Raw genomic sequence first — 72,089 nt, 5'->3', positions numbered from 1 at the left:
AAGATTGAGATGGCTCCTGTCCAGTGCTCTCAGACTGCCTGGGCAATTTGGCAGGTGGTGAAGAGACAGATGGTTGCTCTTCAGTGCTCTGGCCTTGGGAGGATGCGGAAGTCATTGAAGTGGATGCGTTAGCTGCCATCCATCCGACAACGGCTTCAATTTGTTCGTCACGCAGCAGTGGGGTACGGCGAGGTCCTACAAAGCTGCGCATGAAGGACTGTTGCCTGGTAAAAGTGGGGGATGCCGGGTCACTGGTGGCCGCAGCAGATACCGAATCCCCACGTCCTCTCCCTGCTGAATCCCCCCGTCCTCTCCCTGCTGAAACTCCACGGCCACGACCACGTGCCTTACTCCCTGCCTTCTTCATCGTGGTAGACTGATAAAGATAGGCAGAAAAGTAAAAAAGGGTTCTTATTCCTGAACACCTGCTAACCAGTATAAGAAACACTAATTTGGCTAAGAGTGTGTGTACTACACTTTAATATGATCTAATGTGGCCTAGACAACTGTAAAGTGGAGTGTTTGGTGAACTTTATTTCCTTTTTTTTTTTTGGGTGGGGGGAAAGGAAAGGATGTGACCAAAGTTTGAAACCTATAGTATCACAAACTTTTTGGAGCGATTACAATGCAGGAAGCTAACCTACAATGCAATTGATGAGGCTCCAAAAAATAGGGTGATACTAGCCTGGCTGGCCCTGAAGGGCACAAGCCAGCAAAAAGGCTCCTCTATCTAATCCTATATAGTGTTTGCAACCAACCAATGACAATGGATACGGTTGGAAGCACACTAATATAGGAGCAAAAATCTGGCTAAATTTGCTGCAAAAAAAGGACTATGTATGAGGCAGTGACGCACACTGAGCGGACTACAGCTAGCGGTGGCTGTAGAACACACTGCAACGTGAGCTGCACTCACACACAGAGAGACCTATCAGACAGCCAAAAACAGTGCAGAGAAATGGGCTATAGCACTGAAAGGCTGCTGAAAGGCTCCGCTGTCCACTCCTTTAGTGTTTGCAACCAACGTATATGGATACGTATGGAAGCACACTATAGAGGAGAAAAAAAAAGCAGCAATAAAAGAAAAATGTGTATGAGGCAGAGACACACGCTGGCCGGCCTACAAGCAGACGTGCCTGCAGGACACACTACACAGCGTGGGTCTGCACTCACACAGCCCTTGCAGACAGCTGTGAAAACAGCGCTGCTAGGGAAAAGCAAGCTACAGTGGTGGTTTATGTAGCCTGGATAAAGCACAATATTGTTTTTAGAATCGCTATTTCTAACTGTCCCTCACAGTCTTCAACAGCAGCCTGTCCCTAACTGAATTCACAGCAGAGTGACCAGAAATGGCGGCTGCAGCGCTTTTTATAGTGCATCATGACATCATTTCAGCAGCCAATCACAGCCATGCCAGTAGTTAACGTGCCTACATGCCGAACAGGATGTGCCCACACTTCTGAGGATCCCCATTGGCTGAATCAAATCGAGCGGGCTCCTAGCATTATGGGAACTTCCGATTCCGGTATTCGATATGAAAAAAGTATCGGAACTAAGTATCGGAATTCCGATACAGCTAATATCGGCCGATACCCGATACTTGCGGTATCGGAATGCTCAACACTACCACTCGCTATAGAAAAATAATTTATGAAAATGAGGGAACACAATTTGGGAAAAGCAAGAATTTTTATTTTTTTTTTATTTTCATTTTTTTCCAAGGCAAAAGAATAAAAAAATCTGATATAAAAACTAGCCTCAGTTAACCAAGACAAAAGCATCAAAAATAATCTGTACAATCCATCAAGAACTTTTTTGGGGGGGCTCTTAAAACCTCATTTATAAAAAAAAAATGAAAATATGCCTGGTAATGACAGGGGGAATGTGACCCTGCCCTGAATTGGTTACATTCCTTCTATTTAAATTAATTTATAAATACTAAAAAAAAGAAATCCCTTCCGGTATTGATGATGGAACCCGTTACCGTAACGGGAGAAGGACGGCCTCTGTACAAGACTAGAGATGACATGATCGTCGCCATTTTGAGAATTGATCTGAAGAGGTTAACAGACAGCTCTGATGCCAAAAATGTCATTTTACAGTCCTCAGTAGTTCTCGTAAGTTCACGGAGGAAGGCAGGAGGCTATATAAATAGCATTTTCAAGGACAGGGATGATTTGTAACTAAGGCAACCCCAAGAAAAATAGAATTAACATTTTATTTAATCGTAAGAATGTACTTTCCTATTTCTTCCGCTCTAACGTGGTGTCCTTCCATCAACACTATCACGATTTCATACCAAGACGACAAACCTTTTTCTGTCCTTTGTTTTTTTCTCTTTCTTGTTAGCTAAATATTATTAAATCCGCTCTAACCATGAAGAGAATCATAGAATATCTACTTGATAGCCTACCTGTCATTTCAGAATAAGCTTTCTTGTTCTATCTCTTGCCATTATATGACTTGTATCCTGCTTTTTTCACCAGTTTTACACTTTGTAGGCTCTATCTGAATATTTCAGTTGTCTCTGAGCTATTGAGTGGAGACTAGCTTCTATGATATACACAGCACACACCTACTGTACACAAAGGATTCCTTCTCTTGTTTCTCTATGTAACACATTCAGAAGCAGCAGCAGCAGCATGATCCATATTATACTTCAGTACTGAGCAAGGTAGCTGTGAATTTAACTCTGGGTTGAGATAAAACACTAGAAGCAGCAGCAGCAGCAGCATGAATGATATTATACATCAGTACTGAACAGTGTAGCTGTGAATTCAGCTCTGGGTTGAGATAAAACACTAGAAGCAGCAGCAGCATGAATGATATTATACATCAGTACTGAGCAGTGTAGCTGTGAATTCAGCTCTGGGTGGAGATAAAACACCAGAAGCAGCAGCAGCATGAACGATATTATACATCAGTACTGAGCAGTGTAGCTGTGAATTTAGCTCTGGGTTGAGATAAAACACCAGAAGCAGGAGCAGCATGAAAGACATATGGCCGCCATCCATCGTTACTACAGTCCCTATTCCCTAACGTACACTTTCTTTGACAAAACTAATGTGCATTTCGCCCTGCCACTAAAGCTTCTTAGATAGACAGATACAATAGATGCAATTAATAGATAGATACAAATGACCTGATGATGTAGCTGTATTTGTATCTAAGAATTCTAGATTGAAGCGTATACGATTTAGCATATCTGTTTTGCAGAAGTTGCAAATCCAGATTTCAAGATTGATGGCCTCATTTGGAGGTTGCAGGTAGGGCCATAGGAGAGAAAAGAAAATGTAAAAGGAAAAATGTAGTTTTGTTTCTGACTCATTGCGTGTTAATCTGCAGCCAATTATTCAGAATCAGATGACAAGGGAAGTGATTGTCCCTATTTTCCCAGATCAATGTCCACACAATTAGTCTGCTGGTGAAAAATACACACGTAGTAAAAGTATATATCGTAGTAGAATTCGGGTTTAGATATTTTTTTTAATTATTATTTTATTTTATATGGGGGGAGGCATGACATAATTGACAAAATTGAATTTTACCCGTAACTTGGGGTAATAGATTTGTATCCAACATTTGGTTCTTTACCTCCACAGTGTGGAACATTTGTGCTCCCTGTATTCGCTAATAATAATATTATTACTACATTGTTGCAAATGGTGATTTGTCTTTGTGGAAAAGTCCTCCACAGCAAGAATGCAGGAGCTCCTCTTTAAATAACGTGTATACATTGGCAAAAAAAATATTTCCTGCTCTAATGCATCTAGAATAAAATAATTAAAAAAATTGCTAAATGTTTTGGGTCTAAACTGTTCTACCTTTTTATGTAAATTTCTCCTAGAAAGAGATGGGTGAACCCAAACAATAAAGTTCAGGGTCTGTACCGAACAAATAGTGTTTGGGCATGAACCACGAACACAGACTCCTCCAGGAAGTTCATGTTTCTGTTTGAGTTAGCCAGCCGGAAGCATTAGGTGTTTCCCACGCTGTTATCTACATGCTGGTCAGAGAGCTGCGGTTCCCTCGTTGTCAGATGACAACATGAGTCAGCAACTATGACAGGTGGTAAAAAGGTTACCTCTGGTCACATGCGTCAGCTGATGAGAGAGTACTACTCTTATCAGCCTACACCTGCTGTAGCTGATAACAGCGAGAGCAGGCGCCGCTAATGGGAATATTCATCATCCGGTGCCTGTGCTATAACTAAATAGAAATAGAAAGAATAAAAAATAAAAAATTAACATGGGGTCTCTTCTATTTTTAATAACCAGTCGAGGGAAAACAGACAGCTGCGGGCTGCAACCCTCAGATGTCAGCTTTTTCATGACTGGTTATCAAGAATAGAGGAGTCACATGCTTTTTAAAAAAAATAAATAAATAAATAAATGTAAAAAATGGTGTGGGGTCCCCCTCATTTTTGACAACCAGCCAATATAAAGAAAACAACTGTGGGCTGATATTCTCTCACTGATAAGGGGCCACGGCTATGCCCCCAGCCTAAAAATAGCAGCTCACAGCCACCCCTGAAAAGCTGAATCAATTAGAAGGGGGGACACCAAGCTGTTTTTTTTTATTATTTATTTAAATAATTAAAAAAAAACAGCATGGGACCCCTCTATTCTTGATAGTCAGCCATGATAAAGCTGACAGCTGAGGGACGCAGCCCACAGCTGTCTGTTTTGCCTGCACTAATTATCAAAAATAGAAGAGGCCCCACATCATTTTTTTATTATTATTTATTTACTTATAGCACAGGTGCCAGCTGATGAATACTCCCATCAATGACGCCTGCTCTTGCTTTTATGAGCAACAGCAGGATTATGCTGATGAGAGTAGTACTCTCTCATCAGCCAACCTTTTTATCACCAGTTGCAGCTTCTGGCTCACTCTATCATCTGACAACATGGGAAATGCAGCTCTCTGAATGTCAGTAACTAACTTACCGCCGATCAGAGGCATCTGTGATTTTCATGCTGTCACACAGATGAGAGCATGTTAAGCATCCAATGTATGGGGTGCCGAACCAGAACAGTAATACGGACTTCCTGGAGAAGTCCATGTTCAGGATCCATGCACGGACATTAGATGCTTGGTATTGACCTTGAACTTTACTGTTCGGGTTTTCCCATCTCTAATTAGGATAAAGGCGAAACCAGAATCTCAATTTCAAACCTGAAAGCCCACTGGCGCTTAACAATGTAGCCTGACCATATCTGCCTAGTTTGGTAGACAACTACCACCTGTTACATTGACATGCCAGGCATGTCACTCTCCACATGGAGAAATATTACCCCTTAGATTTCTCCTGCAGAGAGTCGGCTCTTATGGGCAGGCACTTTTCTACCGTAGACTATCAGCTCTTGTGTGCATGGTTCTGTTCGCTCTAAAGTGTCAGCTCTCACGGACAGGGACTTCTCTCCTGTAGAGTCAGTTCTCATGGTTAGGGACCTCTTTCCTGTAGAGAGCAAGCTCTCATGGTCAGGGACTTCTTTCCTGTAGAAAATCAGCTGTCAGGGACTTCTTTCCTGTAGAAAATCAGCTGTCAGGGACTTCTCTTCTGTAGAGAGTGATCTCTCATAGGCAGGGACCTCTCTCTTGTAGAGATTGCGCTCTCATGGGCAACGACCTCCCTCCTGTAGAGAGTGAGCTGTCATGGACAGGGCCCTCTTTCCTGTAGAGAGTGAGCTCTCATGGTCAGAGACCTCTTTCTTGTAGAGAGTGAGCTCTCATGGGCAGAGACCTCTCTCCTGTAGAGAGTGAGCTGTCATGGTTAAGGACCTCTTTCCTGTAGAGAGTGAGCCCCCATGGTCAGGGACCTCTTTCCTGTAGAGAGTGAGCTGTCATGGTCAGAGACCTCTTTCCTGTAGAGAGTGAGCTCTCATGATCAGGGACCTCTTTCCTGTAGAGAGTGAGCTCTCATTGTCAGGGACCTCTTTCCTGTAGAGAGTGAGCTGTCATGGTCAGGGACCTCTTTCCTGTAGAGAGTGAGCTGTCATGGTCAGGGACCTCTTTCCTGTAGAGAGTGAGCTGTCATGGTCAAGGCCCTCTTTCCTGTTAAGAGCGAGCTGTCATGGTCAGGGACCTCTTTCCTGTTGAGAGTGAGCTCTCATGGTCAAGGACCTCTTTCCTGTAGAGAGCGAGCTGTCATGGTCTGGGATCTCTTTCCTGTAGAGAGTGAGCTGTCATGGTCAGGGCCCTCTTTCCTGTAGAGAGTCAGCTCTCATGGGCAGAGACCTCTCTCCTGTAGAGAGTGAGCTCTCATGGGCAGAGACTTCTTTCCTGTAGAGAGTGAGCTGTCATTGTCAGGGACTTATTTCCTGTAGAGAGTGAGCTGTCATGGTCAGGGACCTCTCTCCTGTAGAGAGTGAGCTGTCATGGTCAGGGACCTCTTTCCCATAGAGAGTGAACTGTCATGGTCAAGGACTGCTTTCCTGTAGAGAGCGAGCTGTCATGATCAGGGACCTCTTTCCTGTAGAGAGCTAGCTCTCATGGTCAGGGACCTCTTTCCTGTAGAAAATCAGCTGTCAGGGACTTCTTTCCTGTAGAAAATCAGCTGTCAGGGACTTCTCTTCTGTAGAGAGTGAGCTCTCATAGGCAGGGACCTCTCTCTTGTAGAGATTGAGCTCTCATGGGCAACGACCTCCCTCCTATAGAGAGTGAGCTGTCATGGACAGGGCCCTCTTTCCTGTAGAGAGTGAGCTCTCATGGTCAGAGACCTCTTTCTTGTAGAGAGTGAGCTCTCATGGGCAGAGACCTCTCTCCTGTAGAGAGTGAGCTGTCATGGTTAAGGACCTCTTTCCTGTAGAGAGTGAGCCCCCATGGTCAGGGACCTCTTTCCTGTAGAGAGTGAGCTGTCATGGTGAGAGACCTCTTTCCTGTAGAGAGTGAGCTCTCATGATCAGGGACCTCTTTCCTGTAGAGAGTGAGCTCTCATTGTCAGGGACCTCTTTCCTGTAGAGAGTGAGCTGTCATGGTCAGGGACCTCTTTCCTGTAGAGAGTGAGCTGTCATGGTCAGGGACCTCTTTCCTGTAGAGAGTGAGCTGTCATGGTCAAGGCCCTCTTTCCTGTAGAGAGCGAGCTGTCATGGTCAGGGACCTCTTTCCTGTAGAGAGTGAGCTGTCATGGTCAAGGACCTCTTTCCTGTAGAGAGCGAGCTGTCATGGTCAAGGACCTCTTTCCTGTAGAGAGTGAGCCCTCATGGTCAGGGACCTTTTTCCTGTAGAGAGTGCGCTCTCATGGTCAGGGACCTCTTTCCTGTAGAGAGTGAGCTCTCATGGTCTGGGATCTCTTTCCTGTAGAGAGTGAGCTGTCATGGTCAGGGCCCTCTTTCCTGTAGAGAGTCAGCTCTCATGGGCAGAGACCTCTCTCCTGTAGAGAGTGAGCTCTCATGGGCAGAGACTTCTTTCCTGTAGAGAGTGAGCTGTCATTGTCAGGGACTTCTTTCCTGTAGAGAGTGAGCTGTCATGGTCAGGGACCTCTCTCCTGTAGAGAGTGAGCTGTCATGGTCAGGGACCTTTTTCCCATAGAGAGTGAACTGTCATGGTCAAGGACTGCTTTCCTGTAGAGAGCGAGCTGTCATGATCAGGGACCTCTTTCCTGTAGAGAGTGAGCTGTCATGGTCAATGACCTCTTTCCTGTAGAGAGTGAGCTGTCATGGTCAAGGACCTCTTTCCTGTAGAGAGTGAGCTGTCATGGTCAGAGCCCTCTTTCCTGTAGAGAGTGAGCTCTCTTGGGCAGGGACCTCTTTCCTGTAGAGTGTCAGCTCTTATGGACAGGGTCCTCTCTTCTCTACCTATAGTATCGTGACTTCTCATAGGATGTGAAATGTCCATTTGGTCTTAATAATCAAACAATACTTTGCCTCTATTTATGGTGCATCTGGTGCTGACTTTCCATAATTTGTTTTCTTGGTCGATTACTTTGTGGCAACCCCTGGAGTATGGCCGCCACAGTGGCTTTGCCTTCCTCCTGGGAGGGTAATGCCAGGCTTGGAAGGAGTGGTCAGTTAGTGTGAGGAGGGCCACGTGTGTAGACGTGTGGAGAGAAGCTGGAGGTTGAGCTGAGGAAAGAGAGCTCCCTCACAGTGAGAGCGCATAAACTGGAGCCTGGTCTCCATGGTTGTATGGATACTAATGGTTCTGCAACAGACACCAGAGGAGTAGGAGGATGTAAATGCACTACCCCCATCTAAGACTCGGAGGCACAACAGCACGGAGTGAGCCAACAGAGGAATAGCAGCTACAGCTGTCTGCCATACGAGGAGTGCTAGTAGAAGAGAATTAGGAGGAACTTCAGTGTAACTCAGTACTGGGAGTACTTCACTCAAATAAGCGCTAGGAAGGAGACTGCATAGCCCATCTGCTGAGAGAGAATCCCTGAGCTGCTTCCAGGCTAGCCTGCTCCGGTACCGTCTGTAATCAGGACCCTGGACTGCATTTATCAAGTAAAGGTACTGTGTCTTTGTCTGCTTCCTACCCTTCCGGCACCGCTACATCCACGTGCCAACTACATCTACACTGCCCTGGGACTACAGCTTCACCTGTGGGGAGCTTTCACATCTTTGCTGCACCATACCATCAGTCCCAGAGGATCTGCATGCAGCGTTGGATTAACGTCTCACTTGCCGAACACCACAGGTGGCGTCACGAACTATTCCATTAACTACATTCCACCATTCAATCTCCCCTAATACTTGGGTGCCCAGGGCCACGGACCGGGTCACCGCTGCTGTGACACATCCCGCTGACACCGGCCCGGTACCGAGTACCCCGCAGCCCTGGGAGGGCGACCCAACTTCATATCCAAATGCACTGTGCCTATAGGAGACCAGAGATGGTATTGTTCCTGGTGAGGACTTGAGCTCATCGTTCACATATGTGAAGTGTTCGGCTCTTGTCTATTACAGACTGTGTTGTACTGTGGGTTTATAACTTCGATATTTGGGACTGTTCAGATCAGGAGCTCGGCCCTCACATCACAGTACTAAACGCTTATTCAGCACGTGCTGTAATTCCATCATGGCGCACTTGCCCATGAAATCATGTTTATAAAGCTTAATTATATAATGGATTTACCGGGAACAAGCGCGACCATTTCTCATCCTGACAGCGCAATTCCTTCACAGATAGTGGAATGATAGAGCGCCAGATAGCAAAGGTCTGAGACGTGACCAGATAGGCTGTTATGTAACAAAAATCATAATAATGCATTACTCTAAAGACCTCGCTGCCGTGAAGCGCAATAATACACCTCAGCTGCTGCAGAACCTCATAATACACCTCAGCTTCTGCAGAACCTCATAATGCACCTCAGCCTCTGCAGAACCTCATAATACACCTCAGCTGCTGCAATACAACAAAATACACCTCAGCTGCTGCAGAACCTCATGATACACACCTCAGCTGCTGCAATACAACAAAATACACCTCAGCTGCTGCAGACCTCATAATACACCGCAGCTGCTGCAGAACATCACAATGCACCTCAGCTGCTGCAGAACCTCATAATACACCTCAGCTCCTGCAGAACCTCATAATACACCTCAGCTGCTGCAGAACCTCGTAATACACTTCAGCTGCTGCAGAACCTCATAATACACCTCAGCTGCTGCTGAACATCACAATACACCTCAGCTGCTGCAGAACCTCGTAATACACCTCAGCTGCTGCAGAACATCACAATACACCTCAGCTGCTGCACAACCTCATAATACACCTCAGCTCCTGCAGAACCTCATAATACACCTCAGCTTCTGCAGAACCTCATAATACACCTCAGCTGCTAGCTCCTGCAGAATCTCATAATACACCTCAGCTGCTGCAGAACCTCATAATACACACCTCAGCTGCTGCAGAACATATTGCACCTCAGCTGCTGCAGAACATCACAATACACCTAGGCTGCTGCAGAACCTCATAATTCACACCTCAGCTGCTAGCTGCTGCAGAACCTCATAATACACCTCAGCTGCTGCAGAACATCATAATACCCACCTCAGCTGCTGCAGAAACTCATAATACACCTCAGCTGCTGCAGAAACTCATAATGCACCTCAGCTGCTGCAGAACCTCATGATACACCTCAGCTGCTGCAGAACAACAAAATACACCTCAGCTGCTGCAGAACCTTACAATACACCTCAGCTGCTGCAGAACCTTACAATACACTTCAGCTGCGGCAGAACCTTACAATACACCTCAGCTGCAGCAGAACATCATAAAACACACCTCAGCTGCTGCAGAACCTCGTAATACACCTCAGCTGCTGCAGAACCTCATAATACACCTCAGCTGCTGCAGAACCTCATAATACACCTCAGCTACTAGCTGCTGCAGAACCTCATAATACACCTCAGCTGCTGTAGAACCTCATAATACACCTCAGCTGCTGCAGAACCTCATAATACACCTCAGCTACTAGCTGCTGTAGAACCTCATAATACACCTCAGCTGCTGCAGAACATCATAACACACACATCAGCTGCTGCAGAAACTCATAATACACCTCAGCTGCTGCAGAACATAATACAATCATCACCTTTTGTCCAACAGTAACAGCTGCCACTTAGTCCGCGGTACCGTACCTGGTGATATACAGTATGATAAAGCAAGATTGGTTACATGTAGCAGAGCCGAGTTTGTCATTAACCATAACTCTTGGAGAGAGTGGTAAGAGGAGAGCCTCATCTGCAATATTGTTTCCAATGGGGAAATACATTTGTTCCCCATTACAGCAGTAAACCTGGAGACCTGGGAGGTAATAGCAGTAATGACGCCATTATCACCCATTAAAACCATGATGTCTATCATCATCTCCATCATTTCCACTTTCTCCTCGTCCATTATCGTTTTCAGTAGGTATCTGTGACCTCCCCCCTCATCCATTTCATTCCTTAAGATCCTCTTATGTCATTTCTGACTGCAGTGGAGTAGGATCTCCCCGATGTATATGAAGCAGAGCTGAACGTGTCAATCCTTCCTCACTTTTCCAACGCCACGACCAATGAGTTCCAATCGGTGATTTTGCAGGCGACCTAACGTCAACCTCAACTCCGCAGCTTTGATGAACTCTGTCGCATCAGTTTTTTCATCTGTTTCTTCCATTTTTCGACCTATCCCTTTTTAAAAAACGCCCAATGGGTGGCTCCCGAACGTTATTGGCTACTGAAATACTTTATATACAGTGTTTCTACACCCCATCTTTGACAGGTTGTAGAGCAAGTAGCAAAATTGGAAGGTGTGATTGCGAACATTGTGATGATCTATGTGGATTTTACTTTTGAGGCGAATCGTTTGGAAGTGATCGTTCTTGAAAAGGAGCGAGAAAGACAGCGCCTCATGCGTCTGCGCCGACATCGTTTTTGGATCCACCCAATCACTGCACTGAAAATGACCCGTGGGATGTATTCTACTGTTATGATGAGTCACCGAAGGAGGAAAAAACAAAATACCAGCTAAGTCCAGAAAAACCAGAGAGGTTGGCAGCTATCGGATCGCAGACCCCTGAACCTATCCACAACAACTAGCAGTAGCCATGGGGGGTTCCTACGGTGCCCTAGACCCCTCGATCACAGCCGGAGAACTATATAGCCTAAAGACAGAAAGGGGAAAAACTAAACTGCCCCAGAGCAGACCCCAAAGCAATAGGCAGCCCCCAACATATAATGACGGTGAAGCAAGATGAAAACACTAACACAGATAGAAAGATAGGTTGAGCAAATGATGGGGCCCAAGCTAACTACATAGGACAGGATAGGAAAGCTGCTGTCTGCCATCCGCAAAAACCCTATCAAAATGAGCCAACCGACTGATAGGACAAACAGGCCCTGAAGTCGCTAGGCTTCAAAAGACTATATCAGCACTCAGGTATATTCTGAAGACAGTGCAAAATATCAACTGATCAGAGACAAAAATGGAATTCAGCTCACCCCCGGCCGGGGATGGCAGAACTCCCAAAAAAACAAGGCAAAACAAAAACAAAACTGAAGAGTACAAAGCAGAGCAGAAAAACTTAGCTTTGAGATGCAGGAATCAGACTGGTCTCCAAGAATCCAGCAGGAAAATCACCAGCCAGGAAGAAGGGCGTCGGCAGCCTTATATCCAGTCCTCAATTCCAGCCACCCAGTCATCATCTAGCTGCCCAGGTGTTTGATAATCAGTCTCACTACCTTCCTTCACTAGAGGAGGGAGTTCATCAGACCTCAATGGTGAAGGGAAAAATGAACTCCCAACATTCTACGTTATATATGGAGTTGAGACGAAACGCTGAGAAGTTTTTTAACTACGTTCGGATGAAAGCAGAAAACGTTGATATTTTGGTTGCACGTGTTGGAGACCTCATCTGTAGAAATGACACCTATTGCCGCTTCTCAATTTCACCGGCAGAGCGTTTGATGGTTACTCCCGCTGGCTGGACTCCCGCTGGCTTGCTTGCTGGAACATGGATGAGTGAAGTCCTACCTGGCAGGTTTATATGCTTTGCCTATTTGGGGGATGGCAAATTGGATCCTAAATAAAAAGGAGCATGCTCAGTTAAAAAAAACAGAATCCGTCACCAGATTCCGTCATTTGACGGATTATGACAGACCCGGCGCCCAAAGGCTTCCATTCGATCAAACGATGGACGGTGACAGATCCGTTGCTGTCCGATTTTTCGACGTACCCAAAAACGTTACTTTGTCCTTTGTCTCTGATCGCCAGACAAACAATTTTCGACTGATCTGGCGAATGGCGGATGAAGCGTGAGGCCATCCGTCGCAATCCGTCGCTAATACAAGTCGATAAGAAAAAAAAACGAATCCGGCGGCATCAGTCATCGGATTCGTTCTTTTCAAAATTCAACAGATTGCGACTGATAGCAAAAAACTGATGTGTGAAAGACTCCTAAGTTGGCAAAGGAGAACGTTAAAGGGGTTGTCCAGAATGAGAGAAGATTGGCCGCCTTCTTCCAAGCGCGGCCCTATAACAATGTAAAAAATCCTCCTAACGGTATGTTTCCATGATCAGGAATGGCTCAGGATTTAACGCAGGTAAAATCTGCACCAAATCTGCACTTGAGGTCACTGGCAGGTCTCACCTGCTGTTTTGATGCGTTTTTTTTTTACATGCGTTTTTGTAAGCTAAAAAAAGATATACTATTTAACAAAAAAAAAAGAATTGTGATGTCACTTCCTTTGTCCATACTCCTCTCTTACACACTCCGTTGAAGAATAATACACAGACAGACAGATATGGGATAGATAGATATATTGATAGATAGATCTATAGATACATCTATCTATAGATAATACCAAGACCGATGTTTAGTAATAAACATAATAAAATGGTACATAAAGAATTAGAGACACACACATAAAATCTGCGTTAGGCCGGAGTCAGACATGCGAGAAACTCGCACGAGTCTCATATGTCAATACGCAGATTTTGTATCTCTCTATCGATATATTTATCTATCTATCTACCGTATTTTTCGCTTTATAAGATGCTGCAGATTATAAGATGCACCGCAAATTTTGAGGAGAAAAATAAGAAAATATTCAGCGCTGAGATCTCATCTCTCCAGATCTTGGTCCCGAGATCACATTTGCGGCCATTTTTTACCGGAACCACCACACACACAGGGAACCATGGAAATGCCGGGGTTCTGGCCCATCGCAAAATGTCGGCAGAGCCCCGGGCAGCGTCGGACACACACGCAGCACCGCTGGGCACCGGAGACACCCGCAGCACCGGCCAGCAACCGCCGGACAACTGGACACCCCCTAATCAAGGTCTATGGTAAGGCATGTACGCTTTGTAAGACACACCCCCATTTTCCCCTCAAATTTTGGGGAAAAAAGTGCGTCTTACAAAGCGAAAAATACGGTTTATATCTATCTATCCCATATCTGCCTGTCTGTGTATTACTCTTCAATGGAGTATGTAAAAGAGGAGTTTGGACAAAGAAATGACATCACGATTCCTTTTTTTTTTTGTTAAATAGTATATCTTTATTTAGCTTACAAAAACGTATCAAAAACGCATGTAAAAAACGCATCAAAACAGCAGCTGACCTACCAGTGACCTCAGGTGCAGATTTGGTGCAGATTTCACCTCCGTCAAAACCTGAACAAATCCTGAGTAGTGTTGAGCGATACCTTCCGATATCGGGAAATATCGGATCGGATTGGATCGGACCGATACCTCAAAAATATCGGATATCGCCGATTCCGATACCGGAAACCAATGCAAGTCAATGGGACACAAATATCGGAATGAAAATAAACCCTTACTTTCCTTGTGGGTTAGTTCTACATGAAGGAAAACAACTAAGAATAATGTAGAATGTATTGGGAGAGGTGGAGGAGACATTAAAGGTAGAGTTGAGCGAAACGGATCGAAAAATTTCAAAAGTCGCCGACTTTGGCAAAGTCGGGTTTCATGAAACGAAACCCGACCCTAGGATGAGGTCGGCCACGAGGTCGGCGACTTACGCGCCAAAGTCGCGTTTCAAAAGTTTGTTTTGCGCTCTTTTTCAGCCAATCAGGATCCACGGACACTGTGGGCAACGTGATGACATAGGCAAGGGTCACCACCATCTTTCAGAAGGGCATGCAAGTGATTGGCTTGCTTTGGTGGGCGTCACAGGGGTATAAAAGGGCGTGCATGCCGACCGCCATCTTACTTCTGCCGATCTTAGCATAGGGAGAGGTTGCTGCTGCTGATTCTGTAGGGAGAGCGTTAGGCAGGGAAGAAGAAAAAAAAACTGCTTCTGCTGCTAGCGATTTTGCCTGTACAACACACCAGTCACTGTGTGTGCAGTGCAAGGGGAGGCTATATTTTGGTGGATCAGCGGTGTTGGTTGTTAGGCTGCCTTCTAAGGCTTCCTGACGGCTGCATTGCTGTTTACCCACTGCTCTGCAAACTGCTTTTTTAAAAGCAATCCCAATTTTTTTTTTTGTCGTGCTGAGGTACTGAGCGTGCATTTTTTCACACCATACAGCGGTGCACACTCCTCACACAGTACCGGGTAACGGCTGTTATCACGGCCACAGTGAAGCTATCTGTGTGTCACTCTGTAAGAATAAGTCGAGGACATGTTCCGTTCTTACAGACCTGCACCTTCTAGTTTTGTCTAGCTTTCAAACAGTTAAATATATTTGCTGTTTGATCACATTCAAAACTATAGAGAGACAGCGTGTGTCAGTCCGTATACTTAAAAAACACGGAGCTTGACAATTTTACGTACACCGGACAGCCGTGTACGTGCACGCTCTTCTCAGTACCGTGTAACGGCTGTTATCACAGCCACAGTGAAGCTATCTGTGTGTCACTCTGGAAGGATAAGTGGAGGACTTGTTCCGTTCTTACAGACCTACACTCTAGGTAGATTCCTATTCTGCCCAATTCTATATACACCTTGTAGTTTGTGATACACTAGCCAATTTCTGCCTGTGACATAGCGCTGTGATATTCAGTGGGCCTCACACAATCCAAAAGTGTCCAGTGTCCACTAGTGTGTGCAGAAATTCAAAATCTCCGTGATCCTGTAGTCACTTTTTTCACACCTGTGCCATCGAGCCTGTGACATATCGCTCTGATATTCAGTGGGCCTCACACAATCCATAAGTGTCCAGTGTCCACAAGTGTGTGCAGAAATTCAAAATCTCCCTTATCCTGTAGTCACTTTTTTCACACCTGTGCCATCGAGCCTGTGACATAGCGCTCTGATATTCAGTGGGCCTCACACAATCCATAAGTGTCCAGTGTCCACAAGTGTCTGCAGAAATTCAAAATCTCCTCTGTCCTATAGACACCTTGTACCTTGTTTTACATTACTATATAGTTTGTTGGATTTTGTCTACATTTCTACCAAAAATGAGGAAGGCTGGTGGAAGAGGCCGTGGAATTGGGCGGGGGTTGGCAGCTGGTAATGATGGTGTTGGTGGTGGATCTGATGGTAGTGGCAAAAGCAAAATAGGACCGAATGCACAAGGCCTCGAAGGCTTACTTTTCTAGGAGTTGGCAAACCGCTTTTAAAGCCAGAGCTGCAGGAAAAAGTTTTGGCTTACATTGCTGACTCAGCCTCCAGCTCTAACGCCTCCTCTTCTGAAGTTGTAAAAAATAAAAGCACTGAGTCATCATTGGAGGCTCATGTTGATGAACCACACCTTTCCTTGTGTCCTTCACCCCAACCAAGATTGAAGGATGACGCAGGCCATACTACTGATTACTCCATGGAGCTGTTTTCACATACCATGCCTGGATTATCAAGTGAAATGGTGAATTACCCAGGCCAAGATGAATCTGACATGGAGTACACTGATGCACAGCCACTGATAGATGATTCTGCTGGTACATTCACTCAGAGCACTACATTGTCCTCGCAGTGTACAGAGCCAGAATCTGACCCTGATGAGACTCAGGTTACCCTTCCCATATACAGTTCCATCTTACACGGTGACAAAGAGGAAGCTGCAGATGAAAGTGCAGGTTCGGCCCACCCGCCATCAGACACACCACCGTACTATCAGGGGCCCTGTGCCAGTGCCGGCGCCAACGAGTGGGCCCCCCCTGCTTGCTCAGGATCACAGCACTTGCAAGGTTGAAATACTGTGCAGTGAGATGGAAGATGGGAACGACGAGGAGTCCAGACTAGTACAGGGATTCCCTAGCGAGGAGACTTATTTGATTGTTTTCAATGTTGGGACAGCAATTTTTGGGGAGCACTATACTCTGGAGAAAGATAGATGGGGCCCAACATACACTGGAACATTCCAAAGGTGGACATCAGACACTGGAGCAGCATTTACAGGGCCCATTATACACTAGAGCATTAGAAATGGGGCCCATTATGTTTGGAGCATTATTTGGGCCCATAAGACAGTGGAGCTTCATCCATGGGGACCAACATATACTGTAGCATTATGTGGAGCTCATCATATACTGTTTCAAACATTATATGGGACCAATGATTCTGTATGGAGAAATAGATGGGCCTTGTCATGAGATGTAAAAAGTGAAGTATTTTTCATTGTACTATACCGCTATTTCTCTGCCGTATCGGAGCATGATGAGTTGTGGTATGTGTTAAAGGGGCGCTCTTTCGCCCAGGGCACATGAAAACCTGGAGCCAGCCCTCCCCCCCACAACTTTAGCCAAATAACCCCCATTTTTCAGTGCGTAACTTGTATTATGAAGTTAATTAAGGTTGACAAGCTTAAGTAAGAAGAATTGATGCTTTTGGCATTCAAATGAGCACTGTAGGTGTGTTTCCTGTCCTCCTCTCACTGCCGACTTTTATTCCCCATTGACTTACATTGGGTTTCGTGTTTCGGGACGACCCCGACTTTTCCCTATAATCGGACGATCTTGCTCGACCCGACTTTTGGAAAAGTCGGGTTTCACGAAACGAAACTCGACCCTAAAAAAACAAAAGTCGCTCAACTCTAATTAAAGGCATAGAGGTTTAGCCCAATCAAATGGAATAGCAGGAATTAATTTTTTTTTAAGATGTTCGGAGTTACAAAGATATTGACTATGTTAAGCTTTTTTATATTTTGTCAGATATTTATGTTTCACTACTTCCATGCTCTTCACCTTCTTTTTTTACTTCTCCCACAGTTTCTCCTTCATCATCCTCTTCAGGGTCATCTTCTTGGTCTTCTTCAGGGTCGTCTTCAGGGTCGTCGTTTTCGGGGTCGTCGTCTTCTTCGGGGTGGTCTTCAGTGTCGTCGTCTTTAGAGTCGTCATCAGGGAGATCCAGAGTGATTACCAAAAACCATTTAAAAAAGCTTGAACTTGGAAATGTAGCAGAAGGTACAAGAAGGCTGAGAAACTGCTGAGAACCAGCTGACGGTACTGGAACCTGGATGGTTAGCTGAAGGTACAAGAGCCAATGGAACTACCGAGGACCAGCTGATGGTACTGGAACCTGGTTACAAAGCAGGAGGTACCTGTGCCAGAAATCACTACCAAGGACCAGCAGACATTGGTGGAACTTGGATACCGAGAAGGAGGCAACTGCCTGGAACCAGCTGACATTACTGGAACCCAGGGGGACATATTCAAGATTGACTTCCAAAGAACCAGCTAATGGTACTGGAACTCAGATAGGCACCAGAAGGTACACATAAAAAAAAAAGTTGCAAGGCCGCGAGCCGGCTGGAGTTACCGAAACCCACTGTCCTACAGGGGGAGCTTGTCCTATTTGCACAACGGAACCAGCCTTCATTGCCAGATCCCGCAGCCCACATAGGAAGCACCTAAACTGCAGGCACCATAGAGTCGGCTAACCCGACCGCAACACGACAGTACAACCTATTGGAGGCAAAGTGATGTTTACACTACCCGGAAACAGCTGGCGTGCTGGAACCAGGCTGGGCAGGAGGGAGTACCCGTGCCAAAGACACTTCTGGGCAGCAACTGGCAGTGTTGGAGCCCAGGGATTACAGTAGAAACAGAGTGTAGCCAGAGGCCTAATTGGAGCAAGTTTAATATCTGTAGTAGTGTGAATGTTGACAGAGCAGGAGAAATTGCCGGACACACAGCAGGGGATAAGCTGACGTTACTGAACCCCAATAACACTGGAGCATGTGTTGACTGTGCAAACGGCACTTATATGCAGCAACTGGCGGTGTTGGAGCCCAGGGTAAATAATAGAAACAGAGTGGAGGCAGAGGCCTAATTGGAGCAAGTTTAATATCTGTAGTAGTGTGAATGTGGAGAGAGCAGGAGAAATTGCCGGACACACAGCAGGGGATCAGCTGATGTTGCTGAACCCAAAAAACACTGGATAATGTGTTGACTGTGCAGACGGCACTTATGAGCAGCAACTGGCGTTGTTGGAGCCCAGGGATTACAGTTCAGGTGGTAGATACATGAACACAACAGGAGACCTGGATACTGTTGCCAACCAATTATTTAATCTGGAAGAGGACTGGCAAATTCCTGCAAGATCCAGGCCTTATTCATTTTCAGAAAAGTAAGCCGGTCAACGTTATCGGAATATAGTCGAATGCGACGGTCTGTTAGTACATCACCTGCGGCACTAAAGACGCATTCCGATAATACACTAGCAGCAGGGCAAGCCAGCACCTCCAATGCATACTGGCTAAGCTCTGGCCATGTGTCCAGCTTAGAGACCCAAAACTTGAAGGGTGAAGAGCAGTGTGGGAGAACACTGAGAGGGCAAGACATGTAGTCTGTCACCATCTGACAGAACCGTTGCCTCCTGCTGACTGGAGCCGTCTGTGATGGTGTAGACATTTATGGCGGGGACACAAAACTTTGCCACATTTGGGCCATACTGGTCTTGCCTTGTGCTGAGGCGCTGCTTCTGCTCCCTCGTTGTGCAGAGCTTCCTCCACTGCCTCGACGTACTGAGCTGCTTTGTAAAGCACTAGCAGCACAGCTCTCGGGTGGAATGGTGAACATGATGGAATGCACCAGTGTGTCCTGGTACTCCCGCATTTTACGCTCCCGGTTCAACGGTGTTATGAGGCTTTGTAAGTTGTCCTGGTAGCGAGGATCTAGGAGGGTGTACACCCAATAATCAGCCGTGTTGAGAATGTGGGCGATGCGGCGGTCGTTTCTCAGGCACTGCAGCATGAAATCAACCATGTGCTGCAGACTGTCAATTGGCCAAGAAACGCTGTCCCCAGCTTGAGGCGTCATGTCTGCCTGCTCTGCATCACCCCACCCTCGCTCTACATACTGACTACTAGAGCATTGTGTACCTCCCTCCTCTGGACAGATGTCTTCCTCCTCCATTGACTCCTCCTCATCCTCCTCACAAAGTGTCCCCTGCCTAGGCCTTTGTGAGGAACCACATTGCGCAGACTGTCCAGAAGCAGATGGCATTTGTGACTCCTCATCCTCCACCTCTTCCACAACCTCCTTCCTTAGTGCTTGCAGTGTTTTTTCAAGCAGGCAGATAAGGGGGACAGTCATGCTGACTAGTGCATCATCTGCACTCTCCATCCACGTGGAATCATTGAAGGCACGCAAAACGTGGCAGATGTCCTTCATAAAGGCCCACTCAGTGGTGGTGAAGTGTGAACGGCGTGCAGTGCGACTTGTTTGCGCCTGATGCAGCTGGTACTCCATTACTGCTGCCTGCTGCTCACACAACCTCTCCAACAAATGTAACGTTGAATTCCACCTGGTGGGTAGGTTACATATGATGCGATGTTCCGGATGGCGGAATCGGCGCTGCAGAGCTGCAATGCGCGATCTTGCCATGCTGGAACGCCGCAAGTAAGCGCACTCTATGCGGACCTTGTGCAGCAGTGCATCAAGATCTGGATAGTCCCTCAAAAACTCTGCATGACCAAGTTGAGCACATGTGCCAGACATGGGATGTGAGTGAGGTTGCCTAGGCCCAGAGCTGCCACCAGATTTCGGCCATTGTCACACACTACCAAGCCTGGCTGGAGATTCGCTGGCACACACCACACGTCGCTCTCCTGCTTGATGGCATTCCAGAGCTCCTGCTCTGTGTGGCTTCGATTCCCCAAAGAAATTAATTTCAATACGGCCTGTTGACGTTTGACCACGGCTGTGCTCATATCGGTCGTAACAGGTAAGCGTTCACGGGTCCATGTGGAGGTAGACTGTGACGGCTCCTGCAGCGTTGATTCAGAGGAACTGGAGTGTGAGGAGGAGTCAATGAGTACAGACTGGATTCCTGCAATTCTTGGAGTTGGCAGAACACGTACAGCGCCAGTCTCAAGATCTGTACCCGGCTCCACAACATTTACCCAATGGGCAGTGAGGGAAAGATATCGTCCCTGTCCATGGTTACTGGTCCACGCATCGGTGGTCAGGTGGACCTTGCTACTGACGGCGTTTAGTAGCGCATGTTTAATTTTTCCCTCCACAAGCTTTTGCAGGGCAGGGACGGCTTGCCTGCTGAAATAAAAGTGGCTGGGCACGTTGTATTGTGGGACTGCCAATTCCATGAAGTTACGGAAGGTGTCAGTCTCCACCAGCCTGAATGAGAGCATTTCAAGGGACAGTAGTTTTGCAATGCCAGCATTCAGAGCCTGTGCTCGGGGGTGGTTTGCCGAGTATGGGCACCTTTTCTCCCATGCCTGTGCTACCGATGGCTGTAGACTGGCCTGGGAGTGTGAGGATGACAGGGAACATGGTGCTGTGGGTGGAATGACACTGTGTCTCTGTACAACAGTGCCAGAGGTTCTTCCATGGCAATACTGTGAGGAAGCCGAACCAGCTGTGTGTGAGCTGGAGGAAGAGGCTACAACACGAGCTGAAGAGGTGGTAGGTGGCGCTGTAGGTTGGCGTAGGTCTTCAGTGTGTCTTTGTAACTCCACCACGTGCTTGGTCCGCACATGTTTCCACATATTTGTGGTATTGAGGTTGCTGACACTTTTCCCTCTTTTCACTTTCTGATTACACAGCTCGCATTTGACAAAGCAAATGTCATCTGCAACTGTGTCAAAAAAGGACCAGGCACTGCAAGTCTTGGGATCGCCGTTTTGGGTTTTGGAAGAGGCATGCTCCTAATAGGTGCCGAAGAGGAGGCTACAGGCAACCGAGTCTGCCCCCTCCCTCTCCCTCCTTCTTTGGCCGTTCGGGGAATCTCTTCCTCAGAGCTGCTCCCACCACCTTCCTGTACCTCACGCCATGATGGGTCAAGGACCTCATCATCTACACTACCCTCTTCAAACGACTGCCTCTCCTGGGTAGTCTCGACAGCACAGTACGCTCCAGAAAGTTGCACCTAAGTCTCATCATCAGATGCATACTGAGGTGTGCTGACCATAGGCACTGGCCCACCCACCTCTTCAGATTCAGAGAGACAAAGCTGTTGCGCATCACTGCATACTACCGCTTCTTCAAATTCTCGAATGCTGCTTAGCTGGCCCCCTCTTTCCAAGCCAACAGATTCAGAGAACAGAAGTAGAGGAGTTTCCTGCCCAGGGCTATCTGACTGCCTGGGCAATTTGGCAGGTGGTGAAGAGACAGATGGGTGCTATTCAGTGCTCTGAACCTAAGAGGATCTGGAACTAATTGAAGTCGATGCGTTAGCTGCCATCCATCTGACAACGGCTTCAATTTGTTCGTCCCGCAGCAGTGGGGTACGGCGAGCTCATGCAAAGCTGTGCATAAAGGACTGTCCCCTGGGAAAACTGGGGGATGCTGAGTCACTGGTGCCCACAGCAGGCACAGAATCCCCACGTCCTCTCCCTGCAGAAACTCCACGCCCATGACCATGTGCCTTGCTCCCTGCCTTCTTCATCTTGGTAGACTGATAAAGATAGGCAGAAAAGTACTAAGGGCTTAGTGTGCTTATTCCTGAACAGCTGCTAACAGGTATAAGAAACACTAATTTTATAAAGTGTGGACTACACTTTAATATGAGCTAATGTGGCCTACACAACTGTAAAGTGGAGTGTTTGGTGAACTTTATTAACTTTTTTTTCACAAAAAGACACTGGATGTGCCCAAAAATGTAAAAGCGATAGTATCACAAACTTTTTGTAGCTATTACAGTGCAGGAAGGTAACCTACAATGCAATAGATGAGGCTCCAAAAAATAGGCTAATACTAATCTGGCTGGGGCTGCAGGGCACAAGCCAGCAGAAAGGCTCCTCTATCTACTCCTATATAGTGTTTGCAAATATTCTAGCTGGATACGGATGGAACCACACTAATAGGAGAAATCTGGAAAAATGAGCAGCACTAATGCAAAAAAGGACAGTGTATGAGGCAGTGACGCACGCTGAGTGGACTACAACCGGAGGTGGCTGGCTGCAGAACACACTACAGCGTGAGCTGCACTCACACACAGAGACCTCACAGACAGCCGTGAACAGCGCTGCAAGGCAAAAGAAAGCTACAGTGGTTGATAAAGTAGCCTGGGTAAAGCACAATACAGTATAGCAAATCGCTAGGTCACACTGTCCCTCAGAACAGCAGCGTCCTATCCCTAACTGAATTCACAGCAGAGTGAACCCAAAATGGCGGTGGCGGCTTTTATAGTGCATCATAACATCATTTCAGCAGCCAATCACAGCCATGCCAGTAGTTACATGCCTAACATGCTCTAACAGGATGTGCCCACACTTCTTAGGATCCTCATTGGCTGAATAAAATCAAACTGGCTCATTGCATCATGGGAACTTCCAATTCCGGTATTCGATATACTAAAAATATCGGAACTCAGTATCGGAATTCCGATACTGCGAATATCGGCCGATACCCGATATGGCAGTATCGGAATGTTCAACACTAATCCTGAGCCATTCCTGGCTGTGGAAACATACCCTAAGGATGAAATGAATCCCATTAGTCGTATGAAACAATATAATAAAGCGAAGAAAAAGGAGGATCTGTCTTACAAATACAGGTAATTTGTGGAGTAATCTCCACAATAAATGAGTCCTTGAAGAGAGTTCATAACGAATAAAGAAGAAAAATGATCATATGATATCAAAAAGATCTAGCTTAATTAAACATTATGGTTAAACATTAGTGATGAGGGAAAGTGCTGGGATAAGGTGGTATCTGAGCATATTCGGGTGCTAACCAAGTGTCTTCTGCGTACTTGACAAATAGGTTTGAGTCCCGCGGCTGCATGTGTCGCGGCTGCTGAATAGTCACAATACATGCAGGGATTGCCGAACAAACAGGAATTCCTGCATGTGTTCCAGCTGTTGAAAAGCCACAGGGACTCGAACATATTTTTCAAGATCGCCGAAGACACTCGTTTAGCACCTGAGTATGATAATACCTTATCCGAGCATGTTCGCTCATCACTATAAATTACTAGATTGTGGTCCAATTCTAACGCATCGGGTATTCTAGAAAATATATGCAGTTTATTTTTGAAGATTTAATAATAATGCAATAACGCACCCCCCCAATCCTGATATGTATGGTTCTCTCACCCCCAATCCTAATATGCATGCTACCCCTCAACCCCCTATCCAGGTATGCATGGTCCCCGACCCCACAATCTTGGAATGCATGGTCCTTTCACCCCCCAATCCTGGTATGCATGGTCCTCTCACCTCTCTTTCCTGGTATGCATGGTCCTCTTACCCCCCTTTCGGGGTATGCATGGTCCCCTCACCCCCTCAATCCTTGAATGCATGGTCCTCTCACCCCCCAATCTTAGTATGCATGGTCCTCTTACCCCTCTTTCCTGGTATGCATGGTCCTCTTACCCCCCTTTCAGGGTATGCATGGTCCCCTCACCCCCCAACCTTGGTATGCATGGTCCCCTCACCCCCCTTTCTTGGTATGCATGGCCCCCTCACCCCCCAATCCTGGTATGAATGGTCCCCTCAACCCCCTATCCTGGTATGCATGGTCCCTTCACCCCCCAATCCTGGTATGAATCATAGAATCATAGAATCATAGAATCGTAGAGTTGGAAGGGACCTCCTGGGCCATCTGGTCCAACCCCCTGCTCAAAGCAGGATTCGCTAAATCATCCCAGTCAGATGTCTGTCCAGCCTCTGTTTGAAGACTTCCATTGAAGGAGAACTCACCACTTCTCGTGGCAGCCTGTTCCACTCATTGATCACTCTAACTGTCAAAAAGTTTTTTCTAATATCTAATCTGTGTCTCCTCCCATTCAGTTTCATCCCATTGCTTCTAGTCTTTCCTTGTGCAAATGAGAATAAAGTTGATCCTTCTACAATGTGACAGCCCTTTAGATATTTGTAGACAGCTATTAAGTCTCCTCTCAGTCTTCTCTTTTGCAAACTAAACATTCCCAAATCCTGCAACCTTTCCTCATAAGACAGGGTTTGCAGACCGGTCACCATTCTGGTCGCTCTTTTCTGAACTTGCTCCAGTTTGTTGATGTCTTTTTTAAAATGTGGTGCCCAAAACTGGACACAATATTCCAGATGAGGTCTGACCAAAGAGGAGTAGAGGGAAATAATGACTTCACGTGATCTAGACTGTATGCTTCTGTTAATACATCCTAGAATTGCATTTGCCTTTTTTGCTGCTGCATCACACTGTTGACTCATATTCAGTCTGTGATCTATTAGTATACCCAAGTCTTTTTCACATGTGCTGTCACTTAGCCCTATTCCTCCCATTCTATATATGCTTTTTTCATTTTTATTGCCCAGATGTAGTACTTTGCATTTCTCCCTGTTAAAAACCATTCTGTTAGTTGCTGCCCACTTCTCCAGTTTATTTAAATCTTTTTGAATCCTTTCTCTCTCTTCTCTAGTATTAGCTATCCCTCCTAGCTTTGTGTCATCAGCAAATTTAATCAGTTTACCCTCAATTCCTTCATCTAAATCGTTGATAAAGATGTTGAACAATACAGGGCCCAGGACAGAGCCCTGTGGTACTCCACTTGAGACATTCTTCCAACTGGATGTGCAGCCATTTAAGACCACTCTTTGGGTCCGATCACTAAGCCAGTTATGAATCCACCTAACAGTTGCCTTGTCCATTCCATACTTAGTCATTTTTTCAATAAGGATTGTATGAGAGACTTTGTCAAATGCTTTGCTGAAGTCAAGATATACTATATCTACAGCATTTCCTTGATCCACCCAATCAGTGATACCGTCATAGAAGGAAATTAAGTTAGTCTGACATGACTTATTAGTTACAAACCCATGCTGACTCTGTTTAATCACTTCATTCTTATCCAGGTATTGACATACATGTTGTTTAATAATTTGTTCAAAGATCTTTCCTGGTATAGAAGTCAGACTCACCGGCCTATAGTTCCCTGGGTCCACCTTCTTCCCCTTTTTGAAGATAGGAACAACATTTGCTCTTCTCCAGTCTTCTGGCACTTCTCCTGTTCTCCAAGAATTTTCAAAGATTATGGAGAGGGGTTCAAAAATTTCTTCTGCTATCTCCTTCAGTACTCTGGGGTGTAATTCATCTGGACCTGGAGACTTGAATTCATTTAGGTTAGCTAAGTGTTTCCTCACTATCTTTCTGTTTATAGATATCCTGGATTCTTCTATTCCCTTAATAGGACAGTGAATAACAGTTGATGTTACATTTCCTTTCTGAGAGAAAACAGATGCAAAATAGGAATTTAAAAGTTCAGCCTTCTCAACATCCTGTCTTACCATTTCATCATTTTCATCCTGTAAAAATCCTATAGCATCTTTGACTTTTCTTTTACTTTTGACATATCCCCAAAATCCTTTATTATTGTTTTTGACGTCTCTTGCAAGCCTCAATTCATTTTCAGCTTTAGATAATCTGATTTGTGCCCTGCAGGTTCTGCAGACAGCATTATATTCTTCTTTAGATATGCCTCCCTCTTTCCATTTTATAAACATTTTTTTCTGCCTTTTTAGCATGTGCTTAAGTTCTGTGTTCATCCATCCTGGTTTCCTTAAATGCTTCCTATTCTTCCCTCTTTTCGGAATTGTTAACAACTGTGCTTTGAGAATTTCATTTTTCAAGATTTCCCATCCCTCCTGGACATTTTTGTCTTTTAGGATATCCAGCCATTGGATCCCTCCAATTCTCTTTCTGAATCCCTTAAAATCTGCCTTTCTGAAATCTAACCTTGACGTCTGAGTCTTCACAGGTCTTCCGCCTCTAGTTATCCAAAATTCTAAAATAGCATGGTCACTACCTCCTAGGTCCCAGCCACTTTTACCTCCTCAACCATTTCCTCCCTGTTTATAAGGATTAGATCCAAGGTAGCAGTTCCCCTTGTTTTCTCCCTTACCTTTTGGAAGATAAAGTTGTCAGCAAGAGAGGATAAGAATTTCCTTGACCTGTTAGTTTTGCCTGAGAGAGATTCCCAACAAATGTCTGGATAGTTGAAATCTCCCATGACAACTATGTCATATTTTTTGGAGAACTTGGCCATTTGATGCATAAAGAGTTCATCCATATCTTCAGCTTGCACAGGCGGCCTGTAGTAAATGCCTACAATGGTGTCCTTTCCATTATTCTGTCCTTGTATTCTTACCCAAACAGTTTCCACAGAACTCCCAGTCTCTGAAGCTTCAATCTCTGTGCAGATATACGTGTTTCTAACATACAATGCGACACCCCCTCCTCGTTTATCAAGTCTGTTTCTTGCAAATAAGTTGTATCCTTCTAGTCTTGTATTCCAATCATGTGTATTGTCCCACCAAGTTTCAGTGAGTCCAATGACATCATATTTCTTTTCCTGTGTTAGTAGTTCCAATTCTCCTTGTTTGTTGCCCATGCTTTGTGCATTAGTATAGAAGCATTTTAGTTTGTGATTGGTTTCTCTTTCTCCAATATTTTTATTATTTAGATTCTTTTGCCTTTGTTCTTCCTTTCCACTTCTAATAGCAGAGTTGTCAATAGCATTTGTCAGGTGTATGGCTTTTTCTGGTCTTTTGCTTCCCTTCCCATGTTGTTCTAGTTTAAAGCTCTCCTTACAAGTGTAGCAAGGCGACTTCCAAATACATGCTTTCCAGTCTTCGTAAGGTGCACCCCATCTCTAGCAAGTAGTCCATCGTATAAGTAGTTCACTCCGTGATCCAGAAATCCAAATCGTTGCTGACGGCACCATCGACGTAGCCAGTTGTTCACCTGCAGAATCTTATTCCACCTCCTTGTTCCATGGCCATCCACTGGGAGGATGGAAGAGAAGACCACCTGCGCTCCCAGTTCTTTCACTTTCTTGCCTAAGTCTTCAAAGTCTCTGCAGATGGTTTCCAGGTCGTTTCTTGCGGTGTCATTTGTCCCCACATGTAGTAGCAGGAATGGGTAGTCATCTGTAGGTCTGAAGAGTCCTGATATCCTGTCAGACACATCTTTAATTTATGCATGGTCCTCTCACCCCCCAATCTGTCCCCTCCCCCCTTTCCTGGTATGCATGGTTCCATCACCCCCCAATCCTGGTATGCATGGTTCCATCACCCCCCAATCCTGGTATGCATGGTCCCCTCACCCCCCAGTCCTGGTATGCATGGTCCCCTCACCCCCCAATCCTGGTATGCATGGTCCCCTCACCCCCCTATCCTGGTATACATGGTCCCCTCACCCCCCAATCCTGGTATGCATGGTCCCCTCACCCCCCAATCTGTCCCCTCACCCCCCTTTCCTGGTATGCATGGTCCCCTCACCCCCCAATCCTGGTATGCATGGTCCCCTCACCCCCCAATCCTGGTATGCATGGTCCCCTCACCCCCCTTTCCTGGTATGCATGGTCCCCTCACCCCCCAATCCTGGTATGCATGGTCCCCTCAACCCCCTATCCTGGTATGCATGGTCCCCTCACCCCCCAATCCTGGTATGCATGGTCCCCTCACCCCCCTTTCCTGGCATGCATGGCTCCCTCACCCCCCTTTCCGTGTAGCCACGACCAATCAGCGTTGCGGCCCTCTGTCCGCGACCAATCAGCAACGTGGCCCTGTAGCCGCAACCAATCACTGTCACGGCCCTGTACAAAAATAATATTAAAAAGTAAAAAAAGTTATTCTCACCTTCCGACTGCCTCCTGTCTTCTTTCCACGCGCCCGGCCTCGCATTCCCAGTAATGCTTTGCGGCGTAGACCGTTGATGACGTCGGTCTTCTTTCTCGCTCTCACGAGAGTGATGTCATCAGCGGTCTAAGCCGCAAAGCATTACTGGGAACGCGAGGCCGGGCACGTGGAAAGAAGACAGGAGGCCGTCGGAAGGTGAGAATAACTTTTTTTAATTTTAATTCTCTTTTTTTAGAGATTAAGGCCTGCGCCTGCCGCTGATTGGTTGTGGCCTGGCGGCTGTGACCAATCAGCGGCAGGCGCAGCTTACCGTTACAAACAGCTGCGCCTGTCGCTGATTGCTTGCGGCCTGGCGGGGGCCTGGCGGCCACGACCAATCAGCGGCCCGCGATTTCGGTTACAGACAGACACGATAAGGCATTTTTATATATAGATGTGTGTCAGGAATAAACAAAACGAGGGACCTGTGCCACCTCGATGCGCGTTTCACCCTCTGGGCTTCATCAGGAAGCGTCCTGATGCTCAGAAACTGGCGGATCCTTGCAGTGCACACTGAGGAAATTCATACGTCTGCAGTCACACAAAATGTTATCAGTTTGGACAGGACAACCCCTTTAGCTATCCATTCTAAATAGAGGTCATCATTAGAAGTGAGCAAATCTGTCTAAAGGTATCCATTGTTACAATCACTCATATAGTGACAGTTAGTTGTTAGTGCTCATTACCATGGAAACCTAAGCTACTGAATTGCCCTGAAAATGGGGTAAGCGACATTGCTAACCAGAAGAAGTATACTGCATTACTAATTAGAGGTCTTTGCTAATAATATTATTATACTTATTACATAGTGGGATAGGATCCTGGAAATGTGGATACCCCTTCAATTTATCGCCAGCACTCATTTGCAAAAATTGGGATTCTGGAAAAATCAAATTTTGGGAGAAATTTTTAACACATTTGATTGTTTACCGATCGATGAGGTCATTTCTAGTGGTCAATATTAGAGCGGTGGACGACCCCTTTATTCTAAATATGATTTTAGCTCTATGGACACAAAACACATCATCAATAAGATCTATTAAAATATTATATTAAATATTAAATCATAGCATGAAAAAAGACATCGGAAGGCAAATTATTGGTTCCAAATAGGCATTTCTTTTACTGGACTTTTTGGGTCTATTATTTTCAGAGGTTGGGGTCATCAGAGGATCTACTGGTTCATTGGCAAATCGGTCTGGTTCCAACAAGAATAACTAATCCTGAAATAATATTTACAAATAAAGGAAACATGAACTCGATTCCCATATCAGCATAGGTGTGGATAGCCTTTTATTTTTCTCACCCCAGTATTTTTTTTTTTCGTTGAGGTCCTTTCAACCTAACTGTAACCGGGCAGCTGTTACTGATCATTCTCCACATGGACATTACATGCTCGGTCCACGTTGGGTAAAAGCCATTCTACTCTCCAGTAAAGCACCTGTCACAAAATTACAAGACCGATGCGTTGGCCGCATTGAGTTCATTTAGACACCATCTGTGGATACCTCTTGGGGCGATTACAGTTGCCTCGTGAAGATACATCAATTTCTTTTTCGAGTGAACGACATGACCAATTATTATTCGGCATTTTGAAAAAAAAAAAAAATAGGTCAACGCAAGTCAACTGCGCGTCTATTATTTGCAAACAATATGGGTGACGGGACCATTTATGGTGGGATAAAAAGTAATTTGATGTTGCCTTGACACATACTGTATCACTGTGTAATGTAAATTATCTAAAGGTTCTGGATTGAGTGAGTAAATTAACTACAATTCATCTTAAAAGCCCGAGGAGCCCATTTACTTAATATATCCTCTCTGCTTGAGATTAATGAAGGACTACAACACATCTAGGCACCCACCGTGCAGGGTCATCAGTGTGCGACCCAAAGTCTGTGTGATAAGAGTCTGGCATTCTACTCATATAAGTGAGCAAAACAGGTACTGAATGAAGAACATTGCGACGCCATTTAAGTTTTTAACTGTACTTGCAAAACTAATGGTTCCCTAGTTAATGTTAGACATCAAGCTTGTAAACCCGTCATTATTGGAGCAAGGAATGGAGAAAGTGGCCTTATAGGTCTTATTACATAGACTTTTCCACAATATAGAGCCTTTTCTAGCCTTTAGGGCTCCTTTGGGTAATATCTTAGGATTTACACATCGATAAATTTTGCTAACATTTCCAATATTTTCTTAAGGAATCCAATTTTTCTCAATATGTTATTGAGACGGGCTCAAACCTTTCGACCTGCTACAAATCTCATCACAACCACGGTGTGGCAGGATTTAGAAACTCATAGCCATAAAAATCTTACGACGGAATTATTCACCAAAAATTTTATTTTTTCAAAGTTGGTCATCTAGTTGTACCAAAAGGAAAGATAAGATAAGGATGCATCTGTGTTTTTATTTCTTGGCCACATGCACAATAACTGGAATTTTATGAAACTTTCATACAAAAATAGACCTGTAATACTGCGCATGAACCTTTTTTTTTTTTATTCTCGTGGATCGCCATTCAGGTCATGAAACTCTGGTGTGAAGAGGAAGAGTCTAAAAATTCAGAATTTTACAGAATAGGGGTGAAAATTCAACCTGTAAAAAAACGCAAAAAATTTCAAGGCTACAAATGAATTAAGTCTATACTGATGTGAGTAAAGGTTTTTCGACGTGAAAACTCAGAATTTGCCTTAGGGTATAACCCTTGGTGTTACCCTTCCATACAACCTTTTGGGTCTGAAATTTTCTCAGTTTTGATTTAAAGGGAATCTGTCACCTCTTTTTTGGCCTATGAGATGCGGCCACTGCCATCAGGGGCTTATCTACAGCATTCTGTAATGCTGTAGATAAGCCCCCGATGTAGCCTGAAAGATAAGAAAAGCGAGTTATATTATACTCACCCGGGCGTCCGGTCCAATTGTTGTTGCGGTCCGGTCCGGCACCTCCCATCTTCATACGATGATGTCCTTCTTCTTACTTCTCCCTCGGCTTCTGCGCAGGTGTACTTTATCTTCTCTGTTGAGGGCAGAGCAAAAGTTCTGCAGTACACAGGCGCTGGGAAAGGTCAGAGAGGTCCGGCGCCTGCGCACTGCAGTACTTTACTCTGCTCTCAACAGAGCAGATCAGTACACCTGTGCAGGAGCCGAGGGAGAAGTGAGAAGGAGGACGTCATCGCTAGAAGATGAAAGGCGCCGGACCGCGACACCTATCGGACCGGACCCCTGGGTGAGTATAATCTAACTCGTTTTTCTTATCTATCAGGTTACATCGCGGGCTTATCTACAGCATTACAGAATGCTGTAGATAAGCACCTGATGGCGGTGCCGCATCTTATAGGCCTAAAATTAGGTGACAGATTCCCTTTAAATCAAAACTGATAAAATTTCACAATTACCGTTGCCATACAATTCCAAAGAGTCAGCTCAATCAAGCACCACGGCATTAAAGGGAATCTGTCACCGGAAGTTGCAGGCCTAGGCTAATGGCCTGGGTCCGGTCCGAAAGGGCGGTGTTTCTTCTTTTTTCTCCACCCCATCCATGGCCCTCGTCCACGCTCTTCTCTGGTATTCTTCTCCATCGTTTGCACGTGCGCAAAGCAATCTTACTTCACGCACACGCAGTATGTTTTGCCCAACTGTGGGCAAAGCCGAAAATCATTACTCCGCATGCGCCGGTACACCCTCCCGCACCCCTTACGCGAAACGTGCATCAGGGGTGTGGGAGGGTCACTTTCTTGTCCAGGCTAACTATGGGTAAGCATTATGGAATTGTAGCAGTATGTGTCTGATTAATGCCATGGTGCTTGATTGAGCTGACTCTTTGGAATATTATGGCTACGGTAATTGTGTGCACCTTTGTTTGACTTTTCTCACACTGACACTCTTAGTACTTACCCAAGTCATACTATGGACCTGTAATCTTCCTGTTGTGCATTTACCTAGGTCTCCAAATTTTTTTTTTCATTGTTATTGTTTTTTCATGTTATATGTGGTATTGATTAGTATAACTATTGAGGTAATAAAGGATTTATTTTTATTAATCTCTTTGGTGGTTTAAGTACTCCTCTTGTTTTTGAAGATGTTGCTCTTGGAGTATCTCACCTGATTTACATTGAGACATTTGGGAAGGCTACAATTGAACCATGCTCTTGGCCATTGATAAAATATGTGCTTTGTGATTACTTTATTTGTACACGTTTCCCTCTGAAGAAACAAGTTTTATTATTAAAATGTGTTATGTGGTATAATGTGAAATGTCGTGAATAATGTCATTCATAATGTTATGTGAATTGTAATGTGCATTAGTAATATGTGTAGTTTGGCCAATGGTATAGTTAGAGTTAATGTTTGGTACTAGCCCAGAGTGGGAGTTGTTGAGTTATAGGGAAAGTGACAAGTTCATGTTAGAGAGTTAAAAAGGGCCTGGAGTGCATAGTGATTGGAACAAAAGGTCCAAGGTGAGCAGTGCCGCATTCTGGGGTGACCCTAAGCGAGAGGAGACCAAAGAAAATAGATAATGAGATCCAGAATATAAGTGACTAAGAGAAAGTGACCTTCCAGAAATGGGATCTTGGAGAGGACACCGAGCCATGACACACCGAGCTTATAACAATGGAAGGTAACTGGCCTAAAACAAGACTGAGTAGATAGGACTAGCAAAGTGTGCAAGTTCCAGAGCCTCAACAGTACCTGCCTTACTTCCACCTTAAAGGAAAAAGAGGACACGGAACCGCAGAACAAGTAGATGACACTTATTAATCAGGAATATAGTGTTAAAGCTAAGTAGTGAGAAACAGTGTCCTTATAGGGCACTATAGACTACGAGGGAAGGGAACTGTGTTGTAAAGGAAACGTTCATAAGGCTTTGTACCCACTTGCCCTTGTATTTAACTCTGACCATGTTGTCGTTCAGTAAACAGTTTATTTTTGACCAATGGTCTCCCTCATTGAACTGTGAGACATCTGGTCCTGGGAAACCAGCAAAATTGGTTACATGTGGCCTTCAAGGGGACAAAGACCTCACAGCACAAGTCCCACAAGTCCGTACACCCAGCCAGGACCTCCACTTTCTTGTAACGTGCCGGGTGCAAGAGACGAGTACCTCACCGGCAGCTGCCGAGCCACGCCGCCTTACAGTAACATTGTAACAAAATCCTGGGCAGGCTGCAATCCACATGACAATCACTGTGGTGGCCACATTTAGACATAGCATAAACATCTCCTGACTATCAGAAAATCATGGGTTTTTTTTTTAAAAAAGTTGGACATTTTGTTTAGCTAAGGAAAAGGGTAAAGAAGGACAAAACTAAAAGCAGATTCTTTCCAAAGCTCTGGGTTCTCCACGGGGAGAAATAAAGATGTAAAATCTGTTCGGGCAAAAGCCACATCACAAAAGACTGCCCTCACCCAATGCACTCTACGTAATTGGGGCAAATTGGTCAAATGCTGGTACCAAGGCGAATTGACAAACATGAAAGGACAGACTGTGGAAGAACAATCTAAAAATTCTCAAAAGATCTGGCCGGCAAATCGAATTATTTAAAATAGACATTAGTAATCACTTTAGGAGGGCTTAAACATTTTGGATGTAAAGATGTTAAAGGAAGGTCAGTTTTGCCAAGATTGCATAGTAAATCCTGCCAAATGCTGAAATTATTTTGACTTTGCATTCAGTCTTTTTTTTTTTTTTTTTTATTTTAATCCCTTTCTTCCTTTTCCCAAAAGACAAACCGAGGCAGATGCACAGAACAAGAGATAGCAAACAGGAACATTTCCATATCAATAAATGCTCTTTCAAAGCCGGGAGAAATTTGTAAAAGGTTTCCAATCTTCTAAGCAGGTTATATAGTTTGACTAAAAATTATATAACAGGCCTCGAACAAAAACGGCATTGTTGCTTCACTAATCAGTAGATGAATTGATGCTGTTTAAAAATAAAGGACTGATGTAAACCAGTTGGGTTTCGGCTATTCTGCAGCGCTGCTACATTGTCCGATCGTGGATTCCCATCGCTCTGGAGGTAGGGAGCTGCCGTATGTATTGAATTACATACCTTTAAGAAAAGAGACACATTTTTCTTTTTCAAAGGACATTATATGTTCAGTAAGACAATAGTATTGAGTATAAGTTACCAAAGTTAGGCTATGCTCCATTCCTAGTTTTTTACGAAGTTTAAAAAGTCTAAGAAGTAAGTCCAAAAAAGTTTCCTCTTTTAATTGGAACATATAAACATTATCTACAGATACAGAGATGAGTGAATCAATTTGGTGCAAATAAAATTCTTGTTGGATTTTAGAACATTTGCTGGACCCAGCGAATTTGAATAAATGCAAACTTGATCTACGTGAGTCAACAAAAATCCTCACATCGCCATTTTATACAATGCAGAAGAGTGTATCAGTCATAGGAGGATGACAGGATGACAGTGGCTGCCACGTGGGATTCTCTATAATGCTTTGTAGCTATCAAATCCTTTGGTATAGCATGGAAAATCAGAAGGGACTTTCGTAGCCTGTATAAAAGCAGAGGCAGGGAATGCAGCAGACATTTTGTAGAGAATCTGGACAGTGAGACGACATCACAGCTCACAGCGTAAGATATAGATTGGAAGAGAAAGCTAAAAACACCGGATAAACATTATAGATAATGTGTGACACCTCAGCAATGAAGAACATCCATTTACCCATAGTAAATATTACAAAATATGGTGACGTCCATTTACATTAAGACTGTGATTGTATTGAAGAGCCAGAAAAGTCTTAAATACAATCCCATGGATAAGTAAGTCATTATTTTTTTGTGGCTAACTTAATGGTGCACTGTATTCCTTGGAAATCTATCTATCTACTATCTATTTTCTATATATCCTGTCTGTCTGATTTATCTCTTTCTCACTACTGCTATACAACTATAAAGCTATGCATAGAAACTAGCAAAATTCAAATATTCAGATAAAATGATGTAGTCTTCAGATAAATAGTGCTTACACTACCTGTTTAAAGTGAAGGTATGGTTTCCAATAGTACCTTGAAAATTAGTTGATATTGAACCAAAACTGTTCATAGATAGTAGCACAGTGCCATCAGGTACATCTTTGAAATGTGTTACCATCAATTAAAAGGTTCCACAGGGGTCAGTATTGGGCCCTCTTCTTTTTAATACATAGTTAGTAATGACCTTGTTGAGGGGATACACAGTCAATGTTCAGCATTTGCAGATAATATTACACTCTTCAAGGTCATCAACACAGAAGGTTATAGTTGAATATTACAGAGAGAGAAGTGGGAAAGCTGGAGGATTCGGCTGATAAATGGAAATTGAGGTTTATTGTAGATAAATGGAAGGACATGCTCTTGGCCAAGGAAGCAAAATGTATAATTATATCCTAAATTCTAAAACACTGGGTAAAACTGTCACTGAAAAAGACTTTGGCATCTGGGTGGAAGGCAAACACCACTTTAGTGATCAGTGCCAGGCAGCTGCTGCCAAGGCTAATTAAATTATGAGATGCATAAAAAGAGTCCAAAATGCTCATGATGAGAAAATTATTTTGCTTCTATACAAGTCACTAGTGCAGTCACCCTTAGAATACTGTGTACAATTTTGTGGTCCAGTGTATAAGAAGGACATAGGTGAACTAGAGCAGGTTGCCGGGGAACGCTGAGATACAGAGCCCACTCTGTAATGCATTGTGACGTAAGGCTCCCACCAGCCTGGTTTGCCTGAGATGATCTAAGCAACATGTGAGTGTTTATCCTCTTTAATCCCTGTTTTTTATGCAATTGCCTTGTACATACTTTAATTGTCTCATATTGTAAAATCCTTTTATACCTTCTGTAAACACTGCCTACCTTTTTGGAATCTAATATATAAAGCTCAAGTGTGTGTATGTATGTGTGTGTGTATGTCCGGGATTGGCATCCGCACCATCGCAGCTAGAGCCACAAAATTTGGCACAGTCACTCGTCTGGACCCCCCAGAGCGTCCTAAGCTATGTGGTGAGGTGAAATTTTAACCCCACGCTTTCCAATTCACCAAACAATTTTGCCCCTATCTACATAATGGGGAAAAAGTGTGTGTGTGTCAAGCCCCACCCCTCATTATGATGTCATAGTGGTTGCCATGGCGACGCTGATGTCATCTTAGGTTGCAAGCCCCGCCGCTCATTATGATGTCATAATGGTTGACCATGGGATGGAGGATGTGTGATGGGTATATGGGCACGGGACTATGGGATGGAGGATGTGTGATAGGTATATGGGCACTGGCCTATGGGATGGAGGATGTGTGATGGGTATATGTAGTCCATGAGCCAAGAGCCAATTTTGACGATATCGGTACCACCCGGAGTGACTAATTCTCTTTGGTGTTTTTAGGTAGATGCATGTCTGTAGTTTATGTTTTGATATGATAGCCCTTGCACATCAGTAGCTTAACCCCTTCAGGCCTATTTGTACCCAAATGCCTAGGCCATTTTTTGTAAATCTGACCTGTCACTTCATGCGGTAATAACTTTGGGACGCTATCACCTACCCACACCATTCTGAGATTGTTTTCTCGTGACATATTGTACTTCATGGTAGTGCTAATTGTGAGTCAATAGATTTTACCTTTCTGCATAAAAAATTACAAAATACACGAAAATTTGGGAAAAATTCGCTATTTTTGAACTTTGAAATTCTCTACTTTTTACAAAAATGCTGATACCCCCCATAACAGTTATTAGTTTACATTCTCCACATGTCTACTTCACATTGGCATCATTTTGGAAATGACATTTTATATTTTTCGGATGTGATGTGATAAGGCTCATAGTTTTATGCGCAATTTTTAAAGTTTACGACTAAATTTCCAAAACCCATTTTTCCAAGGACCAAGTCAGTTCGGACGTCACTTTATGGGTCTTGTATAACAGAACCCACCCATACATTACCCCATTTTGCAAACTACACCCCTCAAGGTGTCCAAAACGGATTTTCAAAACTTTGTTAACCCCTTAGGTGTTGCACAGGAATTCAAGCAAAATGACAGTGAAATATCAAAATTTCAATTTTTTGGCAGATATTCCATTGTAATCCAATTTTACCTGCAACCCAGCAAGGGTTAACAGCAAACCCAAACCCAAAATTGGTTACCCCAATTCCGCAGTTTATAGAAACACCCCACATGTACACGTAAACTAAATTATGGGCGCGCAAGAGGGCTCAGCACAGAAGGAGAGCTAGGCGGTTTTTGGGATAATAGATTACACTGGAAGAAATCCAGTGGGCCATGTCGTATTGGAGAGACCCTGAGGTACCCCCAGAGTGGAAACCCCCAAAAGGTTACCACATTTTGGAAACTACACCCCCTAAGGAATGTTTTAGGGGGTATAGTAACCACTTTGACCCAACAAGCGCTCCATTGGAGTTTCATGCACGTTTTTTACCGAAAAATGTCGCTTTAGGCCCACATTTTTCATTTTGAAAAGGGGGACCAGGAAAAAGTACACCCCACTTTTTATTCCCCATTGTCTCCCGAACACGGCAATACCACAAGTGTTGTCTAAAACCACAGTATTGGCGCATATGGGAGGGGGAGGGGGGGATGTGTAGTGTAGTGTTTTTGTTTTTTTTAACTTTCTTTTACACTTTTTGCCTGCCTGCCCAGACTTGCTGGGACTTGTGGTACCACAAGTTCCAGCGAGTGCAGGCAGGTCCGGCCAGCCTGCACAGTGCAGCGATCGTCCCTGTATGAGACCCTGTGCTGACAGGATCTCATACAGGCAGAGGCGACACTGTGTCGGCCCTGCTACATCGCTGCTATGGCTAGAACGATGTTCTAGCCAATTGCAGCACAGGGGGAGGAGATCAGACACTGACATCCTCCCCCTGGCCTGTGGAGTGACTGACAAATGCACCAATCGCTCCACAGGCACGAACCCCTGCAGCGAATCACGCAATGTTTTACAAGGCATGCTGCGATTCGCTGGGCTATATAGCCCAGCGAATCACAGTGATTCTAGCTGCAGGGGGTCAGCGCGATGGCCACACACGGCGAGGGGACAAGCCCTGCTGCCGGTAAATGCGGCCTTCTACCCCCGATCCCCGCGCGATTAGCGGCGGGGACGGTAAAGGGGTTGTGCCGTACTAGTACTGCTCTTGTCCTTTGGTCCAGGACGAGAGAGCAGTACTCGTACGGCGCTCGGTGCCAAGGGTTTTAATGTTTTTCTTTGTGTTTGCAGGTGTTTACTGACATATCTAATGGCATAATGGAAGTACCAGCGAGGAAGAAATCACGATCGACTGTATCATACACTGCTCTTATGATGACAGTGATGATCTGGCGTCCCTACAGGATTTGGACTCCTGGAAAACATTGCTTAGGGCTGCAGAGATCAGACAGCATGAATCCGTCCTGGAAGCAGCTAAGGGCCTTGAAGAACGAGAAATACCACACATACATTATCACCGTAAATGTCGTAGTCTCTTTACAATGAAGAAGTCACTGGATTCTATCCTTGCCAAGAGTGTCAATGTCGAAACAGCAAGCGAAATCCCCAGGAGGAGGCTACCGAGGGGTACCCCCAGTAATAGCAGGGTGTATGCCAAAGTATGTATGTTCTGCAAGAAGTCAAGGAAGTATCTCAAAGGAGAAAAAACAAGGGAGCCAATCGTCCAGTGTGTTGAGCTACGAGCAGATGAGACGATCCGCAGAGCAGCGATAAGGAAAGGCACACAGAGAATCCTTGGTTTACTTAGCAGAGACCTTGTTGCTTCAGAGGGGCACTACCACAAGTCGTGCTACAAACTATTCACAAAAGATGATTCCCAAGTGGCCTGTAGGTCTGGTGCAGCAGAAAATCAGGAAGAAAGCAAGGAAGTACACTACGGAGAGGCAGAGAGAGAAGCCCTTGAGGAACTCTTCTTGTATATAAGGACTGAATTGTTCCCAAACCCAGAAGTACTGCCTATGATAAACCTCACATCTAGGCTTCAGAGATGCATGATGTCCCGTGGTATCATCAAACTGAAACCATCGACAAAGAGACATGTTCGCCGAAAACTTGAAACAGAGTTTGGTGAATCACTCCGCTTTCTCTCCGATGAGAAAGGTAAGCTTCTAGTCTATCCTATCTAGCCTATCAATGGACGACCTTGCCCGGCAAGCACACAGCATGACAAAAGATCTGCAAGAAGCAAGAGCCGCTAACTCTGGAGATGTCGTAACCAAAGCAGCAATGCAGCTGAGGAATGAGATCAAGAAGCAAGATGTGAGTCAGCCATGGCCTCCCGATACAGATCAGAATGTCGTTCCTGCATTAGTCACTCAGTTCCTGCAAACCCTGCTTACAGGAGATTGTGAGTGCCAAACTCCCTCTGAAAGAGCTCAACGTCTTGCCACATCCTTCGGCAGTGACTTGGATTTTGCTGTTACCAATGGAAAGACAAAGCCACCCAAGCACGTACTGCTGTCCTTTGCAATTAAGTCTTTGACCATCAATACAGAACTGGTTCGAACTCTGAATCATCTTGGCCACTGTGTTTCATATTCAACGGCTGAGGAGATCGATACAGCCCTTTGTATCCAGAAGTTGGAATGTTCAACGGATGACATCCCAATGCCAGCAAATATCTACCCTGGTGTGTTCACAACCTTGGCCTGGGATAACATTGACAGACTTGAGGAGACACTAAGTGGAGCAGGTACATCTCATAGAGTCAATGGCATCGATGTTCAGTCCAATGTTGCATGCTCTGTGAGAAAAGTCCTGCCAGATGTAACCAAGTCGAAGAAAAGAAGCATAATTCCGACAGAATTAATGCTACCAATATACAATGTTAGGCGGCGGGGAGGGCCACCCAGGATTGAGACTGCGAATGTTAACACTACCGAGGAGGTCCAGGATTCAAAAACCAAGAACCATATCTGGCTTCTGGCTAGAATGTCAGACCATGAGGATCAGACCATTAGCAGTTGGACTGGGTTCAACATCCAAATCCGCAGCGACATTGTAGTGGCCCAGGACACTGTAAGCTACCTGCCCACTATCAATGCTCCTGCAACAGCCATGTCCACTGTGAATGAAGTCTTGGAGCAAACACATGCCATCATGCAGACCCTGAAGCTTAACAGAATTGTGTGCGTGTTTGATCAAGCACTCTATGCCAAAGCTGCCAAGGTTATCTGGAAACAGGAGAAGTTCAAGAACATTATAATTAGAATGGGTGTCTTCCACACAATCTGTAATCTCCTCTCCATCATAGGTAAGAGATTTCAGGATGCAGGCCTTAGAGATCTGTGTGTTGAATCCGGTGTCATCGCTGAAGGATCAGTGTCTGGAGTGATGGACGGCCGGAGGTACAACAGAGCAGTGAGACTACACAAGCTGGTCTATGAAGCACTTATGAGGCTTGCATGGAAAAACTTCCTTCCATGGCTAGAAGAAAACCATGCAAGGGACCTTCACCATCTGGATGAAACACTGAAGAACATCACAAACTTTCGCATCAGTGTGTCGCAGGGATCCTTCGAAAAGTTCTTGGATAATGAATCTTGCACACTTACCCTGAAGCTCTTTCAAGTTTATCTTGAGACCTTCAGAAATGAACAACTCTCAGCATTCTGGATGTCATACTTGGACATGGTCGAGACCATGCTGGCCCTGGTTCGAGCTTCAAGAGAAGGCAACTGGATGCTTCACCTAGGAGCAATCCGACAGATGATACCGTGGTGTTTTGCCTATGACAAGGTCAACTATGCCCGATATACCTAACCTATTACTATGCTACGATGTCTCGGCTGCCCATAGACCACCCAGAGGTCCATAAATACTTCATGAAAGGTGGCTTTTCAGTCCAGATCGGTAGCAAGAATCCTTTTGGACGGATTCCTGTGGACCAGACCATCGAAGAAACAATCAACAAAGACACCCAGACACCAGGGGGCACAAAAGGCTTCAGCCTCAAAGTTGGAGCTGTCGCCAGATTCTACCTGACATCGGAGTACCGCAGCATGTACTTGAGGCAGCTGAGGGCCCTAGTAGGCCAACAATATACTGACTTCAGTCATTCAGACCTACAGGTGTCCAGGATTAGAAGAGATGAAGCCGATGTCCGATCTTTTGTTGAATTGCTGGAGACTGGTTGGTTGAACCCCTTCAACAAAGAGCATAATGGTGAACTTATCAGTTTATCAACAGCGACTGCAGCACCACCAGATGTAGCCAAAGACCTTCTAAGGGCATACAGTATAGGAGAGGATACATATCACACATTCAAGGATGAGCGTTTGGGTACCGATATGCCAACTACACTGTTTCATGACAAGATGACGAAGAACAATCTTAAAACGTTCTCTAACATCAGAATGAAGACACACAGACAAGGCCTTGGCAAGGAGGTAATTTTGAAGGCTGACAGGAACCTATTTGGCCAGATGATACTTGTAGCTGAGAACAGAAAGCTACAAATGAGTGATGTCTTGACTCATCCCCTGGGGCCATTGCCATGGGCACTTGCCAACGGTGATGGGTCTATCCGCAAGACCAACAAGGCTGCCCTAGCAAGGGAGTTGGAGAGGAATGCTCCTCCTGCAGAGGTGATCCCTGAGCCCTCTGCAACCATCATTGATGGGATGAGCCTGGTTCAGAAACTGAAGGGAAACGATGCACCATTTGCCCAGCTAGCAGGCACAGCAATGAGTCGCGCTATTCATGAGGGTGCTAAGAGCAAGCGCATTGATATTGTCTTTGACGTCTACAAGGAGACATACATCAAAGATACAGAAAGAGTCAACAGATATGAAGGCACAGGGATCCATTTCAAGAACATTCAACATGGGCACAACATCCTGCAGTGGAGAAAGCTACTAAGTAATTCCTCCAACAAGGCAAGTCTCATAAAGTTTCTGGTAGAAGAATGGAAGGCGAAACACCCCAGGGAGAAGCTTGAGGAGAAGGAGATGTATGTCACATGTGAGCAGCTCTGCTTTAAGATCACCAAAGAACAGTGGGAAGAGGCTGCTGACCTTAAGTCAAGTCAAGAAGAAGCAGACACACGCCTCCTTCTCCATGCTCTTCATGCAGCAGAATCTGGTTACAAGTCTGTCATCATCACTTCAGAGGATACTGATGTCATGGTCCTGTGTCTGGGCATGTGCCACAAAATCCCATCCCACCTGTTCCAGAAATGCGGTACACAGAACTGGACAAGATTCCTGGATATCACCACTCTGAGCAGAACATTGGGAGGCAGCGTGTGTGATTCATTGATTGGTATGCATGCATTTACAGGCTGTGACACAGTCAGTGCATTCGCTGGCCGTGGGAAGATGACGACACTCAAGCAGTTGAAGATGAACAAGACATACCAGGATGCCTTTCAGGAAGTTGGTCGTTCATGGGAAGTGTCTCCCGAACTCTTTGAGAAGTTACAGGAAATCACCTGCCACATGTACCTGCCAATTACCCAAACAACTGAGGTAAACAGGCTCTGGTATCAGCTGTTCTGTGCCAGACGTGGAGTGGTAGAGTCAAGTCAACTCCCTCCTTGCCAAGACTGCCTTTTCATGCATGCACTGCTTGCAAACTACCAGGCTGCGATCTGGAGGAGAAGTCTGCAGAGCCAGCCATTTGTTGCAAACCCAACAGACTGCGGTTGGATGATAGATAATGACGGAAAGCTTGTTGTCAAGTGGATGCGAGGGGCACCAGCACCAGAAGCTATTATCCAGCTACTGTCCTGCAAGTGTGTGCGGTCATGCGAACTTCCTCAGTGTACTTGCCTCAGCAATGGCCTGAAGTGCACGGACATGTGCAGGTTACAGACATGCCAGAACAAGGGTATTGAAGACGAGCCAGTAGAACAACAGTCAGATTCAGAGTCTGATGCTGAAGATATTATGGAGTAACGTTATATAATTATACATACACACACAATATATATATATATATATATATATATATATATATATATATATACACACACACCTACACCTACACACACACACACATTAGTATGGACAAGCCCATGACATGTTCAGTGTGTATTTACATAACTTGGATTAAATTTTGTTACAAATACTACATGCATTGTATTGACATTTTGGCATTTCCCCTAAATCGACCTTTAATCATTATTTTTTGGAAATATAGGTAGGATCTATTCAAAAGGTGAAAAATACCATTAACCCCTTCGCGCCGGCCGCCGTAGCGGTACGGCGAATCGTACCCGGATCATATGCCGGGCGATCGCCGCGGGTCGGGAGCCGGTTCCCGGTGCAAAGTGGTTACTGTACCTCCTAAAACATTCCTTAGGGGGTGTAGTTTCAAAAATGGGGTCACTTTTTTGGGGTTTCCACTGTGCGGGACCTCAGGGTGTCTCCAAATGTGACATGGCCCCATAGATTTCTTACAATGAATTTTGCCGCAGCTTCGCTTACGAAGCCTGCCGTGCGCCAATACTGTGGTTTTAGACAACACTTGTGGTATTGCCGTGTTCGGGAGACAATGGGGAATAAAAAGTGGGGTGTACTTTTTCCTGGTCCCCCTTTTCAAAATGAAAAATGTGGGCCTAAAGCGACATTTTTCGGTAAAAAACGTACTTTTCAATTTCCTCAACCAAGTGCATGAAACTCCAATGGAGCGCTTGTTGGGTCAAAGTGGTTACTATACCCCCTAAAACATTCCTTAGGGGGTGTAGTTTCCAAAATGCGGTAACCTTTTGGGGGTTTCCACTCTGGGGGTACCTCAGGGTCTCTCCAATACGACATGGCCCACTGGATTATTCCAGAGTAATCTATTATCCCAAAAACCGCCTAGCTCTCCTTCTGTGCTGAGCCCTCTTGCACGCCCATAATTTAGTTTACGTGTACATGTGGGGTGTTTCTATAAACTGTGGAATTGGGGTAACCAATTTTGGGTTTGGGTTTGCTGTTAACCCTTGCTGGGTTGCAGGTAAAATTGGATTACAATGGAATATCTGCCAAAAAATTGAAATTTTGATATTTCACTGTCATTTTGCTTGAATTCCTGTGCAACACCTAAGGGGTTAACAAAGTTTTGAAAATCCATTTTGGACACCTTGAGGGTTGTAGTTTGCAAAATGGAGTAATGTATGGGTGGCTTCTGTTATACAAGACCCATAAAGTGACGTCCGAACTGACTTTGTCCTTGGAAAAATGGGTTTTGGAAATTTAGTCGTAAACTTTAAAAATTGCGTATAAAACTATGAGCCTTATCACATCCAAAAAATATAAAATTTAATTTCCAAAATGATGCCAATGTGAAGTAGACATGTGGAGAATGTAAACTAATAACTGTTATGGGGGGTATCAGCATTTTTGTAAAAAGTAGAGAATTTCAAAGTTCAAAAATAGCGAATTTTTCCCAAATTTTCGTGTATTTTGTAATTTTTTATGCAGAAAGGTAAAATCTATTGACTCACAATTAGCACTACCATGAAGTACAATATGTCACGAGAAAACAAAGTTATTACCGCATGAAGTGACAGGTCAGATTTACAAAAAATGGCCTAGGCATTTGGGTACAAATAGGCCTGAAGGGGTTAAGCTACTGATGTGCAAGGGCTGTCATATCAAAACATAAACTACAGACATGCATCTACCTAAAAACACCAAAGAGAATTAGTCACTCTGGGTAGTACCGATATCTGGCCCGGCTCATGGACTAATGGGCACTCGACTATGGGATGAAGGATATGTATGATGGGTATATGGGCACAGGCCTATGGGATGGAGGATGTATGATGGGTTTATGAGCACGGGACTATGGGATGGAGGATATGTATGATGGGTATATGGGCACGGGACTATGGGATGGAGGATGTGTGATGGGTATATGAGCACGGGACTATGGGATGGAGGATATGTATAATGGGTATATGGGCACGGGACTATGGGATGGAGGCTGTGTGGTGGGTATATGGGCATGGGACTATGGGATGGAGAATATGTATGATGGGTATATGGGCACGGGACTATGGGATGGAGGATGTGTGATGGGTATATGAGCACTGGACTATGGGATGGAGGATATGTATAATGGGTATATGGGCACGGGACTATGGGATTGCGGATATGTATGATGGGTATATGGGCACGGGGCTATGGGATGGCGGATATGTATGATGGGTATATGAGCACGGGACTATGGGATGGAGGATGTGTGATGGGTATATGGGCATGGGACTATGGGATGGAGGATGTGTGATGGGTATATGGGCACTCGACTATGGGATGGCGAATATGTTTGATGAGTATATGGGCATGGGACTATGGGATGGAGAATATGTATGACGGGTATATGGGCATGGGACTATGAGATGAAAGATGTGTGATGGGTATATGGGCACGGGACTATGGGATGGCGAATATGTATGATGGGTATATGGGCACGGGACTATGGGATGGAGGATGTGGGGTGGGTATATGGCCATGGGACTATGGGATGGAGAATATGTACGATGGGTATATGGGCATGGGACTATGGGATGGAGGATGTGTGATGGGTATATGGGCACTCAACTATGGGATGAAGGATATGTATGATGGGTATATGGGCACAGGCCTATGGGATGGTGGATATGTATGATGGGTATATGAGCACGGGACTATGGGATGGAGGAAGTGTGATGGGTATATGGGCATGGGACTATGGGATGGCGAATATGTATGATGAGTATATGGGCATGGGACTATGGGATGGAGAATATGTATGATGGGTATATGGGACTATGGGATGGAGGATATGTATGATGGTTATATGGGCATGGGACTATGGGATGGAGGATGTGTGATGGGTATATGGGCATGGGACTATGGGATGGAGGATGTGTGATGGGTATATGGGCACTCGACTATGGGATGGCGAATATGTACGATGAGTATATGGGCATGGGACTGTGGGATGGAAAATATGTATGATGGGTATATGGGCATGGGACTATGGGATGGAAAATATGTATGATGAGTATATGGCATGGGACTATGGGATGGCGAATATGTATGATGGGTATATGGGCACGGGACTATGGGATGGAGGATGTGTGGTGGGTATATGGGCATGGGACTATGGGATGGAGGATGTGTGATGGGTATATAAGGGGTTCATTTGCATGTGGCAATTGTACCATATGTCCCCATATGCATTCTACTAGGGACTATTTTGTGAACCCAGGAGATGGTACTAGACACAGGTTAATGTCATATATTAACTGTAAAACTACTTGTGTGGTTTATGCGTTAATCTGTCCATGTCACCAGGTATACATTGGTCAGACCTCCCAGGAACTACGTAGGAGGATACAGAAGCATTTTTCGACAATCAATTTGGCACGTATTGATCAAACTAAGGGCAAGACTTTGACATCTGTGGCAGCCCATTTCCTGACCCACCATGCTGGTAAGGTTGCTGGCACTATGGTGGTTGGATTGGAGAAAGTATTATTATCACATAGGGGGGTTCACCTAAGAAATTATTATTGCAAATAGAATCCAGATGGATTTTCAACTTGGACTCATTGAGTCCGAGGGGTTTAAATGAGGAGCTTTTATTTACGGGATTCTTAGGTTGATTATTTATGTTGTTCCCCCTTTCTTTCTTCCTATGTAGTTATTCTGTTTGGATATTACCATCAATGGTGAAGACGGCTGCTTTACAATTCTTATGGATCACCTCTAGGATTCATCGTGATGGGGCTCTGTTTTCATCATATGTATTATTAAATTGAATAAAGTTTTGGATAATTGGTTGTGCTATTTTTGCTCCATTGGGTATAGATATGTGACTCTCTGGATAACAGGCTGGGGGAATCCTGCTAATTCTGCAGATGCTTTGTTGGTGGGGTCTCCGTAGGTGATATTATTATCATCATTTGGGTTCTTGAATTATGAGGTAGGCCCTTGGAGATCTATTATCATTGTTCCCTTGAAGGATTGGGTTTTGTGGACCTGCATGTTACAACTTTGGATCTAGGCTCATGGGGACCATTTGGTTGGACTTTATTCCCTTATTGGTCTTGGATTGGTTACCATGGGGTCATGTGGTTATTGGTATAGGGATATATATTTTGTTTGGGGCGTTAGGGCATCTTGGTCATGTGCACATGGATGTGTATATATTCCATGCACATTCATCTTTTTTATCTCTTGGGGGCATTTGTATGTGTGCTTACTATTAGGGACTTATGGTGGGGCAATGGATGTTCATATGGACACCATGCTAATGTCATGCATGGTGTCTTTTATAATTACCATTGATTCTTATGGATCCTGCCATTTGGGATATATATCTATTAAATTGATTGATACTAGTTGGTTGGTGTATACCAATCTACTATCATTATATTGGGGATTGGGGTTTAGGATCTATAGTAATAATTATTATAATTATGATCTCCTTTATACCCGTCTCCTTATATTTTGAACAATTGTTGGACCTTGTCCCTATATACTGTATATGACTAGACCATCATGTCCCCCTTCTCTTTCTCCTTGAATTGCTGCCAATTGGAGGTTTTTAGTACCACTATTTGGCTTACACTGTTTTACTTCCCTCTTCATGTTTTGTATTCCCCTCCTTGTGTATCTCTGTATGTGGTTTTGTTTGTGTTTGTCCTCACTGTGGCCTCGTGTGCTACTACCTTATGCACCGTGTGGATGAGCGCAGGACTAGTGTGCGGTTCTGCATTCCATGGGAGAGCTCCATGCGTTCCACTGGACGCATGCGCGGTGGAGCTGTTTACTTTGGGGCCAGAGTTGTGCACACAGCACACTGCGCATGCGCGGCGGCCATTTTTTCTCATATGACCGGGACGCCGGTCTTTCTCTCTTTTTCTTACTAATTGGGACTCCCAGATGGGGGCGCCTTTTTATGACGTATGTGTTTATCCACCTGGATCTCGGCAGGGTATTTAAAGAGCTTGGACCATGGTCAGTCACTTCCCCTGACGAAGCCACACGGGTTGTGGAGATACGCGTGGGGTATGGTCCTGGGTCAGCACCCACTTCTTATATTCTTATTGCAGCCTCCTTTTTTCCCTTAGCGGTTCTGAGACGGTTTGATGGGGCATACTGAGTATTGGTTGTTATTTGGGTCACCTGGTTTTGTGGCCACTTGTGACATACAGGTATTATCAGGTAGTATGCAGGGCTTGTTGCATTGATTGATTGCATGTTATTACTGTGCAACATTAGGGCCTCTGGTCTCCATGAGCCTAGCTATAGGGTAGTGGTTGTGGTTATTATAAGCAGGGTTGAATTGCATGTGGATTGTATATAGGTTATTATACCAGGTCTGATATGTTGTATATGCCATATTTGACTTTATATACATTGTGGGATGCTCACCATGTTTTATTATGTTTTTAATGTATAACCTTTTGCATCAATAAAAATGTATTTCTATCAGGTTTAGTGTGCGCTTGTTGCAGTGGTGCCTTTCCTTTTTTTCTTGATGGGTATATGGGCACTCAACTATGGGATGGAGGATATGTATGAAGGGTATATGGGCGCGGGAGGATAATTATAATTTGCTATAACTAACCACAGTCAGTTATTTTCCCCGGGCAGCGCCGGGCTCTTCAGCTAGTAAAATATAAAATTACTAGTTTTATCTTCTCCATGTTCTATACCGAATTTGCACGTGCCTGAAGTTAATGACGCTACTAATTTGGGTTGGCTTCGTACCCCCTTTATTAATTTGGAAATATTAATAAAGTAATCGGAGCTGATGGCAGTGAAGTGTGTTCTAGGCTAGGCGGGTAGAGCTGGCAGAGTTGGAACGGGTTTTTATAAGCTATTGTCTGGCAGTGGCCAAACCATTTATAATTCCCTTACTGCAGCGTGCCTGATAGCCAATCCACAGTGAAGCGGCCCGTCTGGCGACTAATTATCCTAGGCGCAGTTCCCTGACTGACCTGAGGGTAAGGGGGGCGCCGGAGAGCTGCAAGTTCCGAAGCGGAACTGAAAAGCGGGATATACATAAATCCCAGTAGTTCGTGACATATTGCTGGCAGCAGCGGGATAACTAAAATAAGCCCCTGCGGTAAATTGATAGGGTAATAGTGTTGTTTGCTGTTTTTCATCACATTGGTGGCAGCAGTGGGATAACTAAGATAAGCCCCCCCTGCGCATGTGATAGCCGGGTGCCGGCCAAAGGTTCTTGTCCCTCACATATGTCGTGCAGAGAATAGTCACCAAATTTATTAAGAAAATGGGTGGACTGTAATGCAAAGACAGGTTATTAAACTTGGAGTTATTCATTTTGGAAAAATTAAGGCCTAGGTATGATGTTATTACAATGTACAAGTATGTGAATGGACAGTACAAAGATCATTATAGTGATCATTTATACCTAGGCCTGCAACGATGGTAAAGAGGAATCCCTTGCTTCTAGAGAAAAGGTGTAATCATCATGATAGATGGCAATTCTTTACTGTAAGAGCAGTGAGACTACGGATTTTTTTACTGTACAAAAATGAAACTATGGATTCTTTTCATTACGAGCAGTGCCACTATGGATTCTTTACTGTAACAGCATAATATTAAAATTATATTGTATGGAAAAGACTAGTCAAAAGAAGATGCTATTACCTGGTTAATGGACATTCTGGCATGAGGTCAACTAAGCTTACCTGGTTAAAGCTAGTGACATTGCAGCTTTGCCCCATTTGCCTAAATGTGATGGAGCTGCCGTACTAGTCACAGTGGCTGCAAAACGTATGGGGCTGTGCCCGGTAATCAATTAGGTACTGTGATCTCTTCAATCCGTTGAGTATTCCAAAAGTCAACCTCTTAAGAATGAGATATCAGTTATCAAAGTTCCAGAGAGACTGTAATGTATCAGAAACCTCTCCTGACAGAGTATCCAAAAATCATGTTTTTGTTTTTTTTTTTCTTCAACGTTGGTCAACTCTCGCCAACCATATCAGGATATGCCAAGTCAAGAGGAAAGAGAGGACACATCTGTATTTTGTAGTCAAAGCTCTATAAACTTTTATTTCCTGTCTCCATTACCGTAGACGACATAAAAGGATGTTCTTTGTTCTTCTTCCACAATTCTTTTGCCTGATTCCCCCTGGGAGCTAGGAGAAGATTTTGGCTTATACCCTTTATTCTCTCTGCCAAGTCTACCAGGGTTCCACAAATAAATGGTGCGCGCCTCAATCTTTAGTCAGCGAAAGGGACTGACGATTGGAGCATTGTCTGAAAAAGTTTTCCCAGGAAACCGGGAAATAATTAAATTATTCTAGAGAATCTGGCCTTTTATGACTTTATTAGTACACCAGCAAGCATGTAATGGTTATGAGAGCTTGGAGACCCAGATAAATACTGGCTTTTAGCATAACTCGCTTCCGAGCTATTTTGAAAAAGTCTTCGGAGTTCCATTCACATTTAAGAATTGCACCCTTGACGGTGGGAATTGGATGACAGTGCTGTCGGTGGTGGAAGCAAGGAAACTGCTCTAGCAGCAGAACAGGCGAGCAATCAATATGTATATTTCTCGGAGGGTGTCAAATTATAGACATGAAGAATATTTTGTCATTTTTTTCATTACTGAACTGCTACTTTTGCAGAAAATGCATAGATATGTCAAGAGCTAAAACAGCAATATATACAACAGCCAGACATAACTGTGCCGTGATATATAGATTATATCCATTCATTGCATTTCCTCTAATAAAGGATAAATTCCTGTACTGCACAAATAGAGCCAACACCAAGGCACCCCTGTTCTATGGAGCTTCAGGGACTCCATTTGCCGTTGCATGGTACCTCACTACATCCCTTGAAGCCATATCTATGCAATATAGCAACTGATGAATTCTGTGCAAAAGAGAAAGAGTATGGCCCCAAATTAGTTTAGTGACTCCATTATATGGCCCATTGTAACCTAGAGGCTCCATAATACATCTAAATACTTGAGGCTTCTTATGGCTCATCAAGTGAGGTGGATCCACTAAGCTGTAGCATTGGTGGGGGCTGGTGGTTTGCTCCCTGACAGTCCAAGGGTTAAATGCATCTGATGTTTATGTATGTTCTAAAAGGAAGATACCCACTGGGGCTACATGTAGCTTAGTCAGGGTTAACTGTAATGGCCGGCACAGTTTGGAAGGGGGAACTGAGAGTTACTGGCAAGTCCAGGAAGTGTCAGGGTCAGTCAGTGTGTGAAGTAGTAGGCCTAGAGGCTGCTAGGGACAGAGTGGGCCTAATACTCGGGGCAGTAGATTGCCAAAAATACCCTTTCGTAAGATTCCAATGGCCTGGGGCAACATCAAGATGGACATCGGGAGCCTGTCAAGGGATTCTTGAACTCAGAAAAAGACGAGGCCTGTAGCTTTAAAGTAAGTGTGATGCCCCTCACACACAGCAGCACACCAGGACTGGAACACAAAATGTCTGTAGGATGCCAAAATGAGTTAGCCCACGACTAACTCGCTTTGGCATCTTACAAAGACTCAGGTCCTAGTGGGCAAATGGACCCTAGTTGCTTGTGCAGCCACCAGGGGACTCATGGAATCATGGGGATTAGATGTAGCTAGAAACTCAGGAGCAGACAGGCAGATGGAAGGGAGCCTAGCATGAATAGATGTAAGTTGAAACATAGTAGTACAGATAATGGAGCACACCAAACAAAAAACAATAGAGTCATAGTTCCAAGACAGAGGTGAGTGCGCGTCAATTCGATTAAGGACATGATGTAATTGATCCACGCCGGACAACCTTACAAAACCTGATGTGGAGCACAAGAGAGGGCAGTGGACCCAGGGGAAGGGAGCAGAGCCCGGAATACTCATGACAGGTGTGTAACAAGGCTTCAAACCATTTTATTTTTCACTGATACAGCTGTCAAACTCTGACAATGGCATTTATGTGGTTTGATCCTGAAGAGGGATACGGGTCTATTCAGGCGCAATGTCTACTGCACATTAAATGTGACAATGAAAAAGACAATGGTGGAATTTCATTTCTTTTTAAAAATTTCAGCCCACTTAGATATCTCTTTTTTTTATAGTACATTTTATGGGAAAGTGAAGAACGTCTTTTAAAACTACTTGACCTGCAAAGAAAACCAAGCCTTATATGCCTATGTTGCTGGAAAAAATGGGAAGAGGAAATGAAAAGCGGAAAAATAAAAATTCATTAAGCCTGAAAGATAACTAAATTATTCATACAGTATATCCAGTGATTTTGTTCCTTGTATTGCTCTTAAGAAAATGTTGAAAAAAAAATTGGAAGCCAAATCTCTAGTGTTTCTCACATTCTTGAGTTTTAGAACTTTCTGAATTTTCCTTATGAAGAATTACTGTTTCATATCATGCTACAAAAAATGGGTTGAAAGGGTTTGTGCCAAGTTTGAAAGTTATCCCTTATGATGAACATGGGATAAAAGATGACTTCCCAATAGCTACAGGTCTGATGGCTGGGACCCCCTCAATCCCAAGAACAGGACTTTAGAGGCCTTAGCTCTGGAATGGAGCAATGGAAGAACAGGAAAATGGGGAGCGCCGACCAAGATGTGGGGTAAGAGCAGGCAAGGAACCTCTATGACCTCTTCCAGTGCCTAAAAAGGATCCAGCAAAATAGTGGCCAGTTGATCACTATTTTTCTTGATTCTTGCAAATCCCAATATTCAGAATTTTTCAGGAAATTGGCACCTAATTTGATTCCGTTTATACGGAGACTTTGTTACTGTGTTAAATTCCCCTTTAGTTTGGGGAAGACAGATTCTAGCTGATATTATTTATGACGTCCTTATTTTCTATTACTTTTTTTTGATTATTATTTTGTTTTTATGGCCAAAATTGCTTCGTCTTGTAAATGACAAGGAAAATTTATGATACAGTTTGGATTTTGACGAATATGCAGTTACACGACTTTTTAGATGCAAACATAATTGAATTTATGCTGTACAAGTTTTAGATCTTTTTCATTACAAATAATTGAGTCTCTGACGCTGGATGAATCACATTCAATTTGTTGAAATTGGAGTTGCTTTTGTTTAAAGGGATTGCCTGGGAAGTAACGTTCCTTTTACACAATTCTCAGAATGGTTTACAAAAACAATTTTTTGCCAGACTCAATCTAGTGATTGTCCTGCAATCCTGTTTCAATGCATTTCCATCTCTCCTATTTCCAGTAATGACATCACCATAACAGGGACATGTGACCACTGCAGCTAATCATTGACCACAGGGGAGACCCACTCCAATGCCTGATTACCTAAAACAGTCACATGATCATTGTAAGAAGAAGAAGAGACTGGTGGGAGATGGTGCACCATTGGACCCTCCTTATTTTTGCTTGATAGTGAGTTCTCTTTCCGGGCTCCCTCTGGTGGAGGCAGGAGGTAATGAAGATGATCTAATTAACAGAGACCTGCCACCTGATAATGAAGATGAGGATTGGACATCTGGAGTCTCAGACTGGCTTTAAGAGAGCCGACTCCCTATTCCCATGCTGGTGATTTTTTCCTGCCTCCTGAGGTCTTAGTTTCCAGTTCAGTTCCTGCCTTCTCAAGCTAAGTGTTCTCTGCTAATGTTCACATTTGATTTGGTTTGGTCTATTCAGCTTTTTGTGTGGTCAGCCAGCCCCGGCTGGGGCTCTGCTGAATTTCCATTCTTATGTCACTGTATGTGCCAGTTTGCTTTTTGTCCCTTATTAGATTGGCCTCTTTTTGCTCTGTTCTCAGAATATGCTGATATAGTGGGAGAAGTCTAGTGACTTCAGGGTTTTTTTTGCTATCAGAATTGTTGGACATTTTTGCAGGGTTTTTTTTGGCATAATTGCAGACAGTATCTTTCCTTTCCTGTCCTTTCTAGTTAGTGCGGGCCCCACAGTTTGCTCAGCCTATTTTCCTACCTGTGTTTGTGCTTTCATCTTGTCTCACCGTAAATACATGTGTGGGGGCTGTCTATTCCTTTGGGGTCTGCTCTGGGGCAGTTTAGATTTCCTCTTTTCTTGCTTTAGGCTTATTTAGTCCTCTGTGTTATGATGAGTCACCGAAGGAGGAAAAAACAAAATACCAGCTAAGTCCAGAAAAACCAGAGAGGTTGGCAGCTATTGGATTGCAGACCCCTGAACCTATCTACAACAACAAGCAGTAGCCGTGGGGGGTTCCTACGGTGCCCTAGACCCCTCGATCACAGCCGGAGAACTAAATAGCCTAAAGACAGAAAGGGGAAAAACTAAACTGCCCCAGAGCAGACCCCAAAGCAATAGGCAGCCCCCAACATATAATGACGGTGAAGCAAGATGAAAACACTAACACAGATAGAAAGATAGGTTGATCAAATGATGGGGCCCAAGCTAACTACATAGGACAGGATAGGAAAGCTGCTGTCTGCCATCCGCAAAACCCCTATCAAAATGAGCCAACCGACTGATAGGAAAAACAGGCCCTGAAGACGCTAGGCTTCAAAAGACTATATCAGCACTCAGGTATATTCTGAAGACAGAGCAAAAGATTAACAGATCAGAGACAAAAATGGAATTCAGCTCACCCCCGGCCGGGGATGGCAGAACTCCCAAAAAACAAGGCAAAACAAAAACCAAACTGAAGTGTACAAAGCAGAGCAGAAAAACTTAGCTTTGAGACGCAGGAATCAGACTGGTCTCCAAGAATCCAGCAGGAAAATCACCAGCCAGGAAGAAGGGCGTCGGCAGCCTTATATCCAGTCCTCAATTCCAGCCACCCAGTCATCATCTAGCTGCCCATGTGTTTGGTAATCACCCTCACTACCTTCCTTCACCAGAGGAGGGAGTTCATCAGACCTCAATGGTGAAGGGAAAAATGAACTCACAACAGTATCTCCCCCTTGAGGAGGGGTCACCGAACCCTCATCCATGCCACCAGGTTGATCCGGGTGAGCCCGATGAAAGGCACGCACCAATCTTTCGGTATGAATATCAGAGGCAGAGACCCAGGAATTATCCTCCTGACCATAACACTTCCACTTAACCAAATACTGGAGTCTCCGTCTAGCCAGACGGGAATCCAGTATCTTCTCTACCTCATATTCCATGTTACCTTCAACCAATATAGGGTCAGGAGGTGCCACCACAGGAACTACAGGTTCAACAAACCTCTTCAACAAGGACTTATGAAACACAATATGAATTTTAAATGTGACAGGAAGAGCCAACCGAAAAGAGACCGGATTATTAATCTCCAAAATCTTGTAAGGTCCAATAAATCTAGGCTTAAACTTAGGAGAAGCCACCTTCATAGCGATATTTTTTGATGACAACCAAACCATATCACCCACCTTAAACTGGGGACCAATGGTCCTACGCCGGTTGGAAAACCGCTGGGCCTTTTCCTGGGAGAGAGACAACTTATCCACTACTTGGTCCCAGATCTGGTGCATTCTCTCCACCACAGTGTCAACACCTGGGCAGGTAGAAGGCTCCACCTGCCCTGAAGAAAATTGAGGGTGAAAACCAAAGTTACAAAAAAAGGTGACATCAAAGTGGCAGAACTAGCTCTATTATTTAAAGCAAATTCGGCCAAGGGCAAAAATGAAACCCAATCATCCTGATCGGCAGAAATAAAACATCTCAAATACGACTCCAAAGTCTGGTTTGTTCTCTCCGTCTGCCCATTGGTCTGAGGGTGAAACGCAGAGGAGAAGGACAACTGAATTCCCAGCTTGGAACAGAAAGTCCTCCAAAATCTAGACACAAACTGAACTCCTCTGTCAGATACAATGTTCTCAGGAATCCCGTGCAAGCGAACCACCTGTTGCAAAAACAAGGGCACGAACTCAGAGGAAGATGGCAACTTAGGGAGTGGTACAAGATGGACCATCTTAGAGAATCTATCACAAATCACCCAAATAACAGTCATTCTCTGAGAGACAGGCATATAAGAGATAAAATCCATTGAAATATGGGTCTATGGCCTCCTGGGCACCGGCAAAGGCATCAACAAGCCACTAGAGCGAGAACAAGGTTTAGACCGGGAGCAAGTCCCACAGGACTGCACAAAATTCCTGACATCATGAGACAAGGCGGGCCACCAAAAAGACCGACTCACCAGATCTCTAGTACCAAAAATACCTGGATGACCAGCCAGTGCAGAGCAATGAACTTCAGACATCACTCTCTTCCTCCAATGGTCAGGAACATACAACTTTCCACTGGGACAACGCTCAGGTTTGTCCTTCTGAAACTCTTCCAGAGCACGTCTCAAATCGGGCGAGATGGCAGAAAGAACTACCCCCTCGCCTAAGATGGTAGCAGGCTTAGTCACAACAGGAGAATCAGCAAGGAAACTCCTAGAGAGGGCGTCTGCCTTGACATTCTTAGTGCCCGGAATAAAAGAGACCACAATATCAAAACGTGTGAAAAACAAGGCCCACCTAGCCTGTCTAGGATTCAAGCGCTTGGCCGACTCCAGGTAAATCAAATTCTTGTGGTCAGTAAGGACCACGACTTGGTGTTTGGCTCCCTCCAACCAATGTCTCCACTCCTCAAATGCCCATTTCATGGCCAACAGTTCCCGATTCCCCACATCATAATTACGTTCGGATGGGGAGAACTTTCGGGAAAAGAAAGCACAAGGATTCATTTTAGATGTCACAGGATCTTTTTGGGACAACACCGCTCCTGCACCAATCTCAGAAGCGTCCACCTCCACCTGAAACGGGAGTGAGACATCAGGTTGCCGCAAAACCGGAGCAGAAGTGAATCTTCGCTTCAGCTCCTGAAAGGAAGAAACAGCCTCCGGAGACCAATTCAGCACATCAGCACCCTTCCTAGTCAAATCCGTCAATGGCTTGGCAATACCAGAAAAATTAGCTATAAATTTCCGATAAAAATTAGCAAAACCCAAAAACTTCTGGAGGGCCTTCAAAGAAGTGGGCTGAACCCAATCATAAATGGCCTGTACCTTGGCCAGGTCCATTTCAATAGTTGACGGAGACAAAATAAATCCAAAAAATGAAATCCTCTGTACCCCAAAAAGGCATTTCGATCCCTTGACATACAGGGAATTCTCCCTCAAAATCCGGAATACAGTCCGAACATGTTCCACATGAGAGTCCCAATTCTTAGAGAAGATCAAAATATCATCCAGATAGATAATAAAAAATTTATCCACAAAGTCTCGGAATATATCGTTCATGAAGCACTGGAAGATAGAAGGGGCATTAGTGAGCCCAAAAGGCATCACCAGGTACTCAAAATGTCCCTCCGGAGTATTAAACGCCATCTTCCATTCATCCCCATGCTTAATGCGAATAAGATTATACGCCCCCCTGAGGTCAAGCTTGGTAAACTAGCAAGCACCTTTAACTCTGGAGAATAGATCAGAAATCAGGGGTAACGGATACTGATATTTAACAGTAATTTTGTTGAGGGCACGATAATCAATACAAGGCCTTAATGAACCATCCTTTTTAGCCACGAAAAAAAACCCAGCACCTAAGGGTGAAGAGGATGGTCTAATATGACCCTTCTCCAATGCCTCTTTAATATAGGATCGCATAGCCTCGTGCATGGGTACAGATAAATTGAAAAGCCGACCCTTGGGGAATTTACACCCCGGGTTCAGCTCAATTGCACAGTCATAACTCCTATGAGGAGGCAAAGACGCAGACTCATTCTCACTAAATACATCATAAAAGTCAGCCAAATAGTCAGGAACATCATGCGACTGGGGAGAGGTGGAGAAAACAGGAGCATCACTAAGGGCACACCGACAACACCAACTCACCACAGACAAAGATTTCCAATCCAGAACTGGATTTTGAATTTGCAACCAGGGAAACCCCAGAACAATGGTATCATGCAAATTATGCAACACCAAAAATCTGCAATTTTCTTGATGGTCTGGGGCGACCCGCATTACCACCTGGGTCCAAAACTGAGGTTTTTTCTTTGCCAAAGGAGTAGCATCAATACCCCTCAAAGGGATAGGCATCCGCAGAGGTGTCATAGGAAATCCACAACGTTTAGCAAAATCCAAGTCCATCAGGTTAAGAGCTGCTCCTGAATCCACAAAAGCCTTGGCGGAAAATGTGGACAGGGAGCAGATCAGAGTAATTGCCAGAAGAAACTTGGGTTGAACACCACCCACAGAAAACTTGTGTGCACAACGTTTCTCTCATTTAGGGCAGACAGAAATAATATGCGAGGCATCTCCGCAAAAAAAACACAGCTTATTACGCCTTCTGAACTCCTGACGTTGCGCCCTTGACAAAACTCTATCACATTGCATAGGTTCAGACATTTGTTCAACAGGTGGCAACATCTCTCGTGTAGTTTTGCGTTCACGTAAACGCCGATACACCTGAATGGCTAATGACATAGAATCGTCAAGACCAGAGGGAACAGGAAATCCCACCATAGTATCTTTTACAGTTTCTGACAAACCCTTCCGAAAGAGGGCTGCCAAGGCACCATCATTCCAGGTAGTAAGGACCGCCCACTTTTGGAATTTTTGACAGTACAACTCTGCCGAATCCCGACCCTGGCTTAATGCCAACAGGGTCTTTTCAGCCTGATCAATAGCATTAGGTTCATCATACAACAACCCCAAGGCTTGAAAAAATGCGTTCACATTATTCAGAATAGGATCATCAGGTTTCAAAGAAAACGCCCAATCCTGGGGATCGCCGCGCATCAAAGAGATGACAATTTTAACCTGCTGCGCGGAGTTCCCCGATGAGTTAGGCTTCAAGGCAAAAAATAATTTACAATTATTCTTGAAATTCAAGAATTTAGACCGATCCCCCAAAAATACATCAGGAGTATGAATCTTTGGTTCAGCAGCATGTGAATGAGCAAGATAGGCGGAAATTCCCCGCACTTCAGCAGCGAGCTGCTCCACACGATCAGACAATTGCTTCATCTCCATTGAGAGAAAAATTCCTCCTATGGCCTCAGAGATATAGAGTAAAAAATATGCACACAAAAAAAAAAAAAAATTCTGACACTTTTTTTTTTTCTTACAATTCTCTCCTGCTATTGAGTACCCTAGGATCTGCGGTATGACTGGTGATTCTGTTATGATGAGTCACAGAAGGAGGAAAAAACAAAATACCAGCTAAGTCCAGAAAAACCAGAGAGGTTGGCAGCTATCGAATTGCAGACCCCTGAACCTATCTACAACAACTAGCAGTAGCCGTGGGGGGTTCCTACGGTGCCCTAGACCCCTCGATCACAGCCGGAGAACTAAATAGCCTAAAGACAGAAAGGGGAAAAACTAAACTGCCCCAGAGCAGACCCCAAAGCAATAGGCAGCCCCCAACATATAATGACGGAGAAGCAAGATGAAAACACGAACACAGATAGAAAGATAGGTTGATCAAATGATGGGGCCCAAGCTAACTACATAGGACAGGATAGGAAAGCTGCTGTCTGCCATCCGCAAAACCCCTATCAAAATGAGCCAACCGACTGATAGGAAAAACAGGCCCTGAAGACGCTAGGCTTCAAAAGACTATATCAGCACTCAGGTATATTCTGAAGACAGAGCAAAAGATTAACAGATCAGAGACAAAAATGGAATTCAGCTCACCCCCGGCCGGGGATGGCAGAACTCCCAAAAAACAAGGCAAAACAAAAACCAAACTGAAGTGTACAAAGCAGAGCAGAAAAACTTAGCTTTGAGACGCAGGAATCAGACTGGTCTCCAAGAATCCAGCAGGAAAATCACCAGCCAGGAAGAAGGGCGTCGGCAGCCTTATATCCAGTCCTGAATTCCAGCCACCCAGTCATCATCTAGCTGCCCATGTGTTTGGTAATCAGCCTCACTACCTTCCTTCACCAGAGGAGGGAGTTCATCAGACCTCAATGGTGAAGGGAAAAATGAACTCACAACACCTCTGACTGTGACGAGGCATCTAGAATCATTGTAGGTACGCTCCACGGCTACTGTTAATTGTGTGGTTAGGATCAGGGGTCTGCAATCTGCGTAGTTACCAACCTCTCTGGTTTTTCTGTGGCTTAGCTTGGTCTTCCTTTGATACTTTGTATTTCAAGTGTAATTCTGCATCACATCTGATCACTACCCAGATGCTGTGCGTTATTGGCATGCAGTGGACTTTTCATTATCTTTCATGATAGAGGCACGAGGAATGGTGAGAAATGATGAGCATAAAACACTTTTTTATTTAATTTTTCTGGATCTACAAAAAAAACTATCCCCATTGTATCTTTTGTCACAGGTCAGTTTTCTTCCCATTGTAAGTCATATGTAGAAATGGTTTACATACTTCTAATTTGCTATTTGGCTCTTTTTTTATTATCCAGAAAACACTAGGTCCTCAACACTTCCATAGTTTCTAAAAAGAATAAACTTTTATTGGTAATCCATTAACATCTTGCAACAAGTGATGAAAAAAAACACCGTCATGGTTCTGACGCATCAGCATCCTTGGTCATATCATGCATGAAAAATATATCTTTGTGGTTCAAATCGATAAGTCTGCAGTCACTCTGTGTCACTGCAGACTTATGAATCCCCCCAACCCGCCCACTGGGTGCTGCAGGGATTCGATGCTTTTTGAGTCGCGACCAGAGGAGGGTATGTATGAGTTTTACATGCTACCGGCCAGAGCCGATCTAGTGGGAGTGTCCTTCCATACACTTGTATTGAGCGAGACTGCTCCCCGTCTAGAGATACGGTCATCAAGTGGGGGTGGATAACTAGAGAGTGCAATCTCGCTCCATACAAGTGTATGGAGTGAGGTCACTCCCACTGTTTCTGGAGTATGTATAACTCATACATACCCTCGGGTCACGGCTCACAAACCGGTGCATTTCGCAGTGCACAGTGCGTGAGCTGGAGGGGATTCATAAGTCTGCAGGCACACATCAGTCCAATTTGGACCGTATAACCACTTTAATGAATGTGAAAAATAAAAACTCACAGAAATAATACTGTTTTACTGCATTTTATACTTTCTTATTCACATGGATTCAACATCTGCCACAACATTTCTTCTTGCAATAAAAAAAAGTTAAGTTGCAGCATCGAGACATCTTGAAAGGGTGTTCCGGTTTCTGAAAACCTCTGCTTAAACCGTGCTTTATGCAACCTCCCCTGTTCCAGCGCTCAGTCTCCACCGCTGGTGTCGTTTCTTGTCTTCAGTGTTTCTATTGTGAGGTCACTTGGACAATACTTTGACTGTAAGGCTAAGTTCACACGTACCGGAACTCTCGTGGAAATTACCGCGAGAATTCCGGAATTCCAGTCCGCGGGAAAATCGCATTTTAAATTCCCGCGATTTTCCCGCGGAAAAACTAGCATTTTGCAAGCGTATTTAGCTTGCAAAATGCTAGCGTTTTCCAAGTGATCTGTAGCATCGCTTGGAGAACTGATTGACAGGTTGGTCACACTCGTCAAACATAGTGTTTGACGAGTGTGACCAACTTTTTACTACTGAGGCTGCCTATGCGGCATCAGTAGTAAAAGATAGAATGTAAAAAAAAAATAAAAAACGGTGTTATTCTCACCCTCCGACGTCCCGCGCATCCGTTCCCAGTAATCCTTTGCGAAAATGCCCGCGATTACGTCAGTTCTCACGGGATCGCGACGTCTCGCGGTCATTCGCAATGACGTCGCGCGAATGACCGCGAGACTTTGCGATCCCGCGAGAAGGGACGTCATCGCGAGCATTTTCGCAAAGGACTACTGGGAACGAGAGCGTGAAGAGAAGCGGGAAGGCTGCGCGGGACGTCGGAAGGTGAGAATGACAATATTTTTTATTTTAAATTCTATTTTTTACAGGGATATGGTACCCAAAGCCCGGAGGACAGTCTTCTCTCCTCCGGACCGTGGGTACCATCCGCAAATGTTCTGCTTACTTTCCGCATGGTGTGCACAGCCACATGCGGGAAATAAGCGGAACAATGCATTCCTATGGGTGCGGGATCGCCGCGATTCCGCAAATTAATGAGCATGCTGCGGTTTTTACCGCGAAGCGATTCCGCCGCGGTAAAAACCGCAGCATTAGAAAAACATGTGGTATGGAGGGCACAGCTAACAGTAACACGGGTTCACCACGGATGTACAAGGAAACATTGTGTAAAAAAGAGGGAAAAAAGAGGTACATCCAACAAGGGAACTCCAGTACAAAAATATCAAGATGAAAAACATGTATAAATTTTATTGAAAGCATGTACACAACACAGCAAGATAAAAACACTTAAAAACACACAAAAAGCATCTCACAATCATATGATGCTGAAAAAGTGACTTTCCCACAGAAGATACCCCTATTAAACAACAATTTGATATAAATATGAATGCAGCAGACAACTGGCCAAAAGAACAGATATGGAATATCTATGACGCTCAACATGTGAGCATAGATCAAATATTGTGAAAAAAGCCCCAAAAAGGGCAACACATTAAACACAGCACCATGCAGCAAAGGAACCCAGTAGTTCAGAACAGCCAAAAGATTGTATTATTATATTAAGGCTATTCAAGGATTGATAACCTTTAAGTAAGAAAAAGGGAAAAATGGGAAACCCTTACATATCCAGAGGTGAAGTGTTGACAATAGACGGTCAAAAGGGATAATAACCCAATAACAGATAAAGCCAGTAGCCTGCGGGGTAAGTCAAAGAGGGAACCGCACCCATAGTGTTTGACGAGTGTGACCAACTTTTTACTACTGAGGCTGCCTATGCGGCATCAGTAGTAAAAGATAGAATGTAAAAAAAAAATAAAAAACGGTGTTATTCTCACCCTCCGACGTCCCGCGCATCCGTTCCCAGTAATCCTTTGCGAAAATGCCCGCGATGACGTCAGTTCTCGCGGGATCGCGACGTCTCACGGTCATTCGCGATGACGTCGCGCGAATGACCACGAGACTTCGTGATCCCGCGAGAAGGGACGTCATCGCGAGCATTTTCGCAAAGGACTACTGGGAACGAGAGCGTGAAGAGAAGCGGGAAGGCTGCGCGGGACGTCGGAGGGTGAGAATAACAATATTTTTTATTTTAAATTCTATTTTTTACAGGGATATGGTACCCAAAGCCCGGAGGACAGTCTCCTCTCCTCCGGACCGTGGGTACCATCCGCAAATGTTCTGCTTACTTTCCGCATGGTGTGCACAGCCACATGCGGGAAATAAGCGGAACAATGCATTCCTATGGGTGCGGGATCGCCGCGATTCCGCAAATTAATGAGCATGCTGCGGTTTTTACCACGAAGCGATTCCGCCGCGGTAAAAACCGCAGCATTAGCACAGCATTGCGGAATCCCATAGGAATGCATGGGATGCTTATTTTTCGCGGCAAAATCGCGCGGTTAAGACCGCCGCGGAAACGCGAAAAAAACGCCACATGTGAACTCAGCCTTATTGCGCTACAGAGAAACACGGAGACCTCAGAGGGATGCGGAAGTCTTTTCAGCGCAAATTATTTTTGGAAAAACTCAATGAAGCCGATGAATTAAAATTTCTAAAGATTTTTTTTTCATATGTAGTGTCTGTGAATGTGCATCACTGCTCCATTTATTGTCTATGGGTCTGTCAGGCAGCCAAGTGCTCAGCTGTTTCTGCTGATCCCAAAGACGATGAATTGGGCAGTGTTCCCCCTGCGCATCCACTACTCCATTCTAATGGGGCATGTCAGAGCCTTGCTTTCGGCTTCATTGGGGTCTCATTGGCCATCACCGAAGATGTCAAATTGCAGTGCTCAGTTGAATCTGCCAGTCCGATAGACAAGGAATGGAGCAGTTTTGCGCATGCGCACACACTATTCTAATGGGGCATGTCAGAGCCTTGCTTTCGGCTTCATTGGGGTCTCATTGGCCATCACCGAAGATGTCAAATTGCAGTGCTCAGTTGAATCTGCCAGTCCAATAGACAAGGAATGGAGCAGTTTTGCGCATGCGCACACACTATTCTAATGAGGCATGTCAGAGCCTTGTTCTCGGTTTCATTGGGGGTCTCATTAGTCACTGCTGGAGGAAGCTGGAAATGTCAGTGTTTCACGCTCCGCATCAGTGGTGATCGTAATGGTTACAACTGGAGATTGCAAAGTTCAGAGCTTCGCTGTCTCTGCCATCCATTAGACAATGACTATGCACTCACTTCTCCATTCTAATGGGGCATGTAGTTCTCGGCATCAGTGGGGGTCCTATTGGTTCCATCAGTCACTCAGGTATTAACACCTACCCCATGGATAAGTGATTAATTTGCCCAGTTCCCTATTAGTTATAACCCTTTACTGCAGTGGTCTAAACCCTTTAGCTATGCAACTGCTGCAAAAGTTAAAAAAAAAAAATCATTGAAGTTTTGCAAAAAAAAAAAATCCTTTGTTCCTGGAAGAACTCTGATTACCAGATTTCGCTCTGAACGACGGTCTGGAAACACGGCCTTAAAATCTATATTTTTCTTCTTCCCAAATGGCCCTTTAAAATTAAAGAGAAATAATTGTGTTGTAGAATCGATAGCTAGAATATTGGGTCAGCTCACAAAACGAGTTTCCCTTAAGAATCCGTTGTTTTAAATTAGTTACCTCCTCCGAAGGAAAATATGGCAACCTCAGAAACTTCAGAAAAAGCATCAGAGCGCGGTGGATTTTCAGGAAAAGCTGGTGTGTTTTTTTTTTACAACAAATGCATTGGAGATTAAACTGATGGACATTTTTTATTGCATTTCATTATCATTTCCTTCAGCCGTACTCGCATCGCTCATTCTTTTTTCCTATCGTTGAGTTTATTAAAACACAGACCCAATTGTTTTCCCATAAGAATTTATTAGAATTGACACAAACAGCAGAATGCATTTTGTTTCCCTTTTCTGCAACCTGAATTTGTGTCTATTACGGCTCGCTCATGTTATAAAAAATACCTCGGATGTTGCTCCTGAAAAGTTCAGCGAGTGGAATCCATATGGCTCTTATGTTGTCAGGTGTGTTCAAAGCAAATGTGATTTTTTTCCTCACCTAGCATGCGCACAACATTCATATGACATGCGCGTGAAATGCATATGCAATGCGTTTTTAATATCTTTTGTATACTGTAATTCTTTATGTGATTTAAAGCTAGTTTGCAAAACTAATTAAGCAATCTTACATACAGAGATAGATAGAATATATAGATATCCTTTAGACACATAATTTCACAAGACCCTATATACTGTATAATAAGGCTTTCAAGTGGCACTAAAGGGTTTTTTAGCCTTATTTAACCTAATAAATAAATAATAATAAAAAATGATGCTGGGTCCCCCCTATTTTTTATAACCAGCCAAGGTAAAGCAGACAGCTGCTGGCTTGTATTATCAGGCTGGGAAGGTCCCTGGTTATTTGGCCCTTCCTAGCCTAAAAATACCAGACTGCAGTCACCCCCAAATTGGCACATTATAGGACATACAAGCAATGATATTAGTGAGTTACTGATGTAATCGCTTGTGAGTCATGACCGGGAGAGACCTATGAAGCGCCGGTCTCAGAATGACGCTCCATAGGTTGCAGTACAGAGTCGGTGGACATTATGGGAACGCCATGGATTACATCGGAGCTGCGTGTATTTCTTTTTAATAATAAATTAATGAATAAGGGAGTGTTTCTTTTTTTATTTCTATACCGCTCTCATTTTAAGTCTTTCAGATTCCCATTTGTGAATTACTTTGGATTCAATGGATTACGTCGGAATCCCTGGATTGGATGTTTCTTTTTTTAAATAAATTGGTAAAACTGCTTGCGTCGGGGGAGTGTTTTTTACATCAACTCCATAAACCATTACCCCGATTGCCACCGCACCAGGTCAATATGAAAGAACAGGGCTAAGTGTCAGAATTGGCTCATCTAATGTAATTCGCCAATTCTGGGACAACTGTGGGCTGGTATTTTTTTGGCTGGGAAGGGTCCAATAATCAGGAACCTACCCAGCCTGATAATATAAGCTGCAGCTGTTTGCTTTAGCTCGGCTGGTTATCAAAAAATAGAGGGGACCCAATTTTATTTTATATTATTTATTTATCAGGTTAAATAAGACTAAACACCCTTTGGTGCCACATTAAAGCCTATTATATGTAGGGGGCTTGTGACATTAAATATCAACAAGATAGCTATCTATTTAATCTATCTACCTATTCATTCTATTCTATTCTGACAGTTCAGACTGCAAATTTAATGTTCTTGGCTGATGAAATGTCGGGTTTCCTTTGAGATAAGTAAGTAAAAACCGGACGGCACATGCATGGTGATTCTTTTCTTGCATCCGTTGCCTTCCATTGGAAAATGTGTCCGATTTTCACATCCAATAGCAGCATACTGCAGTGTTCTTAAGTCGGAGCTTGCACCTCGTAAGCACTGGTGGCGGGCCTTGATGGTGGACATCTGGCACCAAGGATTGGTCATAGAATCATAGAATCATAGAATTGTAGAGTTGGAAGGGACCTCCTGGGCCATCTGGTCCAACCCCCTGCTCAAAGCAGGATTCGCTAAATCATCCCAGTTAGATGTCTGTCCAGCCTCTGTTTGGTCCTTTTGCTCTCTCTAAACTTCAGTGTTGGCGCTGCCTCATTTGCTTCATAATTAATAGTGCAAAATAGCAATGAAATGTGTTGTGCAATTCAGCAACAAGATAAATAATGCATATGGAGCACAAATAAATACTTCGTGGGGAGATGAAAAAGCTATGGTATTGCCACGCAGCTCACTAATAATAAATGCCATGCAGTGCCTTCATGAAGACAATCATTCATTTACCCAATATATAGTCAGAAAAGTGCCCAGATAAATAATGCTTAACAGTGACCCATACATATTACATTCTTTGCATTCATACATACTTTCAAACATTGCTTTCATAAATAGTACTATACAGTGGCCTTGTAAATATTAGCATTCCATCACTTGATAAATAATGGCGCATACTGCCCCAATAGAGAGTACCGTACGTGACCACACACAGAATACAATTCAGTTCCTTGATAAATAATGCCATAAAATGATTCCATAAGTAAAACAATTTGGTAACTTTATAAGTAATGCTGTACATTTCCTTAATGATTGGCACCGAATGTGACCTTCTACTAATAATACCATTCAGTTTTGTGATAAATATTGTCGTACAACTCACCATTCAGTTTTCTCATAGTCAGGCACTGCCATGATCCGTACAGTGTCCAGATAAATGATTTCACACATGATTAACAAATTCAGTGTCGAGATAGATATTGCCGTATATGTAACAGAGATCCATTCAGTACCCAGATAAAATAATGTAACATATGATAACTTAATCCATAAACACAGTGTCCCGATATGTTAACTGTTGCATACATACAGTGTCATGATACATAATGTCATACATGACGAAGAGATCCGTAAAGAATTCAGATAAATGATGTCATACAAGATCACAATACAGTGCCCTGATAAATAATGCCAATCATACATTTAAAAAAATCCAAACAGTGTCCAGGTAAATAATGTCATACATGATAAATAGATCTATAAAGTGTCCAGATAAAAAATGTCGTACATAATAAACAGATTCATACAGTGTCCAGATAGATAATTGCACAAAAGATAAACATATATTCAGTGTCAAGATAAATAATTTCATACATGATAAACAGATCCATACTGTGTCCCAGATAAGTAATGTCAAACATTATAAACAGAGGCATACAGTGTCAAGCGTCCCCACCATTCCACTGAGAAGGCCGAGACCAAACTTACTAATGACTTACTTACAGCCAAAGCTAACAGACAATACTCTATACTCCTCTTTCTAGACCTGTCCTCTGCCTTCGACACAGTTAACCACTGCCTCCTACTACAGATCCTCTCCTCCATTGGTGTCAAAGACCTCACCCTATCCTGGATCTCCTCATACCTTTCCAACCGCACATTTAACATTTCCTACTCCCATACTACCTCTTCATCCCACCCCCTCTCTGTTGGTGTCCCTCAAGGCTCTGTCCTAGGACCCCTTCTATTCTCAATCTATACCCTTGGCCTGGGGCAACTCATAAAGTCCTATGGCTTCCAGTACCATGTATATGCTGACGACACGTAGATCTACCTCCCAGGCCCAGACATCACCTCTCTGCTCTCCAGAGTCCTGAAGTGTCTATCAGCCACATCCTCCTTCTTCTCCTCTCACTTCCTCAAGCTCAATGTGGACAAATCTGAACTAATTATCTTTCCTCCATCTCGCATACCTTCCCTACCGGATCTATCTATCACAATAAATTAATTCACACTTTCCCCTGTCCCAGTAATCTGCTGCCTCGGAGTAACCCTTGACTCTGCCCTGTCCTTCAAACTGCACATCCAAGTTCTCGCCACCTCCTGTCACCTCCAGCTCAAAAATATTTCCAGGATCCATCCTTTCCTCAACCCTCACTCTACCAAAATGCTTGTTCATGCCCTAACCATCTCCCGCCTCGACTACTGCAACATCCTCCTCTGTGGCCTACCTTCTAACTCTCTCGCGCCCCTCCAGTCCATCCTTAACTCTGCTGCCCGACTAATTCATCTCTCTCCTCTCTACACTCCTGCTTCCTCTCTTTGCAAATCCCTTCACTGGCTTCCAATTTCCCAGCGTATCCAGTTTAAACTACTAACACTGACCTACAAGGCCATCCATAACCTTTCTCCTCCGTATATTTCCAAGCTAATCTCTCAATATTTTCCCTCACGTAATCTCCGATCCTCCCTAGACCTCCTCTCCTCCACGCTTATTCGCTCCTCACCTGATCGACTCCAAGATTTCTCCCGAATAGCCCCTATTCTCTGGAATTCTTTGCCCCAACACGTCCGGTTATCCACCACATTTGGATCCTTCAGACGGAACCTTAAAACCCATCTTTTCAAACAAGTATACAACCAGTAATGACCACGCGGCCACCTCAACACCAATGGAGCTGCTGCAACCCACCAACCTACTGTCTCCTTCCCCATAATCCTGTAGAATGTACGCCCGAAAGGGCAGGGTCCTCTCCCCTCTGTATCAGTCTGTCATTGTTTGCTTACTGTAAGTGATATCTGTAATTTGTATGTAACCCCTTCTCATGTACAGCATCATGGAATCACTGGTGCTATATAAATAAATAATAATAATAAATAAGTAACTTCACATATGATAAACAAATCCATAAAGTGTCCAGAAAATTAACATCATACAAGATAAACATACCTGTACAGTGCCCAGATAAATAAGGCCATACAAGATAAATAGATGCCTACAGAGAACAGATTAATAATGTCAAGCCTGATGAAGAAATGCATACATTCCACAGGTAAGTAACTTCATACATAATAAAGATTTATACTATGCCCATATAAATAATGCCAAGCATGGTCCAGTGTCTTATTTCCCCTCAAAAACAGATGTACTTATATTATTTCTTCTCCCATGGTGCTTGCTACAACTGTGTAGCGTTCTTGTATCATCGTTGTACAAATAGACACACGACTTTGTTTTGTTTCCTACTCCTCTTGATGACAGTAAGTCAGATTTCTAGACATGATGGAACCAGGCGTTTTACACATATACCATTTTCTCACCGGTTGTCCCATGAGTCAACATTCGCTGAATTTGTAAAAAGGTTATTATTTTCCGCAGTTTATAATAAGAAATGATTGCACCAGCCAATAGGTCCTTGGGGAACACAACCTCATAATCACGAGAAGGAGACCAGATACAATAGTGAAGAGTAATACAGTAGGTAAATCTGGAATGGCCCTCAGGTCCGTCTTAGATTCAATATGTTGGAGGATGCTGAAGGCAGCGAGACCCTCAAGAGAGTTGTAATCTGTCAAGTGGAAATAAAAACGTGTTAATGGAATTCACATCAATTTCCTCTTTCTGATCGGACTTATATCTATGGGTGAAATGATTGGCGCCTGCTGTATCCTTCATCTCTGTCTCTGTAATTAGGGTTGTGCCTTCTATACAATGTATCCCTCTTTCCTTTTTCTTGGAATTACTTTAAGGACTCCAATTTCTCACAATACACACAATGCAAGATCAATACATTATGGCATCATGCAAGCAAAACACTTGACAAGCTGCAAGTCGTATCACAACCACTAGCTGGCCACGTGAAGCCAATCAGGAGAGACAATCATAGCCTGTGTAAAAGCAGAATTGGGAAATGTATTCATTTTGGGGTGAATCTGGATAGTGACAAGACGTCGCAGCTCACAGATTAGCCACAGACATAAGGAGAGAAAGCCATGAAACACTGAATAAATATTACAGCACAGTAGTGAACAACTGTCTTTCATCTGTTTACTTATTGTCTCTTTGACATTAAAGGGAATCTGTCACCCCATTTTTTGAGTATCAGCTGCCGGCACCGCCATCAGGTACTTATCCAGCGTTCTGTAATGCTGTAGATAAGCCCCCGATGTAACCTGAAAGATAAGAAAAAATAGTTAGATTGTACTCATGCGGGGATCCGGTCTGATGAGTGTCGCCGTCCGGTCCGGCGCCTCCCATCTTCTACCGGTGACGTCCTCTTCTTTGCTGCCTGTCATGGCACAGGCGCAGGCGCACTGCTCTGCCCTATTGAGGGCAGAGCAGAGTCCTGCAGTGCGCAGACGCCGAGAGAGATCGACGCCTGCGCACTGCAGTATTCTGCTCTGCCCTCAACAGGGCAGAGCAGTGCGCCTGCGCCGGAGCCAAGACAGGCAGCAAAGAAGAGGATGTCATCATTTGAAGACGGGATTGTTTTAAGCAGCAAGAAAGAGATTTTAATCCAGTCCCAGGATAACTAATATGTTCACACTTTTTTCCTGGGCAACCAGAATACTAGCAATTTGCTGCAAATCGATATGCCGCAAATTTAATTTTTTAGGATTATTTTGGCAAAGCTGGCAATATTTGCATTTCAAAAGTTCTTACTCATTTCTAAAAGACACATATAGCATAAACATCTCCCGAGAGGTCACAGTTTTTTTCCTTACCTTTTCTTTTGGCTGGACATATTCTAAAGTGAGTGGCAGGAGAAGACATAAAAAACTAAAAAAATTTAAAAATAAAACATCATTTGGTGATACTCTGCCACGAGTTTTTTTTTATGATATATGTACCTATATATGGCCACCCAGTGGTTGTGATGTGAATTAGGGTTTGTGGACAATTTGCTAGAATGTCATAATAATGTATCAAATTTGTACAGTGAGAAATTAGATTCTTACCAAAAGTTTAGGGGAATGTTAAGGGTGTAAACATCTGGATATCCAAGAGGTCAGCAACCTGCAGTGTTCTGAAAATACTCGGACAGATGCCCCTTTAGAGTAACAATTACAGATGAGAAAATCGACCCATAAAGAATAGAAATTGTTATAAATTTCCTCAAAATTTCAGATTTTGGAAAACCTGAAATAGTTGAGATTCAAATTGGACAAATCCCGAAAATTGATGGCCAACATGCTGCCATTTTGCTGAATTCTTTAGCGGGAAGAGGATTAAATAATATAAATTATAGTCTTCTCATGTGTTTTACGCTGCCTCCATAGCCAACGCAATTTTCCTGTCCTCCGTATCGTTTTTGTTTCTTTTGGCACCGAGGCCAGTGATTGGCCTTACGTGGTCACGATCATGATGGTCACATGGGTTGACGCACATTATAATATATGTCACCCCACCATATGACCATGTGTGAACACTTACTGGCCCCCATGAGGAGTGAGGAAG

The sequence above is a fragment of the Dendrobates tinctorius genome, unplaced genomic scaffold, assembly GCF_039654945.1.
Source record: "Dendrobates tinctorius isolate UK_male_01 unplaced genomic scaffold, ASM3965494v1 ptg000059l, whole genome shotgun sequence".
Taxonomy (NCBI): domain Eukaryota; kingdom Metazoa; phylum Chordata; class Amphibia; order Anura; family Dendrobatidae; genus Dendrobates; species Dendrobates tinctorius.
This window is presented reverse-complemented; position numbering follows the sequence as displayed.